The sequence below is a fragment of the Sus scrofa genome, chromosome 13 (assembly GCF_000003025.6).
Source record: "Sus scrofa isolate TJ Tabasco breed Duroc chromosome 13, Sscrofa11.1, whole genome shotgun sequence".
Lineage (NCBI taxonomy): Eukaryota > Metazoa > Chordata > Mammalia > Artiodactyla > Suidae > Sus > Sus scrofa.
This window is the reverse complement of record NC_010455.5, coordinates 167,412,256-167,484,344: the sequence shown is the minus strand read 5'-3', so window position 1 is coordinate 167,484,344 and position 72,089 is coordinate 167,412,256. Positions and strand designations below refer to the sequence as shown.

The following is a 72,089-nucleotide window of genomic DNA, read 5'->3' as shown; positions in this document are numbered from 1 at the left end:
TTAGAGGTGTGTGGTCTGTTTTTATACCGTATACTCTAATGTCTAGAAGTGGTCTGCATTTCTGAAGTCATCTAGATATTATCTCAGCATCTTTATGTAGCATTTTTATGCAGTCATCCTGTTACCTCATCCCAAATGCCAGGAAATAGCCTGACCAGATGAAGATAAAAATATTACACTCTGTTTTAATGCCATTATTTGAATTTCAAAAAAGAGGAAATGATCCTTAATTGTAGATTCAATTGTTATTTGCAGGTGCAAAAGGAAACTTTGGCTGCCTCATTTAATAACCTATTCTGAGAGTTCAAAGGTGAATTAAAAGGGTAGTGAAATTTAATAAATGCCTGATTTAACTAGGTGTTGCCTAGAGAAGTTTATGACTCCTTCAGGGAAGGGACAGTACGTTATATAGCAAAAAGAACTTCTATTAGCTAATGACTCGGCATCACAAAAGCGTAAACCTGTTTTTCTTTTTAAAGGTATCCCTGCTTAATTTTTTATCTCTTGCCAAGAAAATGATTAATGTTTGTTGTTATTCATGGTCTGGGTTTGGAAGACTTAAGTGTGCCTAAAACTTGCCTACTCCACATTTCTACTCAAATAGTTTAGCTTCTGCAGAGAGGGATATTTTATTACCTTGGGAAGAAAAATAAAGTAACATAAGGATTAAATGGAGTATGTTTCTTGGTTTCCTACATTAACTGATTTTGAGGTTATTTCTTCCTTCAGCTGTTGTATGAAGAAAAAAAGCAATAAAAAGTGCATTTCCATAATTGATTATATGCTGGGATAAATCCTTAAACAGTAGAATATTTTTTTTATCAGATTCTTTAGTTTCAATAGCCTGATATTTTGTTGAACATTCCTATACATTTAAAATATCTGACATGTATTGGAAAATAATCTTTTAAATGGAGAACAGAATTTTTCTCTTTAGTTAAATAGAATTTTCTTAAACTTTCTTAAACTTAAATAGAATTTTCTTAAACTGTGAAATTATCTTGCAACATCTAGGTACAACAAGTCTGATTTGAATGTATGGACTTTATATTTTTATCCAAATGTATACCTACAACAATCAGAATGAAATATCAGGGTATACCTATATTTTTACAGGAGTTTTCTACTCTGGAGTTTAGATTGTTGTTATCATTATAAAAGGTAGTAGAAATCTTAATTTTAAAAAAAAGACCATCTTACATTAAAACAGAAACAAGGCTTAGGCGAATTTTAAAATATTGTGATTTGTGAGATTGTAAATAATTCTGTAGTTCTTGGGAAAACGTTAAAATTAAATAGGTAAGCAGTAAAGTCAACAATAGAACTGGAAGGCCAAGATCCATGCATCTCTTGTACCCTTGCCATGATAGATTAGGATATACATATCTGCTATATGCAGGATACATACATGCACACACACTTAATTAGGTCCTGTTAATTTCTATTTGGTGTCTGAAATCTTTATTGAGTATTCACACATATATCTCAATATTTCATTCCTTATAAGTACATAGCTAAAGGAAACCATATAGGTTCCCCTAGACAAGAACATCCAAAAACAAATTGACTGTAAAGAATTATGAGAGAGGTATTTATGTAATTTGAATTTCTACTATATAATGGGGCAATGGTAATTATTTTTTAAAAATAAAAATGACAATATATTGATTATATATGCTTTATTTAACTTTAAAAAATTTTTTAAGCTTTTTAATTTTTTTGTCTTTTTAAGGCTACACCCATGGCATATGGAAGTTCCCAGGCTAGGGGTTGAATCAAAGCTGCAGCTGCCAGCCTACACCACAGCCACAGTGATGCTGGATCCGAGCTGTGTTTGTGACCTACACTACAGCTCACTGCAGTGCTGGATCCTTAACCTACTGAAAGAGGCCAAGGATTGAATGCGTGTCCTCATGGATACTAGTAGAATTTGTTACTGCTGAGCCACGATGGGAACTCCTGCTTTATTAAACTTTATACAAAGTACTTTACATTTCACATTTATTTTTACAGCAAACATATGAGATATGCACTATTATTGTCTTTATTTTACAGATGAAGAATCTGAAGTTAATAGAATTTAAATAATTAGTCTAAAATCATAGAGCTAGAAAACAGAAGAGCTGGGGCTGTAATTTTGGTTTGCCTAACATAGATTTTTTTAACATACCATATTAAAATGACGAAAAATTTTAACCCTGTTGCATGATTTTCTTCCTGTTCATAATGCGTTCTTATAAATCCCTGTGTATGTCTTAACATAAAGAAATCTGGGTAAAATCAATGATGATATATTATGATTAATTAAGTAAAAAATTGAAATGTTTTCACTAATTTTTCATAATATGAATAAACCATATTCTAGTCTAATTGTTTTTATAATCAATTGGTTTTAAAATAGAAATAAAATAATGTATATGTTTACTTTTAACAATAAATCTAAAATACAAATTCCACAGTTCAGGTAAACCCAGCTGAAGTTATAAAAAAATATAGAAGCATACCTTTTCAAATTTAATAATTTGATACTTTTAATTTCTTATACATATTTAATACTCTGGGTAGTTGTGTGAGTTGAAAAATATCCTACCAAGTACCAGAGGGTTTGTAAACATAATGTTTATATTAGATGTCCATTGTTTGGCAATGCTGTTAATACAAACATCTGGATTTTACCACACATACTTAAAATTATTGTCATAGCAATATTTGATAGTATTATAAATGAGGAGCATATAAAAACAATGAGCTCAAGATGAAATAGAAAAAAGGGTTTAAGAGTAAGAGTCAGGAAAAATGAGTGCAAATTGAGAAAAAGAGGGGCATAGATTTGGGTCAGAGAGAAAAGGTCAGAAAGATGAAGAGAAAAATCTTGGAAAGTATGTTGGGGATGACTGAAACCAGATGCTGGCAGCAAGCAGAGGAGAGAAGATGATAATTCTAAAGGTTATTTATCCTTTAAAGACAGAGAAACAGAAATTAAATAGCCTTATATATCCAGAGGGAAAGACTGGAAGGATATTTCTTAACCACTTTTAAAGAGAAAAATCATGAACTCAAACCCAGTGTGTGCATACACAGGGCAGGATCATTGTGCTTGCAAAAATGGAATTAATACCTACTGAAAAGGTTTGCTATAGAGCTTTAAAAGAGCTAATGTATCTATCAAGGACTTAAGATGCAAATACTGTTGATTACTATTATCACCACCATAATTACTTCAGTATTACTTCATTTACCATCTCCCAGTTTTCTGTGACTAGAAATATTTGGGAAGTAGAGGATAGGAAAATAGCAATGGAATCATCCTGATTTGAGATAATAGTGATATCAAAGATTTAATTGAGTTTTCATTTTTTGTTTATACTTTCAATGTGATTTTTAGAAAAAAGTGTATAACAAAATTCCTTTTTTAGTCTCAGATAATGTTTTCTTTTCTTTCTAGAGCTGCACCCACAGCATGTGGAGGTTCCCAGGTTAGGGATCTAATCCGAGCTGTTGCTGCCAGCCTGCACTAGAGCCACAGCAACGCAGGATCCAAGCTGCGTCTGCAACCTACACCACAGCTCAGGGCAACACCAGATCCTTGACCCACTGAGTGAGGTCAGGGATCGAACCTGCAACCTCATGGTTCCTAGTCGGATTCGTTTCTGCTGTGCCATGATGGGAGCTCCCAGTATCAGATAATGTTTTCAAGAGAAAATATTGAAAGGTTGTCTCTAATAGGAAGATTTTTTATCTATTTAAAATTTTATTAATTAGGTAAATAGAGAACAAAAATAGATTTATATATTTTTAATTTGTAGAGATTATTTAAAGGAATATTGGAAAAAACACTGGAGCTCAGAGAGGTATCTTTTAATCATAAAATTAAGGGCAAAGAAGATTTAGATTTATCTTTTAAATGGAAGATCTTTTTAAAAACAATCTAAATTACTGAAAAAATTTAGGTGACGACATACTAGCAGTTTATTTCAAAATGTCCTATAAGCTTATTTTCCAATAAGCAAAAGGTTATACAGTACTTAAATGTAGTAAATTACAGAAGACTAAAATGTTACCTGTCATCATGACAATATTTTAGTTTGTTGTCATGATAAGAAAACTAATCTCTTGCATTTGGAAAAGACAACTAATATTCCTAGATACTTGCCAAATATGATATTTTAAAATATCCTATTTCATTCTTATCTTAAAATGATAAACATTATGCTATTTTAAAATACACAAGGATATAGAAATGTTATGTATTTGCATTAACTAGCTTAATGCATTTGGAACAAAATCTGCATTTACTGAAATCTAATCATTTTTGATTCAGACTGCACGAAGTGTTCTGTCAAGTGAAAAAACGTGAATCAAGCAATATGAATGCAATGTGTAACCTACCAAATTATCCATTTGAGGCTATGCTCCTGATTTTGTATAAGCAAAATTTCTTGAATTAGACATGAAATGTAATCAACAGGTCTCTTAATGTGTCATGGTTTTCCATAAGGTTCTTCCCTTTGTTTGCACAGCTGCTTTCTAGAGACCTGTATATCACATTTCCCTTACATTATTGCCATTGCTGTTTTAAACCTAGTGACCATTTCCAGGAAGAAAGTTGCTTGCACAATGTCTGATCTTATGAAAACTTGATCCTCTGTTTCATTATCACTGATAATTTTAATTATTGTACAGTCAAGATATTTAGCTTATTCAAAATACTATTAAACTGTGACTTTGTTAAAAAAGGAGAAATGTTTTTGCAAATTTTAGCCAGAGGTTATAGTATAGCATATATCAAAATGTAGTTTCATTCAGTCATTAGAAACATTATGTTTCTGGGCTATTGATTTATGCATTGATCTATTTGCTTTGAAGAAATTTCAATCTCAAATCTCAATCTCAAAAGTTATATTGACTCCAAAATAAAACTGATAGATAGGCCAGTAGTGATGTGAACATAATGCTGAATTACATGATTGATTTTTGAGCACATACACTTCTTTTTTAATTGAAGTATAGTAAATTTATAATATTGTGTTAGTTTTAGGTGTACAACAAAGTGATTTAGTTACATATGTATATATACATATATTCTTTTTTAGATTCTTTTCCATTATAGATTATTATAAGATATTGAATATAATTTTTGTGCTATACAGTAGGTCCTTATTATTTACATATTTCCTATAGAGTAGTGGGTATATATTAATTCAAGACTCTTAATCTATCTCATCCACCCCCATCCCACTATCTTCTTTGGTAATCATAAGTTTGTTTTTATATGTCTGTGAGTCTATTTCTATTTGTAAATAAATTCATTTATATCATTTTTTAGATTCCATATGTAAGTGATATATGATATTTGTCTTTCTCTGTTTGATTTACTCCACTTGGTATGATATCTCTAGGTTGATTCATACTGTTGCAAATGGTACTATTTCATTCTTTTCTATGGCTGAGTAATATTCCATTGTGTATATATACACCGTATTTGCTTTATCCATTCATCTGTCAATGGACATTTAGGTGGCTTCCTTGTCTTGGCTATTGTATATAGTGCTGCTGTAAACACTGAGATGCATCTTTTTGAATTTAGTTTTCTCCAGATATACGCCCAGAAGTGGGACTGCTGAATCATACACTAGCTCTATTTTTAGTTTTTAAGGACCCTCCACACTGTTCTCCATAGTGGCTGCACCAATTTACATTCTCACCAACAGTGTAGGAGGATTCCTTTTTCTCCACACCCTCTCCAGCATTTATTATTTGTAGATTTTTAATGATGGCCATTCTAACTGATGTGAGTTGATATCTCCTTGTGATTTTGATTTTCATTTCTGTATTAATTAGTGATATCGAGCATCTTTTCATGTTCCTGTTGGCCATCTGCATGTCTTCTCTGGAGAAATGTATGTTTAGGTCTTCTGCCCTTTTTTGTTTTGTTTTGTCTTGTTTTTAGGGTCACACCTGAGACATATGGAAGTTCCCATGGTAGGGGCTAAATTGGAGCTACAGCTGCTGGCCTATGCCACAGCCACAGAAATGCAAGATATGAGCCATGTCTGTGAACTACACCACAGCTCATGGCAATGCCGGATCCTTAATCCACTGAGTGAGGCAAGGGATTGAAACCACATCTTCATGGATCCTAGTTGGGTTCATTACTGCTGAGCCACAATGGGAACTCCCTGCCCATTTTTGGGGGTTGGTTGTTTGTTGATATTGACCTGTAGAGATATTCATGTATTTTGCAAATTAATCCCTTTGTAGTAGCATCATTTGCAAATATTTTCTCCCTCTCCAGAGGTAGGTTGTCTTTTTTTTTTATGGTTTCCTTTGCTATGCAAAAGCTTTTAAGTTTAATTAGGTCCTGTTTTTTTATTTTTGGTTTTATTTCCATTACTCTAGAAGACAGATCTGAAAAAATATTGCTGCCATTTATGTCAGGGTGTTCTGCCTATATTTTCCTCTAGGAGTTTTATAGTATTCAGTTTTGCATTTAGGTTTTTATTCCACTTTGAGTTTATTTTTAGATATGATATTAGTGAATGTTCTAATCTCATTCTTTTACATGTAGCTGTCAAGTTTTCCTAGCACCTTTGATGGAAGAGGTTGTCTTTTCTACATTGTATATTCTTGCCTCCTTTGTCAAAGATTAATTGAACATAAGTATGTGGGTTTATTTTTGGAGTTTCTATTCTGTTTTATTAATCTATGTCTGTTTTTATTCCAATGCCATACTGTTTTGATTATTGTAGCTTTGTAGTATAGTTTGAAACCGAGGAGCATGATTCCTCTAGCTTCATTCTTTCTGGAGGTTGTTTTGACTATTTGGGGCCTTTTGTTTTTCCAAATGAATTTAATTTTATTTTAATATTTATTTATTTATTTATTTATTGTTTTTTTGTCTTTTTAGGGCCACATCCATAGCACGTGGAGGTTCCTGGGCTGGGGATCCAATCAGAACTGCAGCTACCAGTCTGCACCACAGCCACAGCAATGCCAGAACCAAGCCACATCTGTGACCTACACCACAGCTCATGGCAATGCTGGATCCTTAACCCACTCTGCAGGGCCAGGGATCGAACCTGCAATCTCACAGTTCCTAGTCAGATTTGTTTCCACTGTGCCATGATGGGACCTCCAAATTTAATTTTTTATTACAGTTCTATGAAAAATGTTATTGGTAATTTGATAGGGACTGCATTGAATCTGTAGATTGCATTGTGTAATATGCTCACTTTAACAATATTTGGAGTTTGGTATTAGTATATGCAGACTTTTGTATAAGCAAAAGGTGGTAGATGGGGAGTTGCTATATAGCACAGGGATCTCTACTCAATAGTCAGTGATAACCTATATGGGGAAAGAATCTGAAAAAGAATGGATATGAGTATATGTATAATTGAATCACTTTGTTGTACAGAAATTAACACATTGTGGAGTTCCCGTCATGGCGCAGTGGTTAACAAATCCGACTAGGAACCATGAGGTTGTGGGTTCGGTCCCTGCCCTTGCTCGGTGGGTTAAGGATCTGGCGTTGCCCCGTGAGCTGTGGTGTGGGTTGCAGACGCGGCTCGGATCCCGCGTTGCTGTGGCTCTGGTGTAGACTGGTGGCTACAGCTCCGATTGGACCCCTAGCCTGGGAACCTCCATATGCCGCAGGAGTGGCCCAAGAAATAGCAAAAAGACAAAAACAAAACAAAACAAAAGAAATTAACACATTGTAAAGTAACTATACTTCAATATAAGTGTAAAAAATGAAAAACTGCATTATTTCTTCTAATTCAAGAACATGGTTTACCTTTTCCATCTGTTGTGTCATGTTCAATTTCTTTCATCAGTCTTAAAATTTTCAGCGTACAGGTCTTTTACCTCCTTGAGTAGGTTTACTACTACATATTTTATTCTTTGATATAGAACACATATACTTCTATAAGACACACTCAAATAAATAAACTTTGGATTAGCAACAAGCAACTAATTAGCAAGATGCCACTTTCCCAACTAGAGAGTTTATAGCCTGCTATTTCATATTCATCTTAATGGTCTCACTTGTCTAGTTGACTGTTTTCTTTGCTCATAAATTACTCCAAGATAAGATTTTCATTTTTCAAAACTGCATGCTGGGCCAACTGTTTTTGTGTAACATTATTAAGGATCTCTCCTCCCCAGATTCCCATCATACAAGGAGATATTAAACTCCAGTTTTTGCCAGTTTGTGTTTTTCTTCTATACTCAGTAAACCTGTAGCCTATACATAAATTTACAATCTTTCAGATTTTCCCTGTTAAATCAAATTACATGAAATATTTTCTGATGTATAAAGTACCACTCACTGTTTTGTAGGTCAGGGGGAATTGATCTGGATATATGACTATAAGTTATTTGTTTATGATTTTGATGGAGGTATATGCAATTTTGTTTATGCATGTTTCTTTAACAGTAGCCTCTTTGCTCCATTGATTGGTGAGTAGTATTCAGACATTGACAAACTATATATTTCCTAAGAGTACCCCCCTAAAAGGAATATTTTTGGGGGGCTTAACCTCTTCCCTCCATCATTTTTAGTATATATGTTAGATCAGAAAAAAGGAAGTATTTTCATTTTATTTGGAGGGCTTTTTTTTTAACCTCTTGAATTATTCTTCCTCAAATACTAATGTTTCCTTTACTCAACTAATCCTATTTCTGGCCTATGACATGCCATCAATTTCCCTCTGTGGTTCTTCTCTTTCTTCTATCTGTCAATATATTTGAGTGTTTCTCTATTTTTAACAACATCAACCAGACTTCCCTCTAGGATAACTTTTTCCAACTGTACTTCTCTTCATAGTCTAGTTCCTTAAAGTCAGGCTAACTGTAAACGCTCCACTTCACACACCTGACTCTCTTGGAACTATGCTCTCAGATAAGTCAGTAGTGGTGAACTCGGTGATTTGTTCACAGTCACCACTCTTGAAATCCTTTTATAATTTGATTTTATTTCATGCCACCTAGGAATTATTTCTTGGATTTGAAAAAAAGTGTTCCTTTCACATGTTTATCTTATCACTACTGTATTACACTGTTCGTTAAGTCTTCTTTTCTTTCTTCTCTTCCTCAGACTCCAACTTCTTCCTTTCAAATGTACTTCTCTCAGAGGTTCTTATATATGAAGTTGAAAAGTCTTTTTGTGTGTGTGTGTGTGACTTTCTGTTTCAATTCCTAATGTCATCTTTACTCTTCATTTCCAGAATACTATCTTCATTTTGCCATGTGTTTATCTGTTTTGTTTTATATCTGCGCCTGGCTTACTTCCTCTTCTTTTAACTTTATACTCCATATCCCCTAATAATCTTTGTATTTTTATTCCTATCCTATATCATGGAATTAAATACCTATTCTTTCTTCTGTACTTTTAACATTTTAGGAAACTATTTTTGTCTGTGTCCCCCCAAAGTGCTTTTCTCAGTGGACGGCACAGGGATATTTTCTAAAAGGTGATAATAGCATGAGTGCTGTGGGTGGGAAGGGATGAATACTAGCAAGCTGTCTCCATTCACAACATGCCAAATATCTCCTCTTTGCCTCCACTCTTCTGTCTCTCCCATTTTTGGATTTGGTTTAGATTTGTTGTACCTTATGCCCTTGTCATGGGGGAAGAACGCAGGTATGACAATTTTATTCTATTAAGATATGGAAGGTTGATGTTTTAAAGTTGTTTCTAAGGAAATTTTTCTGAAATTATAATCCCCAAATCATACAAAAGCATGAAAATGAATGGATTTTTACAGAGCATATTGTTCTGTGCCTTGCTGAACACGTCTGATGTATCTAGTGTAGCCAAATTAAGCTGACTCAGCTCTGTCCACACCAAACCCATGTTCTTGAACTTGTGTAGAAGAGGAAGACAGGATAGACAATGTTGAATACAGCTGCATGGTGGTGAAATTTAGCTTCTGGATGGATTCCTATAGAGCTCATGGGTAGACTCCACTAACAGGTCCCTACATTTGGGTGACAACTTGATCACAGGTGAAAAATGGCAGAATTTGCTTACTGTTTTTATGGAATATAGAATTGTACAAATAGTAGCAATTATATTTAATGATATTCATTTTTCTGTGCATTAGAACATAGTCTTCTCTGGATTATGTCTCTTCACAGGGAATGAAAGCAGCACATAGCCTACAAGATTGCCTGGCATGATTGTAATTCTATTTCTAAGAACCGTTTGAAATAGCCAGATTTTTAGTTTTCATGAAACTTCTCTTGGTAAAAGGCACTTTTACAATCAAGAATACATAGATTAGTGAGAATGAATGATTAAAAAAAAGTTCAGAGAAGGTAGCCTTGAAGTATAAATCTGAGATAGTGTCATGGGTTTATACATGGGAAAAGATGAAAGCTGAATGTCTGAGCTCTAAAAGGTAGAAATGTCATGTACTCATGTCAGGCTAGAGATAAACCTCGGATTACAGAGATTTCTTCTGAAGTCTTCTAAACATCTGAGCCAGAGCCTCTTATGCAGTTGGTTCCCAGAGAGGATTATCCTCTTTGAGTGATCAATCCTCACTCAGAGTTTGGTGCATTAAGAATTGACTTCCAAGAAATTCTCTAAATTCAAATTTCTTGAATTGTAAAAACATTAATATAGGCCTTGAGAGTTTGGCAGGTAGAAGTCAATTTTGTTAACAAACCAAACCATCGAACAGATAAACAATGTTAAGTTACTTCAAACTATAATAAAAAAGATTTGATGTCATATATTCTGAGTATTAACTCAAGAAAAAAAGTGAGAAAATTAATCTATACACACAAGAGTACTGAATATTTTAAATGCTAAATCAGTCTTTGATTTTTAAGACATCTATGTATTATTTGTGTTTTTATTGCATAGGTTTTCTAGAGTATGCATTTATTTTTCTTTTGTTGGTTTATTGAGAGCACAAAGCCTTTGTTTCATATTCTCTTTAAGTGTTAGATTTGAAATATGAACTTAGGTTGGCTTGTGGGATTGTTTGTGTTTTATATTGGTTCTTTTGTCTATCAGTTTCTGAAAATCTTGTTTCCAAACATGCATCTGCAGATAGGATTCCTGCGAATGGTATTAATAACAGATTGATATTTGGATTTACTATAAATTGTTAATCCATTCACTTAATGATGACTGTTGGGTTATCTCCACTTTGGACTATTCAACTAAGTTTTAATGAGCATATTTCTATAAGCCTTTTTATGGGCTGTGCTTCTTTTTCTCTAGGGTAAATACTAGGAGTGGACTGGTTGGATTATGACACATGTATATTTTCTTAAAAAAAAATAGTCAACCTTTACCCCAAACTTCTTATGCTATTTCAACCAGTGGTGAATACTTTAAAAGTATGGTCAACTTTTAAAAGTTAGCTGCTGTAATAGGTATTTAGTTGTCTCTCATGTGATCTCAATTTACATTTGCTAATGACTAATGATGCTGAATATCTTTTCATATGCTTATTTCCCATTCACATATCATCTTTGGAAAGTTATACAAATATTTTGCTTATTTTTTATTGGATTGTTTGCTTTCTTAAATTTGCTCTATACACTCTTAATAGCAAGTACTTTACTGATATATGCTTTGCAAATATTTTCCCTAAGTTTATGGTTTGTTTTCCTATTTTCTTAATGATGTCTTGTGAATAGCAAAAATTTTTAATTTCAGTGAAACTCAATATATTCATTTGTTCTTTTATTGATTGTATTTTTGGTGTTTAAAAATCTATGCCAAAATTCAAATTCACAAAGATTTTCTCATGTTTTCTTTCAGAACTTTTGTATTTTGGGGTTTTATGCTAAATCTGTGGTCCTATTACGAATCGATATTCATGTGTAATCTGAGGTTTGTATCAAAGTTCATTTTTTTGAAGATATACATATCCAGTTATTACTGGATCATTTGAAAGGATTATTCTACACTGAATTACCTTAACACTTAAAAAAAAAAAGCTCTCTCTCTCTATATATATGTGTGTCTATTTCTGAATTTCCTATTCTGTCCCATTGATTTGCTGTTGACATTTTGCAGTTGACATTTATGTTGCTTTTTAACATATTGAAATCAAGTAATGTTGGTCCTCCAGCTTTTTTCTTTGACGAAGTTGTTTGGTCTATTCTAGCTCCTTTGCATTTCAACTCTTTACCCAGGTTTTTTTTACTGTTAATATCCTACATAAAATGGCATTTTAGTGAAGACAATACTATTAACTGAACTATAGACTAAAATAGACATTTCATCAGTTTTTTCATTAATATCTTCTTGCTGAACCAAGATCCAGTCCAGGATACCATGTTGCCTTTAGTCATTATTTTAGATTTCTCCAATATGTGACAGTTTCTCTGTCTTTCCTTGTTTTTCACAACTTTCGTACATTTGAAGAGTACTGGTGAACTATTCTGTAGAATTTTTCTCAATTTAGGCTTATCTGGTGTCTTTGCACAAAAGGCTGGGTTCACAGATTTTGAGGATGTGTATTATCATTTTTATACGTTTTTAGATTTGACTTGCTTAAATTTTGTTTGGAATATTTGCATCTATATGAAGAATATTGGGCAACAGTTTTTAAAAATCTAATAATACTTTTGTTGGAATTTGATGTCAGGCTAATAGTTGATTCATAGAATGATTTAGAGATAAATTGTTCCATTTTAATTTTGGGGAAGAGCATTTGCAAAATCGATAGTCTATCGTTCTTAAAAGTTTCATGGGGAGTTCCCGTCGTGGCGCAATGGTAAACGAATCCGACTAGGAACCATGAGGTGGCGGGTTCGGTCCATGCCCTTGCTCAGTGGGTTAACGATCCGGCGTTGCCGTGAGCTGTGGTGTAGGTTGCAGACGCGGCTCGGATTCCGCGTTGCTGTGGCTCTGGCGTAGGCCGGTGGCTACAGCTCCGATTCAACCCCTAGCCTGGGAACCTCCATATGCCGCGGGAGAGGCCCAAGAAATAGCAAAAAGACCAAAAAAAAAAGAAAGTTTCATGGAATGCATCAATGAACTCATCAAGGCTTTTTTGTGTGTGTGGGTGGGAAGGTTTTAAACTCAAATTCAATTTATTTAATTGATATAGGGATCTTCGGGTTTCTATTTACTCTTAAGTGAGCTTTGGCAATTTCATTTTTCAAGAAATATATCTCTTTCATCTGAGGTGTCTATCATACCGGCATAACATTATTCACAGAATTACCTGATTCTGTATTTAAACAGAATATAGAATTACCTGATTCTGTATTTATAGAGTCCATAGTGATGCCAGTTCTCTCATTTCTGATTTTGTAATTTATGCCTTCTTTTTTCTTTCTCTGATATATCTGGTTAAATATTTTCAATTTCATTGCTCTCAAAGAACCATATTTTTGTATCTTTGTTTTTCTTGTTTCTCTATTATTTTCTTTATTCTACTTAATTTTGATTTAATATACTCTTCTCCAGTTGTTTAGGAGCAAGTTAGTATAATTATTTGAAAATGTCTTTTCTTATATAGCTATTTAATGCTACATATTTCAAATGTTGATATATAAGAAATTTCTTGATCCACATATATTGACTTAGTAAAGAGCTCATTGAACGTTCTGAATTTTAATATATTATTGATTCTATTTGATTTTCTATATTCTATTGAGCTTTCAATCATATGCTGTGCATAGAGAGATTATTTAATTTCTGCCTTTTCTATAGTTATGTATTTTTTTCCTCTGTTTCTTTCTTTACTGCATTGACAAGATTTTAAATAACATTAAATTGTAGTAGTAGTAGTAGTAGTGGATATGCTTGTCTATTACCAGCCTACAAGGGGGACAATCTTACCAATGCCAAATGAATGATTTGATTTTGCTTTCAGTTTGATATTTTTCATTAAATAACTGTCTTTCTTTCTTAGTAGTTTACTTCATTTTATGGGGACTGGCGATTGGAATTATAAAATGACTTTTCTAAGCAACTGTAACAACTTATTTGTGAATTATGAATATAATGAATTATAATGGTTCCTAATAATACATCATCATTACATTGTTTGAATAAGATCAAGTTGGTAACAGTTGATTGTTATTTTAATGTAATGTTAAATTAAATGTTTTGTTTTATTAGAAAGCTTGCATGTGGTATAAGTGATCTCACTTTATTATATTCATTTTAGTTTTGAACTTTTTTGTCATGTTTTAATATCAGAATTACATACAACTGTTTCACAGAACAAATTTAGAATATTTCTATATTCATCATATTCTGGAAAAGTTCATATAACATTATAAATATGTCTTCATTGAATGTTAGGTCTCAGCTGTAAAAAGAATTTGGGCACAGAGATTATTTGTGAATTAATTCTTTCATAAGTGGTATACATTTCTTTCCATAGTTATAGCTTCATTCAAATCTTCACCACTTCTTACATTATCTTTAATATTTTTATATGTTAGCAAAATGTACTTTTTAAAGTGGGAATGTTATTGCTAACTGAAAGTGGAAAAATTCAGAAATGTTAATTTTCTCTTTCTCTCATTTTTATTTATTTGTTTATTTATTTGTTTGTTTGTTTTTAGTCTTAAACTTTCTTAGTTCCATTTGTTTTGAATTCCTTTATTTCTCTCCCTGTGATAGCAGGATTTCCACATTGCACTCTTCTTCCCCTTCCCCCACCTTTTTTTTCAAGATTTTCATTGCATCTGGGTTCCAAAACTTGGTTCATCCTTTAACGTTTCACTTTTCAGTGAAATTTTGGTGTAAGATGTGTCTTTTCAAATTAGCATCAAGTTATGAATTTTTAAACTTGTTATTGAATTTAAGAAATATAGAAAAATACAGATAGCATAAGTGTTAAAGCTCAGCTACCACAGAGTGAATTCATCCATACAATCAGCATCCAGGTCAAGGAAAAGAACTTTATCACCACCCCAGAAGCTTTGTGTTTCCTCCTAATCTCCACCTCCTCAGGTGTATTATTATCTTGACTATTGACACCATCGTAATTATGAACTCATTTTGTACTTTCACACAAAAAGGTATGAATTATTATGTGTGTATATGATAGTTTTCATTCAACATGTTGTATGTGATATTCATTCATGTAGTTACATGATGTGAGATTTTCTATTTTCACTGTTTTTGTATTTTATTCAGAATAGTGAAGATATCACAATTTATATATTCTGCTATTGATTGACAGTTAATTCTAGTTTGAAGTTTTTAGGAATAATACTCCAATTAATGTCCTAGTATATGCATTTTGGTGCCACTATTCATGCATTGCATGCCTCTTGTAAGGTACCTAAGAATGGGATATATAGTATATAAAAATATGTGTGTGTATGTATAAGATATACTAGTTAATCTAGACAATCACCAATTATTTGCTTCATCAGCTTTCATATTATTTTGATCACATTCTGATAATGTGTAGTAGTATCTCTCTGTGGTTTAAGTATATGGCTCACTGGTTTCTAAAGAGGCTGAGCGTTTTTTTTTTTTTTTCACATATATTTTAGCATTTGGATAAACTCCTTTGTGAAGTGCTTATTCATGTATTTTGCCTAGCATTCTAATTGCATGGCTTGCTTTTTCCTAGCGTCTTAAGTTGTAATGAATATGAGTCTTTTTTTCAGATATATGTATTGGAAATTTACCTTTAACTCTTTCTAAATATAGTAAGTTTTGATGATTGAGGGTTCTTGATTTTAATTTATCAATTTGTAATGGTTATAGCTTTTTATAGACTGTTTAAGAAATCTTTCTATACATCAGGATCTTAGAGTTACTCTATATTGTCACCTGGAAGTTTGTTAGACTGTCACAGGTATGCAAAAGGGTGAGCTGTTTCCTCCTCTCTTTAACGCATTGGTTATCAAAATACAGCACACAAAACCCAGCAATCACAAGTATCATCAGTCTTTGTTATTCATGCAGACAGAAGCAAAATAAAGATCTTTGGGTGAGTAGTAACAATTTCTCACCAGCAAGTATTAGCTTTTGGATATCTGACAGAGGAGGGGGAAGACAGTGATTGAGATATGAGGGAAAGATATAGAGAGGTTAATTCAAAAACACATTAGTTTAGATTAGATATGCCTATAGTATAAACTGAAATAGTGGAATTTAATATAAAAGAGGTGAATTAAGCTATAAAAGAGATAAAATCCACAGGTCCTGGTGTCTAAATATTTTTGGAAGGTGAAGCTGTCCAGGGTGATTTTAAAGAGTTTGATTTAGATAACTAGGTTTTAAGAACTGAGATAGAAGATATAGAAAAAGATAATTTCTTTATAAGGAGAAATAACTTTATTTTTATGTTTTGTGTTTTAATTGTCTTTGAGATTTCTGGATAGAGAGGCCTGATGACTAGTTGGTAATATAATTTCAAAGCTCAAGAGAAAAATAAAACTAGAGACCAAAAATTAGGAGGTCATTGGTGTGTAGATAGTATTGTTGATACTTGGAGTATTTCACAAAGAATGTCTTAATACTTGAAAACAAATTAATTAAGGATGCATTAAAATATACTTTAAAATAAATGTAAACAAGATTAGAGCAAATAAGTAAAAAGATACCTTGATATAAGGGAAAATATTCCAGTAATAGTAGGATAGTAAATAAATGGATAAGTTGGCATATATGAGAAATGAACTTCTCCATCAGAAACTGGATTAGCAAGTCAAGTCATAGAAGTATAGAAAAGAATCATGAAACCAAACTCTGACAGTTCTTATTCTTCAAGGGCCTTGAGGCCAGTATTCTCATTGGCTAATCCCAGATTCTGTTAAAATCACTCTTGTTGTTTTTGTTGTTGTTGTTGTTGTATTATGTGTCTTAGCCTTAAAATCTGAAAAACAAACCCTTGACCATGAGAAATGCACTGATATAGTGCCATGTTATACTATGCGTTGCCTTTGTAAGAAGCAGCATATCCATCTTTCCTGAGAGGTAAAAGCATAACTTTTTTTTTTTTTTTTTTTTGTCTTTTTGCCTTTTCTAGGGCTGCTCCCGCAGCATATGGAGGTTCCCAGGCTAGGGGTCTAATTGGAGCTGTAGCCACTGGCCTACACCAGAGCCACAGCAACACAGGATCTGAGCCGCGTCTGCGATCTACACCACAGCTCATGGCAACAGCAGATCCTTAACCCACTGAACAAAGCCAGGGATCGAACACGTAACCTCATGGTTCCTAGTCATATTTGTTAACCACTGAGCCATGACGGAAACTCCAAAGCATAACCTTTTGACAAACTGCAAGCTTCTATTTTTTAATGAGTTTTCTATAGTTAATTTTGAAATCCCAAACATAACTAATGTGATTCCTTAGGAATAAAATGCAAATGGGACAGAACTGATGATATAACTCTGAGAACTACACTAAATTGAGAACAAAAGAAAAGCATTCAGTGAAGTCCTAGAGAGAAGAGAATGATGAGAGATTCAGAGTAGAGAAAAATAATGGACAAGAATGAAGACAGTTATTTTAAAAGGATCAACAGTTTCAAAGGCAGCAATAGTGACAAATAAGACTGTAAATATTCAACTGGACATTCAACTAGAATTATGGACCTATGCAAGTAAGCTAAAAAATGATAATAATGGGTAATTGAATCTAAATTCAAAACTAACATCTTAGAAGAACTTCCATCTCACTTTCTCTAAGATTGTCCTTATTTCATGCAATAAAATAAGACTTTTTTTTTAAACCAAAGCAATCACTGAAAGATTCCTGAACATAGTCATTACCTTTTATTGAACATTTCTTATATCTTGGGCACTGTTAAATATTTTAGATATATTACTTAGTCTTTAGCCCAATAAATTAAACCTTATATTTACGTATCTTACAGATGGGCAACTGGGGGTTTAGAAAGTTTAATTCAAAAGCTACACACAGAGTATGTTTTAGTCACTATATATTTTTTGAGAACATTAATATCAATATCAGGATTTCTTCTTAATCCTCTTCATTATTTTGTTAACAGGCATTATTTCTCCAAGGGGAAAAATAAGTCTAGGAAACTAAAGAGAAGACAGAGAAGAATCTCAATTGGTGACACTTTTTTCAGCTTCATTTATACCTCAATTTTGAGACACTCAGTTAATTTAGGAATTAACAGAACGGTTACAAGACAGATGGTAGAAACTACCAAAGATTTTTTATTTAAGAGTATTTCTCATCCATGGAATCTAGCTAAAAGACTCTATCAGTTACTGAAACATCCCCTCAAGCTAACTGCTTTCAGAAAGACCTGTATGACTAGCACAAGATGGTGCCACTAGCATATTATGATCAACACTTTGTGCCACTAGAACAATCTTACCAACTGGCCACAACCAGCTCATTAACACATCAATACACAGATGAAAAACTAAATCATCCCAATAGCCAATCTGTGATCAGAGTACAATCTCATAGTAATAACCTTGCAGTGCCTCTGCTAAACGCTAACCAGAAGGTGCAGAAATCCTCACTATTGCCCTCTGCAAAGTCTCAGGACACAATTTCTGGGGACTTCTATAACAGGGTTCTGAAATCACCATTATCTCACTGCAAACGTCAGGCCACGCCTTCACTACACCTCCGTCAGAGAACTTCAGCGTGGACTAATAAGAGAACCCTAAGCTCGCCTTTGTCCCACTCCAAACCTCATATAACATCTTCACTTGAGCTCACCAAGGCATCATTACTGAAGCCCAAGCAAACAGACTTGAGCTCACAATTACCCTTTCCCAAACCTCAGAATACATCTTCCCTAGACCTTTGCTGGACATCACCTTCACAGAGGTCTACTCAAAGAGTGTTAAGTTCATCATTATACTCCCTAAATCATCAAGAAACACCTTCCCCAGACTACATATGGACATCATCATCTTTGGGACCTAATCAAAGAGCCTTTAACTCGGCATTATCTCAGTCCAAGCCTCAGAAAACAACGTCATTGGATAGCCTTTGGACATCATTATTACCTCACAATCAAAGATCTTTAAGCTCACCATCACTCAACTCTACACTTCAAATAAATGACTTGCTTCAGACAGAGCCTTCTTTGGAGCCCAGTCAAACAGATCTGAGCTCACCATTCCCTGACTCCATAGCTCAGAGAACACCTATATTGAGCTCTAATTCCAGTGTTCTGAGATTACCATTGTCCAATTCAAAACCAAGGAAATCACCTTTACCACATTCCGTCCATCAGTCAAAGAGTTTGCCATTGTTCCAGCCTAAAATGCTTGATCGTGACTTCAGGACTCTGAGCTCAACTGTGTGTCACACCAAATTTCAGAACACCACTTCATTAAGTGACAAACCCAAAGCTGCAGATCTTTCTTCACTCCACCCTAAATCAAATACCTCAGGTCAATCATTATTAAGCTCCAAACATGGCGTCAGGAACATAGCTGCTTTAACACTGAGCTCCAGACTACAGAGTAAAAGCAGTTTGTCTCTTTATGAAAAGACAGAATCAAATAAAGAAATTCCATGGACTTTTGACTGTATTTATCCCTGCATTGTTAAAGGTGGAACTGTCCCTGATGATGTTGTAAATAAAATTGTCAATTCTCTCTCCAAGACTAGAATTCAGAGAGATCTCTGTAGGCAGATTCTCTTTCGAAGGATGAGGGGAAGGCCAAATCCTCGTCCTGGTCCTCGCCTTTCATCAAGTTATATGGTTTGTTTAGCTTGTGCTTCCTGCATAAAATCTCAGTGTAACCATCTTACAGGAAGGAAAGATCCTCGTGCTGCTACACTATTTGTCATACCAACACCCGAGCCTACTTCTGAGGGAGAAATAGAGGTGAAACTAATTTTTATCCTTTCCCTACCAGAGACTTCTCTTTCAACTTCTCTCCCACTCCCTGTGAAAGAAAATCAGCCAGATGAAGTTCCAGATGAAAACCTTGACAGACTGGAGAAGATATCACAAATTTTCCCTACATCTGAACCTGATATCACCCAGGGGGTTAATACACAGAAAACATGTCTGGCAGTAGCCCCTGAAAACCAAGTTGTTAGCCAACAGCCCCAGGCTATTGACTGGCTGCTTTATGTAAAGAAAAGTAGTTATCCTCAGTCAGAATCCCTACTCCCATCCTCTTCTTCCTCTATATCTTCCTCCTCATCCTCCTCTTCGTCTTCGTCTTCCTCTTCCACTGTCCCTCCTGCTGCCCCTTTACTGCCTCCTTCAAAAGAGTCTCCCGGAGCATCTTCCCTCTCAGGCTGTGCTTTCCCTAAGGTACTCAGTTACCACCGGTTGCCTCCAGGGGTCTCCTGGCTTGAGTTTATATGTAGCAAAAATCACCAGCCACTTCCTGGAAAACCACATCAAAGCCAATCACCACCTCCCAAAACAAGGTCTATGAGGAATAGCACCACAGTAAAAAGGAGAAAGGGACCAAAGATAATGTTGAAAATTTTCCAGACAAAGTTTCAGAATGAGAGAAATCTTGATTAAGTTAACTTTTGTGTTTCTTTGAGAGCAATTGACCGATTAGTTTTTTGACATTAGAGTTTGATTTCCTAGCATGCTTATTAAACTTTAGTATTAACTAAGTGTGACTCTGTTTTAGCTGATGAAGCAACTAGTAAAGGGAAAGTATTACTCCTAAGGTTATTTTCTAGTTAAATAATAGACCAGGATCACCCAGAAGCCAAAATTGAATCCAAAGTTTTTAACCAAATTCCTGGCTTATAGTAGCCACTATAAAATAATTGTTAAATGAATTGATAATAATTGGCCCCATTTGTCTTGCTGTGAACAGTATCTAACTCATTGCTGTTCTCCTTTCCCATAAGACATAAGAATGATGGTATCCTTGAACCAATTTATGCTAATCTGTTTCCCTGCCTCTAAAGAAAATTCAGATCATGTTCAACAGGTAAGGCTATATAGAGAAAGGCATCTTTTCAGTTATGTGTTCCTAGGGAAAATTCTTCTATGCTAAGATACTACATTCTGAAATGCAGTGATTTTACTTAATCTTCGTTAGCAAATCTCAAGAAATAACTAACTGGTACAGATAACCCTACTTCATGCTGACTGTTCATCACTTCTACCTATACAACCTAAATGGGTTAATAAAAATGTTTTAAAAATGTTTTTGGTCCATTGGATCTACTAATAGTGGGAAAAGAAGGGAATTGTCTTACCTAATCACCTTCAGGGATTATCACTATCCCCAAGGGCTGGAATTAGTTTCTCTTGCATTTTTTAATGACTCATAGTTCTGCCTTTCAATTCCACATCTTTTCTAGTCACCAGGTTTCATATAGGCTATTTCCAAATGAAACATATTGCACAAACTTCTCAAACTCAACATGGTCAAACCAGAATTTATCATCTTTTATTTTACAATTTTCATTTTTATATTACAACCCTCTGCTCTCCGTGTTCCCTATTTCAGAAGGTGTACCACCATCTGTCATGGAGTCATGTTTGACTTTTTTCTAATTGTTTACCCCTCTCCAAGTCCATGAGTTCCATGGCGTTTTTATCTCTAAAATCCAACTTTTTTCTGCAACCCCATTGCCATTGTCTTGTTGTGGTCATAGCATTTGTCAGGTAGATTGCTGCAGTAGCTTCTAAACATGAATTTTAACTTTTAAATGCAGTTTTGGGAAAAAATTTAATCGCAACATTTTGCTATTTACCACCATTTTATCATTGTCCATTGTTTACTGAGGAAAGTCTAAATTCCTTTTATGATTGAATCATGATAATCTTTCAAAATTCATTTCTTATTCTTCTCTATTCTCAGTCACATTAATTTCTTTAAAGTGAAAAGAATGTGCCAAGGCCTCTGTTGCATCCTTCACTTCTAATATAACAATTTTGCTGTCCAGAAAGATCTTTCTGTCTACATTTTTGCTCTACAGGGCTCTGTTTTATCTTAACATCTTCTGAGAAGGCTTTTGCTGATCCACTTACAAAGAAAGGATTTAATTGGCCTTCTTTTTTATCATGAAACTGTTTTTATTCTTTGTGCTGCTCTTAACCATATTATAAAGCAATTATATCTTGTCTGTCTTCACTCACTAGACTGAACATTTCTTGTTCACCTTGTTATTTCTGTTTTTTACCTTTTCCTTGAAATAGAGTACATTCCTGAAATATGTGTTGATATTGAAACAATGCTATTGAAGCTCTTCATCTTTTTTTAATTCTATGTGTAATGGTGCTTCATCTGTTTGCTTCTTTCCCATTTTAGTATTGAACTGTTTTTTGTACATTTTGTCTTAGTAAGAACATATGTGAAAACATTACTGAAGACAGTACTGATCTGTGCCTTATTTCTCATGTTAAAAGTGTTCCTTTCTAGTATTTCAGTATTAAATATGATGTTTGTTTACACATAGCTGATCAATGATGATTAGGAAGAACTTAAGTATGTGATAATGTGTTTAAAGCTTCCTTTAACATCTTTAGAAAGCCATTTTCTTATGCTTTATTCATCTGAAGCATTTCTTTTGAAGACACACATCACTTGTATAATTACTTATTTAATATGTTCTCTACTGGACTAAACTTCATGAGTGGAGATCCTGTATCTACTTTGCTTACCACTAACTTCTCAAAATCTGGTGATACCTGGAATATACCAACTATTCAATAAATGTTTATGGAATTAAATTAAACTGAGTTCAATTTATTTTTATATCTTCATTTACATGTTTAATTTTCCATGTTCATTTCCATGTTTAAGTTTAGAAATAAGCTTATTTTCTAAACTTTATGCCTCATTGTAGTTTTTTAATTTTTCTTTATTTATTGGACTATGGTTAAATTGTTTTTAACTTCTCCATTGTAGTGGCAGTTATTTATTTTGTTCTTAACTAAAACAGTGTCTACTTCCAATATTTTTTCAAAAGAATTTTTAAACTTTTATTTTCTATTTTTTTAAATTTGAAAATAAAATTTCACAAAACTTAAGGGGAAAAATGCATGGCAATAAAAATATCCAACTTTCCTTCCAGCTCTTATTGACACACCAAGAGATTTCAAAGTAGGGAAAAACATATATCATACCAGGAAAGTGAAGACATTTCTGTTAGTTCTTGTACATGGGAGATCAAATTTAAGAAAGGCAGAGGGACTCAAAATTTACCACAGTTAAATAGAAATCATCTTAAAAGTAATAAAAAAAATTAATTGTATTTCATTAGTGCCCTTTTCTTAAATGAAAAGGCCTGGCCATGCAAACAGGTTGCATAGAAATCAGGAAATAGAACGTGGATTCTATGTTTTTTCACATTTTGATCAAACTAATTGATGTAGATTAGTATGGCATATCTGAATGAGAATTTGACAATAATATTGAAACTTTAATAACATACACAATCATTTTACTTATGATCATTTCCTTGGAATTTATTTTAAAGAAAATTTCATGACTATTTAGTGTCACATATCAAGTAAGTACTGTGTTTTTTTATAATAGTGAGGAATTAGAAAAAATCCAGAAGTTCATTAATAGAAAAGTGTTTAAATACACCATTATTCGTACCTGATGTTTTTTTCTAGCGGAAAAAAAAAAAAAAAACATTATTTCTAATATTGCATCTACATTTATGTTGGGGATAAAACTACCTTCTTTAGGAAAGTATCCTCTTGAGAACCTCAAGCATGGATAGTGATCCTCAGCATGTGTTGGAAAAGGAAAGTAAAACAGAGGAGGTAGATGAGCATTTAAGTTTCAAAAGAAACTTTTCCATGAAATACAGTGAAAAGAGGGAAGAGAATGTATCATTTATGATTTAAATGAAAATATATTCAGATTATAATGCAGGTCATATGCAGTTTATACATGATCCCAACCTTGTAAAACACTGAAATTTTGCATATGTGTGTGTGTGTGTGTGTATGCATTTGTGTAAAATCTATTTTATATATATGGAATGACTGGAAGGAACCACCAAAATGTTTAAAAAAAAAAGTGATTTTTACTGGAGAATAGTTATAATGGAGTCTTTAGGAAATGGGTAGGTTTTTTCTTTTTTTTCCCTACATTACCAAATCTTCAATGAATATGATTTTTTTACAATCAACTTAAATGTAATAAAAATGAAAAAAAGAAATGCATTGTCTCTTCTACTTTAGATGAAGCATGTAGCATACAATTTTGCTGTTCTGTCTTCCCACTTTTTGATATCATTAGTGGCTTTACAAATGATACATACAGAAAACATATTTTTATGAGATATCTTCAGGAGATATGCATTTCTACTGTTTTAAAATCTATTAAAATATTTTAAAAATTTCATATTCTCTACTTCAGCATTCATTGCCAGACTTCTCACACCATTCTTTTATTTCCTTGTGCATTTGTTTATTTTTATTTTTATTTAATTTTAATTTAATTTAATTTTTTTAGGACTGCAGATGCAGTATATGAAAGTTCCCAGGCTAGGGGTTGAATTGGAGCTGCAGCTGCTGGCCTATGCCATAGTCACAGCAACACCAGATCTGAGCCAAATCTGCTACCTACACCACAGCTCACAGCAATGCTGGTTCCTTAATCCACTGACTGGAGCCAGGAATTAAACCTGCATCCTCGTGGATGCTAGTACTGTTCATTTCCACTGAGCTACAATGGGAACTCCTGTTTATTTTTAATTATAAAATATTTTAAACCCATAGAGAATGATGGTCAATATGTTGACTAAGCAGCTGTATCAAATCTTGTTCTTTGGTTACATTTACTTCATGTGAAATAAAACATTATTGATACAAGTGATAACCCTTGTGTATATAACCATTCAGGACTCCAATCCTATTCTGCACTCTCCAGAAGTAATTGCTGTCATGAGTTTTCCGTAAATCATATTTATCTATTTTTTAAGAAATTTGCTAAATATTTATGGAACCATACAAATCTATCTTTTGGATGTTTTAAAGCTTGTACATATTTTATTATAATATATTTTAACATTTTAAAATGGTTTTTTGTAATTGTTGTTGATTTGGGGGCCATACCCGTGGCATATGGAAGGTCCCAGGCTAGGGGTTGAATTGGAGCTGCAGCTGCCAGTCTACTCCACAGCCACAGCAACACAGGATCCGAGCCATGTCCATGACCTATAATACAGCTTATGGCAATGCAGGATCCTTAACCTAGAGGATCCTTAATCCCAAGCAAGGCCAGGGATTAACCCTGAATCCTCATAGATAGTAGTAGGGATCATTACTGCTGAGCCACCACAGGAACTCCTAAAATGTGTTTTTTTTGATCTGGAGTGTGTTTTTGAAATTTATCCTTGTTTCAAGATACAGATAAGTCATTCATTTTCACTTCCACTGATGTATATATATATACGCACTTATATTATCTATACAGGTATATGCACACACACATTAATACATAGATACTCTATAACTGCACAGTGTGAAGTTATTACAATTTATATATTCAGTTTTTGGTTGAGTAATTTACATTTTTTATCATCACATGTTCATGTTACATTGACAGTCTTTAAAAAAGGTTTAAGTTGAAATATAATTAACATATAACATTATATTAGTTTCAACATAATGGGGTACCACATAATGATTTGATGTTTGTATATATTTCAAAATGATAACCACAATAAGTCCAGTTAACTTCCACCCTCATTCATAGTTACACGTTTTTTTTCTTGTGGTGAGAACTTTTATCTACTTTCTTAGCAACTCTCAAATAAGCATTATAGTACTGTTAACTATAATCACCATACACACTCTTTTTCATGTCCTACTTTGCATGTGTGGGAAGGTGTCAAGAATCATGAGAATTCTTGGTCCATGGATTAACAGCATAGTATCACTTAGATCTTTTTAGAAATGCAGACTTTCATTTCATCTCAAATATACTAAAGAATAATCTGTACTTATAAGATCATCAGATATGTTTTATGCAATTTGAGAAGCATTTGTGAAACACTGTTAGAGTACATAACTTAGAGTAGAATTGATGATTGCAACAGTGCTATCCCATAAAAAATATGAGTCATATAAAATTTTTAAATATCTTGTAGCCATATTAGAAAGCAGAAAGAAATCAGTAAAATTGTTTTAATGGTATATTTTATGTAACTCCCTATACCTAAAAGTGTTCCAATTAGACATGGATTAACAATTCTTCTCAGCCAGGGTTGATTTTGTCCCTAAGGGATATAATGGCAATATTTGCAGACATTTTGGAAAGATGTTTTAGATGTTCTAAGTCATGACTAGATAGGGGCCAAGGATGCTACTAAATATCATACAATGCAAAGGATAACCCACAACAAAGAATTTTCCATTCTAAAGTTTTAATAGTGTTAATGTTGAGAAATTCAAATCAGTATAACAAATATTAGTATGCTATGCTAATACACATTTGCTCCAGGTATTCAGATCTCTTGAACTGAACACTTAGAGCACATCACAATTCAGACTAGCCACATTGTGAGCACTCAATAGCCCTATTGAATAGTATAGGATTATAGCATGAATTTTTGAAAAATTTGCTGGATACTGCCAAATTACTCCTCAAAGTGTTTATACTAATATACATGCCCACATGAGATTACGGAAAATTTGTCCCATCAAAATTTTCTTAATTGTGCTGCTTTTAACTTATACAATGGTCTTAAGATTTATTTATTTAACTTTTAAAGTAATATTTTGCCTGTTTTTTAGTTTACTATAGGAAAAGAAAATGAATCACTAAGGGAAAAGATGGCGAGTTGGGCTGGGATGTTCAGGAAAGAAACCAGAGGCAGCACTTTGCGAGACTGAAATGGAGTTTGAGACAGGCTGGCTGATGAGATTGTCTATCTCCCTCCCCCTTAGCGCTCTCAATTAAGTTTTGCTTCTGCACCAGCTGCATTGGCTATTTTTCCTCAAAACCAATTTTCACATTACTGAATTTTATTGTGATAAAGTGTTTTCCCTTCTTTTTTCCCTTGTCCCCCTCTTTCTCCTCCTCCTTATTCTTTCTTTTTCTTTCTTTTCTAATCTGGAACAATCTATATAAACCATTTGTCAAGGAGAACCTTCAGGGAAAAAAACCTCAGCTTTAAACCTCTTTCATTGGCTTGTTCCTTTTTCTAGGAGAATTCATCAATTTTCCTTCTGTTCTAAATCATTGTCAAATAGCATTTACATTTCCAATCTTTCCCCCAAAATCTTAGCCTCTTCTCCCCACTATCCCCCCAACACCCCCAATAAGACCCAGTAAATTGGTGAATTTCCTAAATAGGACACTGGACTGGTTTCATACAAATGAACTACAGGATCCTTGGCAAGACATTTAGTCTCTACAAATCTCAGTTTATTCATTTTTAAAGCAAAAGAGTTAAAATGTACATTTCCTAGATTTTTTGAATATTTTTGCATATAATGTCCTTAAATAATAAATTACAGCTAAATCTATCCCCACTAAATCACACAGTATGTGACTTCCTTTCTTTCTGCTTTTGTTCCACAGTATTCTAAATGTAATAACTATATAGTTATTAACATCATAGTAATTGACTGAATTTAAGAAGAGTCACGTAAACCACCATTTTTTTTTGCATTATTGAAAATATGAGGTGCTAATAAAAAGAATGAAGATGGAAACAGGCTCATTTTTTGATTCATTCATTTACATAACACCAAGTATACTTTTATCCAGTTACTATCCAAGGAAACTGCAACCTCTCAAACATCATCTAAACTCCCTGTGCCTTAAACTCTTTCCAGAAAAAAACATAGAACTGAACTATATAACTCTCTGGTCTAAATGTTTGTTTCTCTTCCAGGCTGAAAAAATAAAAAGTGACTACCATTCAGGGATAGTGATCATGTGTTCTGCATTCTTGGGCTCAGATACTCTCAGATTTAGGCTCTGTCACTAAGCACAGCTCTGCAAACCAATCACAGTGAAAACCTGTTCCCATAGCAAACAGGGATGACGTTAGCCTCTGTCACAGAGTAATCCTGAAATATGAGTAGCATTTCTACCTATATTAGTGTTTTGCTGAAATTTTTTCTTTCTCTTATTATAGATTCTGTTTGTGTTTTTAACAATTACTATTTAGAAACATAACTTAAACCTTTTTGATGCTTTAGGATAATAATAACCAGAGATTCATATTCAAACACCAGTTACTATACTCCTTAGTAGTCACTTCTGTCTATTAAATCTTTATTCCATTTTGACCATGGTCATGCAGGTCAAGGCTGCTTATTGCTCTTTGACAAAGTCTGAGCTCTTCAGCCTACCATACAGGGCCCTCCATAATTTTGCCTGTATCAAATCTCTTTCATCATCTACTATTTTTCACAAAGTGCTATGTCTATAACGCACTTCAACTCCATATCTTCTTTCCTGCTGGCAATTTCTAAAACATACCCAGTATTTTTCTGCATCTCAGGCCTTGCTCACACCCCTTGGCTCCATTTAGAATACACAGCTTCTACATCCAACTACATCAATATCCTCTCCATCTTCTGAGCTCAACTCTGTTAACAATCTATCAACATCCCGGCTTATACTCTAAACCACTGATTTTTCTTGCTTTGCATTCCTATGCATTGGACCTGGGTTTTTTAAAATTATAATTACACACAGATTTCTTCAATTAATTTATTTACTTTTTCATTTCACCTACGAGATTGTAGATGCCCTAAAGTCTAAACCTTTTCAACATATTTCCCTCACTCTTTACACTGTACTGTATAGGGTCTAACCATCAGTAAATGACTTACCAATAAATATTTAAATGACTATTTGGTCCTAGATAAAAAGTATAAAGGGATGTACCAAGAGCGATTTTTGTTGCATATAGAAAAAGACTTTTCCTAAAAGTTGTATTAATTCCTACAGTGAGGAAAATGGTGTGTCAGAATCACATTCTGGAGTTTGTTCCAGGCTTATGCTAAAAAGCAAGACGTGTTTGAAAAGGTAATACTGAAGTGTTAGAATCTTTCACTAAAGAAGTGTTAATTGTAGTGCTATAGAAAAGGAAAATGAATTTAAATATAACCACACATTTCTTGGTTAACCAAAAAAATTAAGATGCAATACATATGTAATAAATTGGAAATGATATTTTAAAGGTTAAGATCATACTATACTATTCACAAGAGAAAGAAAGATTTTGAGAACTGTAATATGAAATTTGTTGCATTTAATGCTCTTATTCATGACCCAATTTCAGTCTTCATCTCTTCAAGCAGTTTGCAATTATCTTGAATGTCCATTAGAGAAAAAAAAAAAAGTGTCTGTTTATTGTTCATCTTCAGTAATAGTAACAAGTATAAAACTACTTGTTTTTTGAGAAAACCATCTTGCCTTCACTCAAGATTATACTTTGTACTTTCAAAATCAATCCCACTTCAATACCTAAGCATATTTACTATAAATTTGCAATTCTGAGTGGCTCATAGCACTATCTCGGGTCTGAAAAAGTATCCAAAGAATTTCTAAAAGATTGTTTAGAGATATTAAAAGATAAATAACATTTTTATTGATTAACACCTCCAATGTGCCATCTCCCCTAAAGCTGCATAATACTCTTATAAAATTTAAAGCATATAATAATCCCAATTGTACTGAGGAATAAGTGGAGATCCAGAGAAGGGCTTATCAGGCTAATACTGTGGTTTACACAATGGTCAAGGAAAGGTTTTTTTAAAATGTTTAGAACAGCATTTTCAAATTCAATGGCCATTAGCCATATGTGGCTGTGGAACACTTGAAATGCAGTTAGTGCCACATCTTAAAATTTAAAGGCTGTGTAAAATGGCTTGTAAAAGTATATAAAATGGTTTTCCAAAAAATGCAATGTTAGTCTCATTGTCTACATTTTCTTGACCTACTGCAGCATTTCAAGATATTATTGTTTTATTTTAGGGGGCATGTTGGGACATGTGCCTTATTTCCAGTATCACACATAACTGTGTCACAAATCTAAGTGATAATGTATTCATTCAACTCAAACGACTTTTTTAATTCAGTGATATAATATTGCGATGTGTTTATTTGGGTATTTTATATGAACTGAGCAAGTTATAGTATCAATTATACAACTTATAGTTGGTTTAAATGGAAATGCATGTGAGCATTTTAATTCTAATATAATTAGAAGTATTTTTAGTTTACAAATAAGTATGGGTGCACTGTACATTTAAAATGAACATATACTACTATGCAGAATGAAATGGAGATGTGGAAGCCAGTACTATGACTGAAATAATAGAAAAAAGTGAAAGAATATTTGTCAAAAATTTACAATGAATGCCAGTTGCAGTATGTTGCAATAGAGCAACACACAAAACTTATCTATTCATTGTGTTAAAAATCTAAATAGTGCTGTGTAGCACTGGGAACTATGTCTGGTCACTTATGATGGAGCATAATAATGTGAGAAAAAAGAATGTATACATGTATGTGTCACTGGGTCACCATGCTGTATGGTAGAAAATTGACAGAGCACTATAAACCAGCTATAATGGAAAAAAATAAAAATCACTATGTATTAAAAAAATCTAAATAATATAGGGAGTTCCCTGGTGGTCTAGTGGTTAAGGATCCAGTGTTGTCACTGTGGTGGCTTGGGTCACTGCTGTGGTGTAGATTCGATCCCTGGCCTGGAAACTTCCACATGCTACAAAAAAAAAAAAAAAAAAAAAAAAAAAAAAAAAAAAAATTAAAATAATACAGTGAGCAATATAGAAAACATTTCCAGCAAATAAATTTTCTATCAACAGTCAACGTGTTAACAATATTAGTTGCCTGAAAACAGATTACTTGTCTACCAAAAAATTTAAAAATAATTTTTAATGGAATTTTTTTCTAAATCAGTATTGATGTTAATAAAAAACAAATAAAAGTATTCTAATGACTACTTTGGGAGGTATAAACATAAGATGGATTCAAACTATTAGCCATTAATAATATCTAAACCAAAATGTGTAATTAATAAACTTAAAAACATTTTGACATTCTTGTTATTTTAAAAAGGAAAGCAAAAATACTGTGCTGTATCCCAACATACTATGCGTGACATTAAAGTTTTATGGATAACTATTTTAAGAATAGCATTGTTGCTATTTCTTTTCTAAATAATTGAAAAGGAAAAACGAGACCAAGAAAAATTCGTCTAATCAAAAACAGAATGAGTAGGATTTTTTTAAAGTAGTTTTTAAAAAGCAGATTAAAAAGAAAAATAAAATATAAGGGTGCATCTAAATTAAACATGTCAGGCAATGAAAAACAAAGTACATTAAATAAATTTGCCAACTCTAAATGTACTCAAACTAGAATTTAACATAGGTAAATGCCTTTTTTCAGTAATTTGCCTAAAAAGTAAAGGCAACAAAAATTTAAATGACAGAAGTTATATTTTTAAAATGGTATTCATTAATTTAGTTTTTATACATGATTTGAATTTATAATTCTGACAGATTCTAAAATGGCTTGGATTCTTGCACAATAAATAAAATATTTACATGGGGGAATGGAAAAATTATATTAGTTATGGAAACTTCATTACAAAATCTTGAGGGAAGACTAAAAATAACGTTACTAAGGTGAAATAGCTTCAATTAAGCCACCCAACAATGACTCTTAGAATACAAATTATCCAAAAATTTAAAAATATCAAACTAATTTAAAATTGGGAAAAAAAGCAAACATTTTTCTTTAGTTTTGGATAGGGTGTACATTATCTAAGACACTATCCAATCAATATTTTGGGAGCGTTTTTCTTCAGAGAACATGCAAGTTAACAAAGACATGTAATTTAGAACATAAAAATAGAACTTGTAGCTTGGATATTTTTAAAGCTTTTCCATCTGCTAAAGATGAATTTTAGTTAGATTATGGAAAAATTAATTTTTATCCTCATGGTCCTTCAGCTAGTTATATTAGGCCAAAATTCTAGATTCATTGGAATTAAGAATGATGTTTGCTTTATTGTTTCATACCACTCTAATATGTGTGCTTAAATTTCTGAAGTAATTATGTAAAAAGTACAATGTATGCAGTTGTTAGAATTATTTGATATATACATAAGCAAGTGCTATGAATCTCTGCCTGTTTATGGAACATGTTAAAAGAGAATAAATATAATGATCTTGTGTTTTTTGCCAATTCTTGCTGGTTGTGTTGTGGACAAATACTATAAAGATTTTCTGTACAGTTATTAAAATTTTCTTGAAACAAAAGGGATGCTTACCACATATTCAGTAATCTAAGACAAAAAAAGGCAGTGTAATTTACTTTTATTGATATGACATTGCATATGAATAAGCAAAATTTGTAGCACCAAAGAAAGAAAAGGCTTATTTGTGATCTAGCAAGATAGGTAGAAGAATTTGTTTTGAAATGGCAATTTATTTTTTATTTTTTTTAATTAGAGTTGATTTACACAATGTAGTACCAGTTTCTGCTGTACAGCAAAGTGACTTATTCATACATATATATATATATATATATATATATACATTCCCTTTCTTATATTATCTTCCATCATGGTCTATCCCAAAAGACTGGTTATATTTCCTGGTGCTATACAGTGGACTTCATTGCTTACCCATTCTAAATGTAATAGTTCGTATTTACTAACCCCAAATTCCCAGTCCATCCCACTTCCTCTCCTCTCCCCCTTGCCAACCACAAGTCTGTTCTCTGTATCAGTGAGTCTGTTTCCATTTTGTGGATAGGTTCATTCGTGCCGTATTTTCAATTCCACACATAATTGATATCACATGTATTTATCTTTCTTTCTCACTTGGCATGAGAATCTCTAGTTACATCCATGTTGCTGCAAATGGCATTATTTTGTTCTTTTTATGACTGAGTAGTATTCCTTTGTGTATATGTACCACATCTTCTTAATCCATTCATCTGTCAATAGACATTTAGGTTGTTTCCATGTCTTGGCTGTTGTGAATAGTGTTGCTATGAACGAACAGGTACATATATACATATATTCTTAATTTTTTTTTTAGCTGTGCTCCTGGCAGGCAGAAGTTCCTGAGCCAGGGATTGAACTGGTGCCACAGCAGTAACCTGACTCACCACAGTGACAATGTCAGATCCTTAACCCATTGCACCATAAGGGGACTCTGACAATTCTTCATAATTCAAGTCAATGATAAAATCTACACATTTTCCAACATGAATGAACCTGCAGATTTTAATTAAAATTGATAGTATTACATAAAGTCCTCAAAATGTAAAAGAAAAAAAATTTGAAGAACACTAGTACTGAGTTGATATAAGTTAGTAAATGTATTTAACTTGGACAGATGTAGTTTTGAAGCCAGTGTGCTTTTGCTTCAAAATTTGAAAAAAAGCCATCTATGAAATTATGTTTTTAATCTGGATACAAATATTAAAGCAAAATGATTCTGATAATTGATTTATTTATTTGAAACATTTTGAAATATGTTTGTGTATATAAATGTATGCTTTAAAACTGTACATTTTATCAACTCTAAATGCAGATCAAATGTATCTGATGAAACTTTAGAATCAGAATTAAGATGTGTTATAAATGTAACATACACACCAGATTTCAAAGAAGATGGCAAAAAACTGTAAAATATCTCATTAATAATATTTAAGTTGATTACATGTCAAAACAATATTTTGGATATATGAGATTAGGTAAAATATATTACTAATGTTAATTTTACCAGTTTTTTTTTTGTTGTTGTTGTTGTTGTTTTTTGCTATTTTAGTATGGCTACTAGAAAATTTAAAACGACATGTGGCTCACTTTGTATCTCTATCGGACAGTGCTGATGATCTGGATCATAAATAAGGCAAGGACATTGAAAGTCTTGAAAACTACCATTTTCCCAGGCCTAGGATAAACCTTTTTGGAATACAGTTAGTAGTTAAATATATTTGGGTAAAAAAAAGTATACAGCATGTTTATCTCTGATAGAAATTTTATGGGATGTGTAACCAGAACAATTTTTGTCCTCTATCTCCTTGTCTCTGCTCTACTTTTTCTCATTAAATAAGGTTATCATAGAAACTTCAAAAGTTAGAAAATTTCTGTCTTGTGACACCATTCTGGAGAGATTATTTAGTATGTCATTTCAAATGGATCACAGCAATCATTCTGTTCCCCTACATTTTAAAAAAAAAAACATAACTATCATCATTACATACACACTTTGATGTTACTTGCTCATATTATATTTCTACAAATTTCGATTGTAATGTCATGCATGCTTGTAAAAATTCAGACAATAACCAATGTACTATAGAAACCCAATATTATATTTCCCTTTTAAAAAGTAATTTTAGAAGATTTTAATATATTCCATATTTTGTTTATGATAATGCAAACATGTCATATTTGTTTTTTAAAAAAGATGGAATCATACCATACACATGTAATGGGCATATCTCTTCACTGTTAGCTGCCTGATAGGGGAAGGATTAGTCTCATTTATTCTTTCAGTCAGCCATTGAGAAAAATCCATTCCCCTAGTCATCATGATTTTTGGCCAACACTCTCATCCTATTATGGCATTGCTATCTTTAGCCCTCCTTTCTCCTGCCCAAATACTGACATCCTTTCCTTTGTACCCTATGGTATAACCAGTAGTCAGCAGAATTTCCTATACTACATGCTCAGCTCTTTTCTGATCATTCCCTTCACAGTGAACTCATTGGTTGAAATTAGGTCCATTTCTAGGACACTGCATCCCCCAAGCTTCTTATACATGGCTTATACTATTTTTGAAATGGGGAGGAGCAGGGCAGGCGAGGTGGTTCCTGCTTTGATTCTCATCGGTGTTTCCAAATCATTTTTCTCTCTCTAAATCCTAACTCCCTTTCTGAGGTTTCAATGTCATGTCATCAGATGTTTCCTCAACTATCTCCCTTTTATTTTTCTGTCATTATTTTCCAAACCTGGTGTCTGGTGTCTGTCAGTCTCATTTGGATACTGGCTTACTTATCTTCTCTTCAATATTACTCCTGTAAAAAAAACTTAAACCTTCTAATTTTATGCGTTTTTATTTCCTAGATTTTTTCATCCTGTATTACACTCTCCCTCTCAAAACCATGATCATAATCTTGATCTTTTGTTATCAAATACTCAAAAATCTCAATTTCAAGTATCCCATTCATTTCCTTTAGTGCTCTCACTCCCACAGTATTTTGACCCTACCAGAATCACAATCCACTGATCTTACAAATTTCAAAGTCTTTTGCCTCCTTGATGGCTTCCTAAATTAATTTAAATTTCAGAACCCATTATTATATAAACTATTACATATACCCTCAAATCTCCTGCCATATCTTCATTTTGCAATTTTCTGGCAAACCCCCAATCCTAGTTAAATTCAATTCTCTACCTACTCAACCTTCCATCTTTGCAGGTTTATATGGTTAGAGAAAAACTACCATGCTGTCCCACTTTAAACCTTAAATGAGCCTTTTATGATGTCCTAAATCTTAGCATCATCTTTTCCATTCTCTTGGGTAATTATTTCACATCTTTTTCTCTCCTCAAAATTTCAAGACCTCCTTGAATATTCTCACTCTCAAAAAGCGCACTACTTTCTGTTTGAGTTTTCCATACCATGACTTAATGCTTCTTCCTTCGTACACTTGTTCCCATTTTCTCTTAGCTGCAAAAGGACAATTATCTACCAATCACCCCCCATATGATCAATTCTCTACTTTCTAAATTTATTTTAATTAGTAATCAAAAAATGAATGTATTTTGTATCACCGTAACAAAGGAAACTTTTTTCTCCAGCTCCATCTACTCTCCATTTTGCTCACTCATTTACCCATTCACAAAAGTATTTATACTTGCTCTAAATATATATATTTCTTAGTTCTTTTATATACTTACTTCAATCAGGGTTTCAACAACATAGTACCAAATTCACTGTTGTCATAGCCACTATAGACCTTTGTGTTGCTAAATACAGTTCTTAATTCTCAATCTTCATTCTAGTTGCATTTTCAGCAGGATTTCATTAATAAATTTATTAATCCATTCTCCCTGAAACGTATTCTTACTTGGACATATATTACCATATACTCTCGATTTTTCCCTCTTTCCTTCTCAGTCTCACTGGTTACTTTCTTCTTCATTATCCTAATGTCTGAATACTATAGTGTTGCAAGATTCATTCAGTTCTTATACCTTTTTTCTATCTACACTCATTTCCATAGAGTAGCTTTCAATGTTACCTATTAGTTCCTAATTCCTGAATTTGTACCTTCAGTCCAGATATTACAACTCCAAACTACCTACTCAATATCTCCAATATATAAATCACTTCAAATTTAAAAGACTACAAGCCACACTTCCTATATCTGTTTTTACATCCTTACCCCAAACCCAAAATTGTTCCTTCTGAGTCTTCCCCACATCCTCAGAAAACAAACAAGCAAACTAAACTCTGTTCTTCCAAATTAGTTTGTGGAAAATGAAAACTACAACTTTACATTTAAATTGTGATGTATAGGATCTTCATAAAGATGATTTCTAATATTCTTTTGTAATCGTGAAATGTAATGCTCAACATTTAAAAATATTATTCGGAGTTCCCGTCGTGGCGCAGTGGTTCATGAATCCAACTAGGAACCATGAGGTTGCGGGTTCGATCTCTGGCCTTACTCAGTGGGTTAAGGATCCGGTGTTGCCATGAATTGTAATGTAGGTCGCAGACGTGGCTCAGATCCCACGTGGCTGTGGCTCTGGTGTAGGCTGGTGCCTACAGCTCTGATTCCACCCCTAGCCTGGAAACCTCCATATGCCACAGGACAGGCCCTAGAAAAGGCAAAAAGACCAAAAAAAAAAAAAAAAATATATATATATATATATATATATATATGTATATATTACTCATGACTACCTCTTTTGCTGACAATTTAGAAGCACTTCTATTGAGTAAATTAAGTGACTCAGGTTTCTTAGAAAAACTATCCAATCAAGGGAGTCAACCTTTTGCTTGCCCTTAAATATATATTTACAATTAAAAAAATTGGTAATTTAAATTATCCTATTACTCTGTGGTTTGCTTCAAAATATTAAATACTATGCTAAACATTTCCTTCCCCTTAACTTTCTCAGCATCAGATCAATAAAGGTCACCAGGAAAACTCTAAGAGACACCTATGAAATCATTTCCAACTCAAATGGAAAGTCACAAAATCATTTTCAGGTCATTTGAGAATTTTTAAAAAGCTGCTTGGAAATATCTCTCCCAGAATTACTAAGGTTAGCATAAAATAGTTTTGAGATTAAGAAAGACAATTGAAATTATTTTCAGGTATGCGAAGAATAAAGATAAAATCGTATATATTAAGATACTCATTTCCTAAATTATAGTTTATGAGCTAGTTGAGATGAAAATAAGGGAAAGGGCATTTGCTACTTTTTCAAAATATCTACACTGATCACTAGAAACCACAATAAGAAATCAGGAGTATACATGTCTATCATGAAAAAGTTCTCAGTATAATTCTGAAAGAGTTCCATTAATTTAGAGTAATTTATTTTAGAGAAAGGGACACTCTTTAGATGGCTTGAAATATAAAAAAGAAGGCACCAACAATTTCAAATGTAGTAAAGAGTACAAAATCAATGAGTTTAGATATAAATCATTTGATTTACCTTGAAATGCTATTTTCATCCTAGGATAAATGTTTAGCAAATTTGATTGAGTTAGGGAGAAAATTTAAATACATTAAATTGGAGAAAGGAGAGTGAATAATTAATTTTTTCTTGAGGATTATGTATGAGACAACGTCCTTAAAGATAATGAAAGTCCTTATTATGCATTAAGGATTTTAAGTTCATTATGGCCTGTAATTTTCAAAAGTCTATGAGGTCCCCACTGCCACTTCATTTTGACAGTTCAGGAGACCAAAGCGGAGAGGTTATATAACTTGTCCAAGGTCATAAAGCCATGGAATAGCAGACCAAAGTCCAAACTGAATAGCGTTTCACTACACATCTATTGATAAAAACATGAGCAAAACAAAAGCTGGCAGCACTAATTGCTGGTTAGAGAATGAGGCATCCGTACCTTCCATATAGTGCTGGAGGAAAAGCTAATAGAGTTATTTTGAAAAACAGCTTGGCAGTTTATTATATATTTAAACTTACACGTATCACTTATCCAGCAATTCTACTCCTAGGTATCTGTAAAAAAGACATGAAAGTTAGGTTTACACAGAAGTCTGGCCATGAATATTTATGATACCTTTGTTTACATCCTCCAGTTGGGAACAGCCCAGAGACTATTTAATCAATGTTAGGGTAAACAAACTGCAGTCCATCTATATTGTGAAATACTACTCAGACTATAAAAGAATAATCTGTTGATTCATACAACTGTATGGATATATCTTAGATGCATTTTGCCAGACCCACTGTGCTACCATTTTACGATTACACTTAGCTGACACTCTGGAAAAGGCAAAACTGTAGAGATGGAAAATAGACCCAGTGTTGCCAGGGGATAGGAGCTGGGGCAGTGGTTTACTACAGAGGGAAAAATTGTGGGGGTATTGGGACCATTCTGCTTGAAACTGTGGTTTTGGATACTTAATTCTATGCCTTCGTCAAAACTCTATAGAAATTAACATCATAAAGAGTGAATTGCACTGAATAAATTTCAAAAGAAAAAAAGAGCCATGACATGGGGATGGTGGTAGAAAACTGATTATGATAGATGAATATAACTGTATTACAAATGAATCACATCATTACACTAAAGTGCATGGGGAATAGAGGGGCTGACTTAAGTAACTTTGGAATTTTTTTTGGTTATTATTTTTTAATAGTTATTTCCCCAATACAATTTTTTTTTCTACTGTACAGCATGGTGACCCAGTTACACATACATGCACACATTCTATTGTTTTGAATGGATACTCTCTGTCTACTAGACCCTGCACACAAATACTATATTCTGGTAAATTCATTTCTTGCAGGGATATGTGTTGGTGATTCTGAAATGACTTTATACACTGAGATTAAACCAACAAGCAGATGATGAGATCCAGGTTTTTTATAGTCTGAGAGGGAAGTTACAAACTGGAAAGGGAGAAGGCTAGAATAAACTCTGGCATGGGACTGGAATAAGAGCTGTTAATACAGTCCCTTTTAAAAATTATATATACAGGGAGTTCCCTTCGTGGTGCAGTGGTTAACGAATCCGACTAAGAACCATGAGGTTGCGGGTTTGATCCCTGGCCTTGCTCAGTGGGTTAAGGATCCCGCATTGCTGTGGCTCTGGTATAGGCTGGCGGCTATAGCTCCAATTAGACCCCTAGCCTGGGAACCTCCATATGCCGTGGGAGTGGCCCTAGAAAAGGCAAAAAGACAAAAAAAAAAAAAATTATATATACAGATGGACTTGGAGATAACTACAGATGTGTGCATGTGTGTGAATGTGTGCACATATGGGTACAGACATTATTTTCTAGGTCTACCCACTAGGAGGAAAGAAAAGCAGTGACACCCACCTTAGTAGCAATCCACATATCTAGCACTTTGCAATTAATCTTTCTCCTGTGAAAGTACACAAGGCTTTTTGGAGAACTAGAAGGACTCCAGAACTGAGGTGGGGAAAATACAAAATAAAACCAAAGCATTTTATAGTTCCAGAAAATAAGAAGGTGCTAACAAAGAAAAATAATTTTAAAAAAGAGAGAGAAAAGATAGGGGCACATGATCCTATATGGAATAGCTTGGCATTACTAAAATTGAAACAACTTGAGCAAATAATAAATAATTACAGTCATCGGTTATACTCTATTTTTTTTTTTTTAAAGAATGAGTGTATATATAAGTAACTAAACAACTAGAGAGAAGGGAGAGCTCTTCCTGACAGATTAATTCCAGTTAATAAATGCAGGTAGAATAAGGGAAATAAGAAATCACCCTATCAGAGTAATAATTGTTGCAGGTAAGATCCACTGATAGACGTTAAAATTAGGGAATGAGAGTTAAACAGAAACAAGATATTTGCATAGTTTCAAAGTATCTCTCCCCAAATATTCAGTAATTACTAAGAGGACGATAGTAACTTTACAGGGTAGAGTCCTGGCAGACTCCTCTTTAACAGTGTGTTTAAGGTTAGCATGACCAGTAAGATTCACAGACATTGTGTGTCTTGAAATGATGCACCAAGGAGAGCATGTCCCCTCTGTGGTCTTCTCAGTAACACATGAATTCAATCTAAAGATGAGAAAATACCAGACAAGCTCAATTTGAGAGCCATCCTACAAAGTAACTGACAAATATCCTTGACAAAGACAAGGAAGCACTGAAGAACTGTTAAAAGTCCAGAGGAGACCAAGGAGGCATGACAATGCAATGTGGGATCCTGAAGTGTATCCTGGAACAGAGGAAAAGGACACTAGTGAGGAAAATAGGAACACCCAGTACATTCCGTAGTTTAATGGCATTGCTTCAAGGTTAATTTCTTATTTATGATAATTGTTCTATAGTTATGTATGACATTAATACAAGAGAAAGCTGGAGAGTGTATACTGGTTTTGATAGTTATGTATGATGAAATCTCAAAATAAAAATGATAGGTTCTTCGAGTCTAGATGGTACTGTTAGGGCATGTTTTAACAGCCCCTCTCATCTTTCTAAATCCATTAAAAGAATAGGTATAAGGTAAAATTGTAAGTGATAATGCCAACTTTCAAGCAAATATAAAAATCTCCTCATGGATCAAAACCAGAAAAGATAAGTGGTTAAGACAGCTGAAGCCACAGGCCATCTGAGCTCTAGATCTAGATCTTGATGACTAAAATAGAGTAATGGGAAAGAATAATGCTTCAAATGAGATAAGTCAATGAATCCAGTCTTAATTAAACAATGAATCAGAGAGAAGAGAGATAAAGATGTAGGAGAGATCATATATTGGATTCTTAAACAGCCACTCCAATCCTTTCATAGTTAGTTTTCTTTACAACAAGTTACATATATGAACATATTCGATTGTTCTGCCTTCTTAAAGTTAGATTGTGACACCTTCTAGTCACTGAGATGAAAATGTTAGATTGGGGTGATAATCTTGTTAGAAGAAAATCCTTGATCCATTCCTATTATTTCTGCCTGAAAAAGTAACATGATATCTGGAGTTGCAGCTGTTGTACTGAAACCATAAGAATGAACCCACATATTATGGATGACAGAGCATGAAGTCAGAAAGAACCAGCTTCCTTTATGTCATACTCGGGCTTTATTCCAGGCATGGCTTCTTGCCTCTGTACATCTTACTATGTGAGAAAACCCTGAATTGTTTAAGCTATTGTTTTCTTTTTTACTTAACAGCAAAACATGATTTTACACAGGTTAGAGAAAAGCTAAAATCATGCTTCTTGAGATGACTATGCCAACATAATTCTAAAACATATGAGTAAATCTTAGAACAAATAAAAATCAATTATAAAAACATGAATTCAGCTCTAGAAGGGATGAAAAAGATTGAGCATCTGAAAAAAAATCTCCAGAATAAATATGTTTAGAATTCAAAGTGGTAACTAAAGAAATAACACCTTTAAAACAGAGCAAATATCCATTCAATAAAAAAGCATAATAAAACAAAAACCAATGGGTTTATAAAAAGACAATTGGACATTATGGAGAAATGTTACTACATAAAGCCTCAGCTAAGTAGAAATGAAGGGCATTTTCTTAATTTTATACAATATATCTAGAAAACCTACAAAAACTTTGAACTAAATGTTGTGATGTTAGAAGCATTTCATGTAGGTGTGTCAATAGCAAAACCATAAATGTGTCAAAATCCAGATCTTATTGCTTGAGCAGAAGGAAGAAAAATCTAGTTTCGATAAAAAGAATTGATAAAAACCTAATTTTAATTGCTTCAAGTCAAATCCTAGCAGAAATAATAAGATTGTGGTCACAAAAATGAGTATATGTTTGACTAATAAATTCAAATATAGAGACAGTTCTTATTTAGGCTATCAAAAACGACTGTCCAATTAGATGCCAGGCTGGGGTCTCACTAGGGAAGGCACAGACAAATCTTGTGCCCTCATCATGTATTATCCACCACTTAAAAATTTTTTTTTTATTTAAAGTATAGTTTATTTACAATGTGTGCCAATTTCTACTGTACAGCAAAATGACTCAATTATACACATAAACACGTTTTTTATATGCTTTTCTTTCACAAACTATCTCAGGAGTTTGGATAGTTTCCTGTGCAGTTGGACTTTATTGCTTATCCATTTGAAATGTAATAGTTTGCATCTACAAACTCCAAGCTCCCTCATCCCAATCCTACTCCCACTCCCTCCTCCTCCCCCTTGGCAACCACAAGTCTCCACCTCTATGTCTGTGAGTCTGCTTCTTTTTGTAGATAGGTTCATTTATGTCTTATTTTATAAGTGATATAATATGGTTTTTGTCTTTCTCATTTTGACTTACTTCACTGAGTATATTCTCCAGTTGCATCCATATTGCTGTTAATGCCACTATTTCATTCTTTCTACAGTCAAGTAGTATTCCATTGTATATATGTAACACATCCTCTTTTTTTTTTTTTTTTTTTTTTTTTTTTTGTCTTTTTGCCATTTTCTTGGGCCGCTCCCGTGGCATATGTAGGTTCCCAGGCTAAGGGTCCAATCAGAGCCGTGGACACCAACCTATGCCAGAGCCACAGCAACATGGGATCCAAGCCGCATCTGCAACCTACACCACAGCTCATGGCAACGCCGGATCCTTAACCCACTGAGCAAGGCCAGGGATCGAACCTCATGGTTCTTAGTCGGATTTGTTAACCACTGAGCCACGACGGAAATTCCCAGTAACACATCTTCTTAATCCATTCATCTGTCAATGGACATTTAGTTTGCTTCCATGTCTTGGCTACTGTGACTAGTGCTACTATAAACATAGGGGTGCATACATATTTTTGAATTACAGTATTGTCTAGATATATGCCCAGGAGTGGGATTGCCAGATCAAATGGTAATTCTATTTTCAGTTTTCTGAGGAAGCTCCAGTTTTGTGCCCCAGTATATGGTCAATCCTGTTTTCCACAGTGGTAACACCAATTTATATTCCCAACAGTGTAGGAGGGTTCCCTTTTCTCCACACCCTCTATAGCACTGATTTATAAACTTTTTTATGATGTTCATCCAAGAATTTTTTATGTGCTGACTCAGCTGCTCTGTGTCGGTAACCCCAATTCTTTAGGTTAGGAAGGAGAATTGTAACTGCAAGAAAAAAAATAAGAAAAATAATAAAAACAGAAAAAATGAAATTACTTTAATCCCATGGTATTAGCAACTTTGTAACCATTTGTAATCATTTTTATAGTGTATGATGATTTTATCTGCATTTTAATGTATTTAAAGCATTTAAGAAAGTTGTATGTATTAGGCTTACAAGGAGTGTAATTAAATTTGTAATCAATGTTCAAATGTTTGGACTTAACTAAATTTATAAATGTGTGATCTGTTAGTTGAGTCATCTTTTGTAATATATTGAGAAATGTTTGAAAATTAGTAAGCATTAATTGAAGCGCAAATGAACATGAAAAGGACTGTCAAAAGGAGAAGATAAATTTTTATAATTTACTATACAACAATTAAAATGTCTATATATATACCATAAAGGCAATGAAATTCAAGTCATCTAACATATATTTTTAAAATCTCTTTTTTGTTTAGTCTTCATGTTGTCAGTTTTTTTTCATTTCTTTTCCCGTGGTTGATTTCTAGTTTCATGCCCCTGTGGTCAGAGAAGATACCTGAAATAATTTCTGTACTCTTAAATTTGTTGAGGTTAGTTTTGTGCCCTAGTATGTGGTCAATCCTTAAGAATGTTCCATGTGAACTTGAAAACAATGTATATTTTGGTTTTTTGGATGTAATGTCCTGAAAATATCAATTAAGTCTAATTTTTTTATTGTGTCATTTAGGATCTCTGTTGCCTTATTGATTTTCTGTCTAGAGATTCTGTCCATTGATGTGAGTGGGGTGTTAAAGTCTCCTACAATTATTGTATTCCCATCAATTTCTCCTTTTATGTCTGGTAGTATTTGTTGTATGTATTTGGGTGCTCCCATATTAGGGGCATATATATTGATGATTATAATATCCTCTTCTTGAATGGATCCTTTTATTATTGAATAGTGTCCTTCTTTTTCTTCATTTTATGTTGTGAGCCACATGGGAAGTCCAAGTCTTTCTTCATTTTAAAGTCTATTTAGTCTGATATGAGTATTGCAATTCCCGCTTTTTTGTCTTTTCCATTAGTATGAAGTATCTTTTTCCATCCTCTCACTTTCAACTTATATGTGTCCTTTGCCCTAAGGTTAATCTCTTGTAGGCAGCATATTGTAGGCTTTTTTTTTTTTTTTAAATCCGGTCTGCTACTCTATGTCTTTTGATCAGAGCATTAAGTCCATCTCCATTTAAGGTAGTTATTGATAAATATCTATTTATTGTCATTTTAAACCTTATTTTCCAGTTGATTCTATGTTTTCTCTTTGTTCCTTTCTTTTTTTTGGTTGGATGATTTCCTATTACATTACACTCGAGTCCTCTTCTTTTTAGTTTTTGTGAAATGTATTGCTTAGGTTTGATTTGTTGTTGCCTCGTTTTTCAGATATATTAACCTCTTCCTATATCTGATGATTTAGCCTGATAGTCATATAGGCTTAAACGCATTCTTAAAAAAAAAAAAAGAGTCTAAATTTTCTTGCTTTACTTCGCCACATTTTATGATTTTGAAGTCCTTTTTGTTTAACATCTTCACGTTTATCCATTTGCTGTTTCTTGTGTTTATCATCACTTTTACAAAAGGTTTTTTGTTTGTTTGTTTTTCCTTTTAGATCTGTATACTGGCTTATTAAGTGATTGCTTTCCAATTGTGATTTCCTCCATCCCATATCTTTGTACTTTTTTTCTTATTTATTTATTTATTTTTGTCTTTTTAGGCACACATCCATGGCATATGGAGGTTCCCAGGCTATGGGTGGCATCAGAGCTGTAGCTGCTAGCCTATGTCACAGCCATAGCAACACCAGATCCAAGCTGTGTCTGCAACCTACACCACAGCTCACGGCAATTCTGGGTCCTTAACCCACTGAGCAAGGCCAGGGATCATACCTATGTCCTCATGGATGCTAGTCAGATTAATTTCCACTGAGCCATAATGGGAACTCCACTTTGTTTTCCTATTTATAGGATACCTTTCAGTTTTTCTTTTAGAATGGTTCAGTGTTGCTGTATTCTTTTATCATCTCTTGGAGAAATTCTTTGTGTGTGTGTGTGTGTGTGTGTGTGTGTGTGTGTGTGTGTCTTTTTGCGTTTTCTTGAGCCGCTCCTGTGGCATGTGGAGGTTCCCAGGCTAGGGGTCTAATTGGAGCTGTAGCCACTGGCCTACACCAGAGCCACAGCAACGCAGGATCCAAGTCACGTCTTCGACCCACACCACAGCTCACAGCAACGCCGGATCCTTAACCCACTGAGCAAGGGCAGGGACTGAACCTACAACTTCATGGTTCCTGGTTGGATTCGTTAACCACTGTGCTATGATGGGAACTCCATCTTGGAGAAACTCTTTATTTCTCATTCTATTTTAAATGATATCCTTTCTGGGTAAAGTACTCTAGGCTGCAATTTTTTACCTTTTAGAACTTTGAATATATTTTGCCACTCTCTTTGGGCCTGAGGTGTTTCTGCAGAAAAAACAGCTGATAGCCTTATGGGGGGTTCCCTTATAATTAATTCTTTGTTTTTCTCTTGCTGCCTTTAGAATCCTCTCTTTATCCTTTACTTTTGCCATTTTTATCATAATGTCTTGGTATGGACTTATTTGGGTTCAATTTGTTTGGGGTCCTCTGTGATTCCTATATTTCAATATCTGTTTCCTTTGGATTTGGGAAATTTTCAGACATAATTTCTTCAAATATATTTTAATGCCCTTCTTTTTATTGTTCTTCTGGAAAACATATTATGTGTAGATTACTTGCTTTATATTATCCCATAGAACTCATATTGCTTTCAGGGTTTTTCATTTGGTTTTCTGTCTGCTGTCCCAATGGCTGATTTCCATTATTCTATTTTTCAAATTATTAATTTGTTCCTCGGCATTATTCATTCTGCTCTTCAGTGCCTTTAACTCAGCTTGCATCTCTGCAAATGAATTTTCTAATTTTTCTTGGCTCCTCATATTTTCTAGCTCCTTTCAAAAGTAATCTGCATTACTGTTCATATCTGCTCTTAATACCTGCATAGTCACTCTTAATACTTTCAGTATTTTCATTACCTCCTTTTTTTTTTTTTTTTTTTTTTTTTTTTTTTTGTCTTTTGTCTTTTGTCTTTTTGTTGTTGTTGTTGCTATTTCTTGGGCCGCTCCCGCGGCATATGGAGGTTCCCAGGCTAGGGGTTGAATCGGAGCTGTAGCCACCGGCCTACGCCAGAGCCACAGCAACGCGGGATCCGAGCCGCGTCTGCAACCTACACCACAGCTCACGGCAACGCCGGATCATTAACCCACTGAGCAAGGGCAGGGACCGAACCCGCAACCTCATGGTTCCTAGTCGGATTCGTTAACCACTGCGCCACGACGGGAACTCCCCATTACCTCCTTTTTGAGCTCAGTCTACAGAGGTCTATTTCACTGTTTGCTCCTTTGGGGGAATACTCCTATTCTTTTAATTGGGAATGGTTCCTGAGCTTCCTCATTTTGCTTATATTTTTCTCATTCTGTGAGTTTAGGGAAAACAACTACTGTAGTCTTGGAGGGCTATTTATTAAAGTCCAAAATTGCAAATGTAGTTGGAAAAACTATAAAAAAATGTAATGGGATGGGACTAACTACATGAAATATTGAAAAATACTATATAGCTATGGTAATAATAAGTATATATAAATATCAAATCAAGAAAGAGTTAAGGTATTGAACCTAATTACTTATTTCATAATTCCACATTGAGTGGAAAAGAACTATTATTTAATAAGTAAAACTGATATTATGGGTTAGTCATATGTGAGAAAAAAGTTCTTGTTTTCTAACACCATTTTTTTTTTTTTTTTTTTTTTTTGCTTTTTAGGGCTGCAGCTGCAGCATATGGAGGTTCCCAGGCTAGGGGTCTAATGAAAGCTACAGCTGCAGGCTACAATAGAGCCACAACAATGCCGGATCCAGGCCGCATCTATGACCTGCACCATAGCCCATAGCAATGCCAGATCCTTAACCCACTGAGTGAGCTCAGGGATTGAACCTGCAACCTCATGGTTCCTAGTTGGATTTGTTTCCGCTGTGCCATGATGGAAATTCCTCTAACACCATTTCTTACAGGGAGATAAATTTCAGATGAGTCACAATTATTGTATAAAAAGTGAAGCCATAAAAGAAATAACAGAAAATATATGATAATTTTTTACAGTTTTGAAATGGAATAGTCTCTCTAAACTTTAAAAGTAAACAGTCATAAAAGAAAAAAATGATAATTCTGAGTGTGCAAAAATATAAATTGTATAGAAAAACATTAAAATCTAGTAAAAATAACATGATGAGCTATTTTACTCACTTTTATAAGAATGAGTATCCATAAATCAACAAACTTCTGGAATACTTCCGTGTAAAGGATAATTCTCCAACAAAAATACACTGATTTTTGAATGTTTGAAAATACGCTCAAAATCATAAGAAAACTAAAAAGTAAAACTACCCTATTTTACCCACAGTTTATTGATGAGAATCTTTGAAAGCACTCATTCTCATACATTGTTGTAGATATTTAAAATTGGAACAATCTCTTGAGAGGGTAATTTGGAGAATTACATTAACATAAAAATATATATACCCTTGGATTCAGCAATTCTACTCTAGGAATTTATCCAATAGTTACAGTTTCACTTGTGAACTAAAAAAGTGTGTGGATGTATATGTCAGTATATTCACTGCGGTATTGTCTCAGTGAAATAATGTAAGGAACCTAGATGTCCATTATTAGGTAGCCAATAAAACAAACTATGGTACATTCATATCATGAAATACATGTAGTGAAGTAAAAGTATTTTCTATGGGATTGAATTATATTTGAGTTATATTAAGTGAGGGAAGCAAAGTAGTAAAGCACCAGGTCTAATTTCATAGGAGGCCCTGCTCTAGGTCCTGGGATTTAAAATGGTGAAGAAGGAAAAAAAAAAAAAAAAAAAAAAGAGTACCTTCTCCCAAGTAGCTTTTATTTAAATAGGGAAAGACAGGCAACAAAAATGTAAACAGAGCAATTGGCTTTAAAAGAAAATAATCTCAAATACTGAAAGTTTCTGTATAAAAAAATAAAACAGGGTAATGTAGTAGGAAGTGGCCACAAGATGGGATGGGTGCTGATTTGGCTTTGAAGTAACATTTGGTTATATTCAGTACAATACAATGCCTATTGGACATATATTCATGTAAATTTGCATAGAAATATGGTGCTACTTGCATTTATTTAAAAAATAGATTCTAAGAGTTCCCACTGTGGCACAGTGGGTTAAGGATCCACTGTTAATACAGTAGTGACATAGGTTGTGTCTGTGGCTTGTATTTGATCCCTGCCCTGAGAACCTCCATATGCCTTGGGTGTAGCCCAAAAAAAATAGATTCTATATCTCTATCAGATTGATTCACTTATATTTTCATAAATTATCTCTGGAGAGATAAAGTAATTAACAGGTAACAGTAGTTGTCTCTGGGAAAAGAGAGGATGTGAGGATCAGATTTTTCCTCATATTCCATTTGTAATGTTTGTATTTTTTGAAATCACATTGCATCTATTATCTACTGAAATAGATATATAAACATCTCTATCTAGAATCCAATGTGATCTCAGTTCTTACCTGTGGGTGATGGTTGAATGTAATTTTAAGACATTCACTTTAACAAAGTAAAAAAAAATCTTTATTTTGCATAACATTTTTAGGGTATAGGTGAAATACATGTCTGAAAAATCCATAGACACAGTATTTCACAAAAAATATTTTTTATTAAAACATTATTTTGATAGTAATCTTATTTGGATGTTCAAGTGTTGGTGGATATGATAAAAACTGAAATTATATTTAAATTTTGCAATCACCGGATATGTATTCCTTGTTCATTTTTTATTTATTTAGCAAGTTTATTGAGGTATGAATGAGCACTAATAGGGGTGTCCTCTCACCTGTCTCTTCACATCCATGGGTGATAGTCTCATATTAGGGGAGCCTCAAGGAATTATGCTGAATGATTTGCTGATGGAAAGTTGATAGAACTAGTAATAAGGAAGAGTGATTTTCTTTCCTCCCAAACAATTTCATACATTAAAGCACTTCAGTCATAATCTTTATGCATAGAAAATCATGTTTTGTTTATCATCCTTATAATGTACCCATTGTCTCAATATGCAAAGCTTAATTTATTTATCACATAATTTAAGAATACAGATACATAAATTTAATTCTGCAAAGAGCTTAATGTGTAGATTGCTTGTCTCATCTCAGTTAAAATTTTATACTTTTCCAGGGTCCAAGGTATAAAGAAAAGCACATGGTATGAATTCTAGGTTTTTTTAAATATAATTACTGTCTTGAGAGGAAAGAGAAAATAAGTTCATTCTTTATACAATTCTTATTGGATGAAACTTTAGCAGACTGGTGAAAATGTCTATTAGAGAATTTATTGGTGCATAAACAATTTGCCATAGAAATCTTCCTTCTCAAATTCACCATGAAGTTCTCAGTTTCAATTTCAGATATTTCACTGCTAAAATATTCTCTTAGGATAACTTATTTAGAATTTGGTAGTCAAGTGAAACCTTAGGGTGAATCTAGTGAAAAAAGGGTGAAATTATTTTACAAGTAAAATTATTCTAATACAATTAGCAATCACTAGCAAGAGTTTATAAATTAAGGCTATTCAGATGCTAAATTATTTTTATTTTGTGCTATAAGATGTAGCACTTGTCTCTCTTTAATCATTATGTTTATGTTATACTAAATTGATTTTATTTAGAAATTTCTCTCATAACATCACACGTAAATAAAAATTCACACCATTTAAAACATGTCTCCTTCTCTCTCTCCATATTCCCCATGCCAAAAAGAAAACACCAGGGTTTTAATGTGGAAAGTAAGTCAGACATGTTCTAACTTAATTCCCCATTAACGTAAAGCAAAAACAATGATCTTTTCAGACCCTCTGCTCTCTCTAGTTGCTACCCCATGCCTATATTCCCCTTTAGAGATAAGCTTCTAATACATTATACAGCAGCTGCCCTGCCCCCTTACCCCCAGGGATTTGCTTTCTAGAGTTTCAGTTATCTGCTGTCAACTTTGGTCTGGATATATTGAATGAAAAAAATCCATAAATAAACGATTCACAAGTTTTAAATTGCATGATGTTTTGAGTAATGTGATGCATTCACCCTTGTTCAACTCTGTCCCACCTGGGATGTGTATCATACTTTGTCTATCATATCTAGTCTGTTAGTCACTTAGCACTCTCTAGGTTGTTAGATCGACTGTCCTTGTATTTCAGTGCTTGCCTTCAATTAACCCTTAGAAAAGAAAAACAAAATTTGACAAGATTGCTAGGATCTATGGTAAGAACAAATCTATCTGTGAAATTGTGAAGAAGGAAGATTAAATTTCACTTTCACATAACTTTTATTATGGTATATGTTATAAATGTTCTATTTTATTATTAGCTACAGTTGTTAATCTCTGACTCAGCCTAATTTATAAATTAGACTTTATTACAGGTATGTATGTATGTATGTATGTATAGGAAAAAACATAGTATAGATAGGGTTCAGTACTATCCATGGTTTTAGGCATCTGTTTGGGTTTTGAGAGGGTTAAATAAGTTAATATTTATGATACACTTAGAATATTGCCATGGTACATATTACATGCTCTACTTTTTTTTTTTTTTTTTTTTTTTTTTTTTTGTCTTTTTGCCTTTTTCTAGGGCCGCTTCCCATGGCATATGGAGGTTCCCAGGCTAGGGGTCAAATCGGAGCTGTAGCCGCTGGCCTACACCACAGACACAGCAACGTGGGATCCAAGCCACGTATGCAACCTACACCACAGTTCACGGCAACACCGGATCCCTAGCCCACTGAACAAGGCCAGGGATCGAACCCTCAACCTTATGGTTCCTAATCAGATTTGTTAACCACTTTGCCACAATGGGAACTCCTACATGCTCTGTTATTGATAAGGATGCTGCTATCAGTGTTTGAATTCACCATTAACAATCCACCTCACTCGGAATGTGAATCTGAATTCTGAGTCTAACAGCATTCTAGCAGGAGGAAAATATGGCACCCAAGTTCAACATCACTTCAACCAAAAGGAGAAATGGCCACCAATTTGATTTCTAGGCTTAGATTCCTCTCTCTTTCAAGCAACTTTTTAGATGAAACGTATATTTTTTCCACCTCTGTTTTTATCAGTCAGAAAAAATGTGTAAATGTAACAGGGATTTTCTAAAACAACTTCACTTATGTTCTTTATTATACTTGACCCAGTACCCACCCTCAACATATTGCCCCACTGACATATCCTTTCACTGTGCCCACTAGAATCATGGCTTCACAACTAGCAAACTCCCCTCAATTTTCAAACCCTTCTATGAGGGTTTTCCTGTTGTCCTGGTGTTAAGTGAAACTCACTCTCTCGTTGAGAAAATTTATCTGGCAGAATGTTTTCAAGAAGTAACTTTTTTTCAAGCCTCAAAGACAGGAGGTAAGATTGGTATTATTTCTGCTTCTTATTGCTCCATCTATCCAGATCATTATCATTCAGTCTTTTTTATAAGACTAAAAACAAAACCTCATTAAGTCCTTCATAAGTATTACATAATCCCCATTTGTTGCTGTCATTTGATGGCTTCCAGAAAAAACCTCTCTAATCTTGCAAGTATTTTGACAAATATTTCACAGACATTCTTAAGAACAGAAGTGCTGCCATCTTATTGGGTACTTAAACATTTAAGTGACTTGTTTACCTTCATATGTAGTTTTTGACCTTCCTACCTCCTGAGCCATCCACATTTATTCCCTTTAAGCCTCCCACTCCATTTATCCCTTCTAGTATCTTCAGCATCTCACTTGGCCACAAAATTCTCTCGTATTTTATTTAAATACTCCTACTATGATCATTTTATATTGCAAACTCTAGTTTACGGACCTTTCTTTCTTAACACCAGAGACTTCTCATTTCCTCTTAGATTAATTAGTTACTATTCTAAGAATTCTCTTTCCAGGACTAAAACTGTCCTTGACTCTCTTTTTCAGTCACACTCATTTGACAAAATCTCAGTCCTGGAAGAAACTAATCACTCAGTTTCCTTACACCTGAATCCAAGTGGTCAAGCAGTTTGGCAAGAAATTACACATCTGTATTTCCTGGTTTTACTATAAACTAGTGGCCACTGATCTTAAGTGGGCCCATCAACATTGCTCAGAAATCTTGCTATAAGTCTTTGAAAATTTGTCCATAATTCTCCTATTTAAACAATGCCCTTTCCAAACCTTTTCTACTCTGCCAAAATGTCCAATCTTCCCATCTTTGCTGCTCAGTTTCAGTAATGATTCCCCTTATGGTTCACTAAAAAAAAAAAAAAAATCTGTCAGAGGGGACCTTTCAGTCTCATGACATGGAAAAGACTTAAGTCTGTGACATCCTGAGTTTCTTTCTGCAGTGGACAAAGTAATGTCCTCCTTTTCTCTAGTGTGTTTCTTCCACTAGTGTTTAGCACCTCAACTTCATTGAAGGAAATCCACACAAAAATTACCCCTTCTTTGTCCTATGTATTATACTCTTATTCTAATGAACCTTTTTCTTTGCTTTTCATTCGGGACTCTCTTGTTGAAACAAGCAAGCAAATAAACCAACAATTTGACAAATATTCTTATTGAAATTTTCACTTCTGCCCCTTTTCACTAATTTCCTAAACACTTAAATTTCTTAAAATATTTGTCTCTACATATATATCTTTACTTCCAAACCACTCCTTGATCCATTCTAACCTGGCGCCTTGCTGCTTCTCTCCTCCACTTGATTAGCTTGTGATTCAGTCACCTGTGTCTTTCTTAAACCAAGAAGTACTTTTTAGTCTATTTAACTTTCTGATGGTTTCATCTTCATTTCTTTTCTAGCCTTTGCCTCTACCCAACTTTAAATGTTAACATTTTTTTAAGGATTGTTTCTTTGGACTTTTCTTAATTTATACTATTTCCCTGGTAGTCTTAATCCATCTCTTCAATTTCCACATTGTCAAAGCATACTCACAAATATGTATTTTAAATAGATTTCTAGACATCAATGTCTTTGAGTTTCAGAAATTTACCTCCAATTTTCTACTAGATAACTTCTCTTAAATGTTTTTGTTAAAGTATAATTGATTTACAGTATTATGCCAATTTCTTCTGTACAGCAAAGTTGACTCTATCATGTATATGTATATATGAAACAATATATATATATTGTTTTCCATCATGGTTTATCCCATAGACTGGATATAGTTCCTTGTGCTGTATAATTGGACCTTGTTGTTTATCCATTCTAAATGTAATAGTTTGCATCTATTAACCCAAAACTCCCAGTCCATCCCCCTGCATCCTCTACCTCCTGGCAACCCAAAACCTAATATATGCAAAACTAAATTCATGATCACCTCTTGCCTTAGTCAGCTTGGGCTGATATAATAAAATCACATAGACTTGGTGGCTTAAACAATAGAAATTATTTTTTCACATTTCTGGAGACTGGGAAGTCTAAGATCAAGATGCTCCCAAGGTAGGTTTCATTCAACTACTTTGTCTTTTGGCTGGTACAGCTATCATCTTGCTATGCAATCACATGGCCTTTCCTCAATCTGTGCTTATGGAGAGAGAGAAAATGAGATAGATAGATAGATAGATAGGTAGATAGATAGATAGATAGATAGATAGATAGATAGATAGATAGATAGATAGATATAGATAGATAGATAATCTCCCTTCCTTTTTTTATAATACCACCAATTTTGTTGGATTAGAGCTCTACCCTTAAGACCTCATTTAACCTTAGTTACCTCCTTAAATAAGCTGTTATATTTCTAATAGTTATATGCTGAGTTTATTAGCTGTTTTTCTAACAAGACAATTCTTTTTTTTTTTTTTTTTTTTTTGTCTTTTTAGGGCCACACCTGTGGCATATAGAAGTTCCCAGACTAGAGTCAAATGGGAGCTGTAGCTGCCAGCTTACACCACAGCCACAGCAATGTGGGATGAAAGCCAAATCTGGAACCTACACCACAGCTCATGGCAACACTGGGTCCTCAATGCACTGAGCGAGGACAGGGATTAAACCTGCCTCCTCATGGATACTAGTCAGGTCTGTTACCATTGAGCCATGACCAGAACTCCAAATCAAGACAATTCTAAGAGAATTAACCTGCTTGTTAAACTGAATTCCAACATATATCAAGAGTTTTAAAAAGTTACTTAAGTCTCCATTATATCATTTTACCACATGGACATTCTATTTTGAAATTATATCTCCTCACATTAAAAAAAATCTGAATTAACTTTCTTCTTTATTATTAAAACATGAAAACCAATGTTGCAAAATGTTCAGCTATAGAAAGCCAGGGAGTTGATGTTGGAGTTAGTCAACTGAAAATATTACTGGAAAATATATTATTTTTTAGTATTTAAAAAAGCTGGTAGACTCCCCTGAATAAAGCCATGAACCTTAAAATTGGGATCCCATCTGGGGAAACAGAGATTTTACCATTTTGGTAATGTTGTGGTTTCTTGATTAAAGTTTGGCTGATTCCAATATTTGTCTCTTTACATTAATCTCATTTAATGTACAAAAATAATAGGAAAACTAGAAACATAATTTTTTACCTACAAAATTCATAACTCATCAGACTTCAGAATTAATCCTGGACTCTTTCCAGGCAGGCCCGAAATTATAGGAAACTTAGACCATGAGAGAGAAAATTAATAGCTTTTTGCAAAGATGACTATTGATAAAATATTCCTTATCCCTCATTTTTTCTGACCCCCTAACTCTTGGAAAAAAGCTCTTTCTAGATGATATCTTAGGAACTGTAGTACTCAGCAAACAATATTATTATTTTAATTTTACTTAATTATAATTTTCTTACTATATTTTAGTTTCCATAGAAGGACAGACTGTATTCATTTTGCTCAACATTGTATTTACAGCAAGTAAGCACAGATTTGGGGACATTCTTAGTTCTCATTTACACATAATTAGCTAAATAAATAAAGAAATAAAAAGAAAAGTGTCCTAGGAGAATAATGAAAAATATTATATGAAAAATAAATATACTTTTTGGGAACATTTTTAAAAATTCTCTTTTGTAATCAAATCCTTCTCCTTATTCTAAACACAAGTAAATATAGAAATTAATTGGGAAACTAAGTTAGGGTGAAAGCATGTGACAGAAGGAAGAGTTTGTACTACAGTGATTTAAATAAAACCAGCAATAGATTTTGGCATGATTATAGACTTGAGAACAGATGTACGTATTTGAACTCTGGGTTTTTCATATTTTTCTTATTTAATTAATGTAGTTAAATCATCATGCTTGTTTTAGTGAATATACAATTAAATACTTTAAATATTGTTAACATTTTTGAAATAAAATAGTAAAGTGGAAAATTACTTTGTTCTTTACTTTGATATATCAACATTCCAAAAGCCAAAAGTTTATTAAATTGTAGATATTCTAAAGTTGATATAAGTTGAAGTTTAAAAGTCAAATTTTAAAGGCGATTCAGAAACTAGCAGTTGGGATAGGCTATTATAATTCCAAATATTGGGTTTATTAATATATCATACTTTTGATAAAATAATATGCAAGATACTTCTAAAATAAAAGTAATAAAATTAAATAATAAACTTGACTTCAAATACGTAAAGTAAAGCATTTTAATTCAATTTTTGCCTTCAAAAAATCATAAGGAACAACAGAAACAAAAAAAGTATCAGAGAGAAAAATATAGTCTTCAATGAAACAAAGAAATATCCATAACTGCAGATACTAAATTATGAAGACTATGTGCCAAATACATGAAATTGAGGCCAATGAGAAAAAAAAAATCCAGAACGAACAGACTTCTCTTCAAATCTTTGGCTCAATCTTTTTTTGTAAGTGTGATAGTCCTGAAGGATTTCCACATACCATTTCCCCATTCTTCTCCATGAATATGCTCCAAAGGGAGCCTGGGGTGGGTTAGAAGAAAATTTCTGTTAACTCAATCACACTTTCTTCCTGCCTTTCATAGTATGAGCATCTTGGTCCACTGCATGCAATTATGATCTAGTTTTTAAATGTACTTCTCATACAACATGGTCTCTAAATATTAGCCAATATTTCATCTGGTACTCAAAAAAACAGAAATCTCTTCCAATGCTTGAGGAAAAACTGGCCTTACTTATTGGTATATTTGGTTTCAAGTGAAACATTCCCAAAGGATTTTTTCAGGGTAACTTTTCCTATTCTGGATTTTTAACTCATGAAGTCACAAATGATGAGATTCTCCTGTAGATAAACTACTTTATAATCTCATTAAAAATAGGGCAAATTCAAAATGTACAAAATTATAGTTTAGAATGGGTAAAGTTATCAAGACAGAGGGATTTGAAGAATTTTGCTCAATCTGATAAACATTTTTACTAAACTTTTAAATATTTATATATTTTAAAAAATGAACAAATCAGCCCAGTGCAAATATTTTAAAAGTCAACAGAGAAATAATTATGGAATCAAAAAAACAAGAAATTTTTCAGATGGTTAGTATGTCAAAAATACTAGGCAGACCCAGATGGGTTCACAGACGATCTCTTTCACAATTCCAAGGAATAATCAGAATATAATTTAAATTCTTTCAGATCAGAGGGAAAAAAGGAAACTCTTCCAAAATATTTTGCACAAAGCTTGAATAATAGTGCTACCAAAACTTGAGAAAGTTCACACACACACACACACACCACAAGTCACCTCATGTTTAATTACTGATGCACAAATCTTAAGTGAAAGACTGAAAAAACCCATAAAACACCAAAAATTGTATTCATGGATCAAAGGAAACTTACTCCAGAAATGCAAGGATGGTTCAGTAAAAGAACATTCATTTATAAATGTGACATGTTAATACATCAAAGGAGAATATATATAACCTTAATAGAAACTGAAGATTATTTGAATAATATATTCTTCTCTAATAACTCTTAACATGCTGAGAATAATAAGGATTTTCCATAACATGATTTAAAAAAATTTCTTTACCCCAAAGCAAGCAAAAAAACCCTAGCCTGCTTAATGTTGAAATACACAAATTTCTATTGAACTCAGAGAGAAAGCAAAGATATGCCCTTTAGTGAATTAAAGATGGCTACAAATGATGTGTCATTACACAATTAAGAGGTTAAGCTTATTTCTTTTCTCCTGGGCTGGCCCTATGACTTAGTCAATGGAAGACAGTGAAGTGACAGTGTATTGGTTCCAATAAAAGACTTGACAACTTCTGCTTCTACTTTCTGGGCTGCAGGGTATAACCATGTGAGAAATATGAATACTTTGCTGGAGAAACCATATAAATAAATCAAGAGGAGAAACTGGAGGAGAGGCTTTTGAGAGTATGTAGAGCAACCATACCAGAATCCCAATGACTCCAGGCCCACTGTTGCTATCTGACTGCCATTGCAGGAGAGACCCAAGAGAGACAAATGATGAACTGCCCAGTTTGATCCAAGGCAAATTACGTATCTATAAGATGTAGAAAATCATCCTTGTTTTAAGCTTCTACTGTCATGAGACATGTTTCTGCAATAGTTTCTTAGGCTCTTTGCTGAAAACTTCATCTTGTCCTGCTTTATTTTACCCCATCTTCCTTCTTGAAAAATAGTCATAGTGATGGTAACTGACTTAAGCTTAAGAACAAAGACCTAAAGGCATAAGTTATTCATAGGGTCAGCTGAATGAGGACATAATGCATTGGCCTAGGCACGCTATTTGCACAAGCATGACCTGTCTTCAAAAGAATAAGAGAAAGAGGAACCTCATGGCCAAGTGGTTTATGAGCAGTCATTGGCAGAATATGCATTAGCAAAGAGAACCAAGGTGCAAACCTAGGCACTCCCCTTTTGAGGAAGCACAGTGAGGCTATGCATAGATAGCTAACTCAAATGCTAATGATTGTTAAATGCCTAAAGGTCAGAGTAAAGGCTTAACCTTCTACCAGCTAAGTGGCTTTTAAAATAATAAAAGAACTTATAATAAAAAAAAACCCCTATACGCTCCACCTATAGCCCCCTCCTCACTTGACATAATCCTGAAGAACACAATAAAAGCAGTGTGGTTTCTTGAGGCGGTGCTCTTGGTCCCTGAGACCTTGAATCCCCCGGTTCCCACCTTTACTTAAGATAAATGTCTCTGTGTTTTGTTTTATGTTAACTTTTTTCCTTAAGTTTCACAGCACCCGTTCTTCAGCCCCATCCTGCTGAGCTGGTCTTGGCACTTTATGATTTGAAATAGATTGCTCAAATCTTCCACTATTTTTAGTGAAAAATGACCAAAAGGAATTGGTACATAGAATTTGCTCCTATAACAAAAACTAATACATGTTGTATTGGTTTTGGGACTTGGTTGCTACCAGAAGTCAAAAGAATCTCAAGGATATTGTTAGTAAAGTTTGGAAGAATAGATACAGTTGTCACTGGAAGTTGAAAAAAGGTGATCAGGCTAAGTGTCGAAAAATTTGGCATTAGGATCACCCAAAGTAATGCGAAAAATTAGACATATATTTTTATTTGTAACTTAAACAGCACAACACTTTTGTAGTTATGTAAATCTGCCCAGGGCAGTGAAAAATTTCAATCACCCAACAAGTATTGTTCCAGCTGAGATTAAATACGGTAACATTTTCCTTTCTTGTTTCAGCTCTCCTACTGTAAACAAACGTCTTTTTCATTTAGTGCCACAAGTTTGGTGATTTCACTGTTTAAAAATGATCCAGGAGTTCCCGTCGTGGCGCAGTGGTTAACGAATCCGACTAGGAACCATGAGGTTGCGGGTTCGGTCCCTGCCCTTGCTCAGTGGGTTAACAATCCGGCGTTGCCGTGAGCTGTGGTGTAGGTTGCAGACGCGGCTCGGATCCTGCGTTGCTGTGGCTCTGGCGTAGGCCAGTGGCTACAGCTCTGATTCAATCCCTAGCCTGGGAACCTCCATATGCCGCGGGAGCGGCCCAAGAAATAGCAACAACAACAACAACAACAAAAAGACAAAAGACAAAAGACAAAAAAAAAATGATCCAAAACGTACCACTGACATGCTGTCTAGTGTTCCTAAGTTTAAGAACTCTGCAATATGCCTTATGGGGAAAACGCATAGGTTTAGTTCAGGCATAAGTTATAGGACTATTGGCTGTGAGTTCAATGTTAATGCATCAACAGTGTAGATTAAAGTGTTTTAAATAGAAATAAACATAAAACAAAGTCATGTACTGAGTGTCTTTTGAAAATACTCTCATCAGAGGTTCAAAGAATCCTGACCCTGTGTTTCTTCTATGGGCAGTGATTCAGTATTTGCTAATTCAGTGCTTATGAGAACTTAATTGACCACAACTACACAAATAGTGAGAATTGACTTGTAAATACATACATATCTATGGACATGGATAAGAAAATTTCCACATATAATGTCAGTAGTGACAATTTTGTTCATATGTGGACAATGAAGTAAAAACAGTTTTCAAGCAGAACCTAGAGGAAATATTTTGAATTTAGGATTTTCTCTTTGGAAACTTTTATTCCCAGATTCTCACATTCCCTGAGGACCAAAAGATTCTCAATGTGAGAAATAGCCTCAGAATAAAGATCACATCCATGGCACTGAAAAAAATAATCTATCACCTATCTATCTGTCTATCTGTCTATCTATCTATCTGTTATCTATCATCTCTTCAGGATCTAGATATGGAGCGTGAAGCTGCAAACTTTTAAAAAAATATCAAAACGATATAAGATGTCCTTAGACCCTCTCTGTTTGATTGACGGGTTCCAAGATTCTTTTTTTTTTTTTTAATTTATTAGCTGGCATTCTGTATTTTTTTAAAGTTTCATTGAATTGTAGTTGATTTACAATATTGTGATAATTTCTGCTATATAACAAAGTGATTCAGCTACACATACACACATATTCATTCTTTTTCAGATTCTTCCAAGATTCTTAAGGGTGTTTTACCACAGTACTTTAATTTTCATTCCAAAATAGAGAAGGAATTGTCTTAAAAAGATATGCAGGTATGACTTTGGCATACTGGAGTAGATTTTAAGTGATACAAAGGAAACCTTTTCAGGGAATTATAATAACATGCTCTGAAATGACAGAAACAAAAGAGGCATTTGGACTTCAAAGTTCCTATAGGCAGGAAGCCGACTAAAAAACTAAGAGATCCAGTGGATTACATCAGCCATTTCTTGAGGAAAAGAAAGGATAACACAGCATGAAGCCGAGAACCTAGAGAATGGAACTAGTAGTGACAGAGAACCACTCCTAGAAGGTAAGATTGAGCTCTAATCAAGAGTTTAGTTCCAAGTGTTTACTCAGATTTCAGAATTACCATAGACCAGTGACTACTCTGTGCCTTTTGTTTCTCCCCACCTTTTGAACAGAAGTATATGTTTAGGTTCTCTTGAATTATCATTTTATGCTGGGTATGTAGGGATAAAAATCTGTCCCTTAATTCCCAGATTTTTTTTTTTTTTTTTTTTTTTTGTCTTTTAGCTATTTCTTTGGGCCGCTCCTGCGGCATATGGAGGTTCCCAGGCTAGGGGTCGAGTTGGAGCTGTAGCCACTGGCCTAAGCCAGAGCCACAGCAACGTGGGATCCGAGCCGCGTCTGCAACCTACACCACAACTCACGGCAACGCCAGGTCGTTAACCCACTGAGCAAGGGCAGGGACTGAACCCACAACCTCATGGTTCCTAGTCGGATTCGTTAACCACTGCGCCACGACAGGAACTCCATTTCCCAGATTTTTATTTCAAAATAATTACACCCAAGGAGACTAAACTACATTTGAACCTGATTTAGATGATGATCTCTTGAATTTAGAACTTGGGATGAAAGTTTTTGGAGTCCTGGAAGAGGCTAAGTGTACTTTACATGGGAAGGGGTATAAATAATTTGTGGGACAAAGACAGACTGTGAGAAAATAAGATGATTGTATATTCTCCATTTAGAAGTAAAATTTGTTTCCCTGTTCCGTGACTCTGTTGGACCTTTGTCTGTTTAACCAGGAGAAGGTGTCAGAAGTAATTCTAGATAGTTACAGGTTTAAGACTTAAGAAGATCTTGGTTTCTTTCACTTTTGCACTTTTTTGTGAGCTCTGAGCTTCCACTTAAGACATCTCATTACACTGTAGGAGAGAAAGTATAATCTATGAGCAGTGGAAAGTTTCTGAGGATACATTAAGACAAGAGAGGCCCAACACTTAACAGTGCCTCAGTTTTTCAATGATTCTAGTTCCAGCTGCAATTTGAGAGAAACTGCATGAACAACTTCAAATAACACCAGCATTAAGAAGTTTTCAGTTAAGACAAGTAAACCAACAGAATTGTGAGAGAAAATAATGGTGATTGTTTTAAACCACAAACGTTTGAGTGGTTTATTATATGGCAGTAAATAACTGGCACTGAGTTCCCGTCGTGGCTCAATGGTTAACGAATCTGACTAGGAACCATGAGGTTGCGGGTTCAGTCCCTGCCCTTGCTCAGTGGGTGAAGGATCCGGCGTTGCCGTGAGCTGTGGTGTAGGCTGCAGACGTGGCTCGGATCCTGCGTTGCTGTGGCTCTGGTGTAGGCTGGCAGCTATGGCTCCAACGCAACCCCTAGTCCAGGAACCTCTATATGCTGCAAGAGCGGCCCAAGAAATATCAAAAAATAAATAAATAAATAACTGGAACTATAACCATTTTGATTTAATATTATTTTAAAAATTCTTGCCAATGCAAATTGTCAAGAGAAAGATATAACAAGTGTAAAAATGGGGAAAATATGATTATTATTTTTATTGCGTATGATATAATTATATGGTTAGAAAATTCAAGAGATGTGATAAATTTTTGGTAACATTTTCAAAATTATTATACAAAATTATTAGCTTTTTTATTTTAAAACAACCATTTAGAAATATAATAGAAGAACAATGCCATTTACTGAAGTAATTAAAAGGTAAAATATCTAGAAATCAGTTTAATGAGAAATTCAAAATTTTTGTGTGAGGAAATTTTAAAACTATTTCAGAATATAAAAGAAGACAATATATTTCATATATATCTTGTTCTTGTATAAAATACTCAAGATCATTAGAGTTTAAATTCTTCATATAGTAATCAAAGTGGAATGTGGTACGTATAAAAATACTAACAATTTTTCTCAAGTGTGATTCAATTATACTCTATTCATCTGGAAAAATTACCATGAGAAAATATGAGGGAAATGACTCAAAATAATACTTATGATGGGAACTAGAACTATGACACATAAAACCATAACATGAAGCTATAGTATTAAGTTTTGTGTTGTCCAGGGAAAAGGTAAACAATGAAAGATTGAAATTTATGAAAAAATATGGTTTATAGAAAATGTAAAAATGATTTTTTAGTTACTAGCATTGGGGCAATTGGCTAACCAAAAAAAGCTATATTCCCTTCTTCTGTCTTTATGTTAAAATGGTTTGGATTTAAATATAAGAAACCATGAATGTATTAAAGAAATAGAAGTTTTGTTCAAAAATTTCAAATGAAAATTTCTTTATGAGTTTAATAGACAACTTAGGGAAGAGTTTGGTAAAATCTTCCAAAATCAAAATTCAAATAATCTTCAACACAGCAATTCAATGTTTAGTCCTCTATTCTATAATAATAGTCATATAAGTAGGCAAGGTATAGCTATGTTTTATATGTTGCACAAATATAATAAAATACCCATTATACCATTGTTTTGAATAGCAAAAAATTCAAAATAAATATCCATTATTAGGGATTTATTAAATACATTTTTACTCATCTATATGTAGGGATACAATGTGGTTCCTTAAAAATGGCATAATTTTCTATATTCAGATAAAGCTACTCATGATGTTAAAAAAGGTAAAGGAAATTATATAAAAAGCACATACAATGTACTAGGACATGAGTAAGATATTTCAGGAAGGAGTAATGAGAAACAGTTTAGCTTGTGGCACACTATTAATCCCTGCATTATCCCTTTTGTATTTTTTTTTTTTGAACTCTTTTTTTATTCTCTCCCTATTCTCATCATCCTCCCATATATTTACAACTCACATAAATTATTTCCTGGCTTCTTCCTTCATTAATAGGTTTTTCAAATTCTACAGATTGACAAATATGTAGAGTTCATTCTTTTAAAATTGTCTTAAATACTTTTATCATTGGAAATTTTCACACTTTAACCACTTCTCTATCATATTTCCAAACTTTCACTACTAAAATGATGCAGTAATTAACAACTTCCCTATGTGTATGTTTTCAAGGCAAAGAAAAATCTTTAAAAGCATCATGTAGAAGTGGAATTGCTGGGCTATAGTATTTTTTAAATTAATTAATAATTTACTTTTGTGGAGTTCCTGATGTGTCTCAGCAGGTTAAGAACATGACTAGTATCCATAAGGATGTGAATTTGATCCCTGGCCTCTCTCATTGGGTTAAGGATTCGGCATTGCTCTGAGCTGTGGTATAGTTCGCAGACACAGGTGGTATCCCGCGTTCTGTGGCTGTGGTGTAGGCTGACAGTTCTGATTTGACTCCTAGACTGGGAACTTCCATATGCCACAGGCGGGGGCCTATAAAGCAAAAAATATATATGTTTTTTAATTGTATCATTGTTGTTATACCATATTGTGCTTATTTCTGCCACACAGCAAACTGACTTAGTTATACACATACATACATTCTTTTAAAAATATTCCCTTCCATTATGGTTTATCCTAGGAAATTGAATATAGTTCCCTGTGCTATACAGTAAGACCTCATTGTATATTCTTTTTTAGGGCCACATGTGAGGAACCTGGGGATTCCCAGGCTAGGGGACCAATCAGAGCTGCAGCTGCCGACCTCTGCCACAGACATAGCAACACAGGATCTTAACCAGATCTGTGACTTACACCACAGGTCATGGCAATGCCAGATCCTTTAACCCACTAAGCAAGGGATTGAACCTGCATCCTCTTGGATACTAGTCATGTTTGTTATGCTGAGCTACAAGGGGAACTTGGTATAGTTTCCTAATTTAGCTTTCTAAAATCAATACATAGAAATACAACTGATTTTTGTATGTTGATTTTGTACTCTGGATGTTTACTTAATTTATTGGGTCTAATATTTTTTGGTGGAGTTTTCAGAATTTTCTTTATAAAAGATAATGTCATCAGCAGAGAAAATGTTACTTCTTCCTTTCCAATTTTTGTTTCTTTTTCTTGCCTAATTACCCTAACTCAGACTTCCAGGACTATGTTGGATAAAAGCTGTGAGAAGGAGTATTCTTACCTTATTCCTAGTTTTAGAGGAAAGTTGAAAAATTTTCATTGGTGATTATGATGTTTACTGTGGGCTTGTCACTTATAGTGCTTATTTAAGTTCAGGTATGTTCCCCCTGTACTCAGTTGAGAGTTTTTAGCATGAAAAAATGTTGAATTTTGTCAAATGCTTTTTTTGAATCTGTTGAGATGATCATGGTTTTTCCTTTAATTTTGTTGATGTTATCACATTAATTGATTTGCATATGTTGAACTATTTTTACATTCCAGGGATAAATCCCACTTAATCATGATATTTGACTCTTTCAATGTGCTGTTGAATTTGATTTGCTAGTATTTTGCTGACCATTTTTGCATCTCCGTTTATTAGAGACATAGGCTTGTAATTTTATTTTCTTATACACTCCTTGTTTAGTTTCAGTATTAGAATAATGCTAGCCTCATAAAATGAGTATAGAAGTATTCTGTTCTCTTCAGTTTCCTGGAAGAGTTTGAAAAGGATTAATACCACTTCTTTAAATGTTTGGTAGAATTCACCATTTAAGTCTCTGGTCCTAGATTTTGTTGGGAGATTTTTCATTACCGATTCAATCTCCTTACTAGTTACTGGTCTGTTAACATTTTCTATTTCTTCATAATTCACTCTTGGAAGGTTGTATATTTATGTATTTCTTCCATTTCTTCCAAGTTGTCCAATTTGTTGACATATAATTGTTCATGGTATTCTTTTATGATTTTTTTTATATTTCTGTATCATCAGTTATAATAGCTTTGTTCATTCTGATTTTACTTAATTTGAGTCTTCTTATTATCATGGTTAAATCTAGTCAAAGTTTTGTCAGTTTTGTTTGTCTTTTCAAAAAACCAGCTCTTAGCTTTGTTGATCTTTTCTGTTGTTTTTTGTGGATCTATTTCAATTATTTGTGCTCTTACCTTTTTTATTTCTTTCCTTCTGCTAACTTTAGGCTTGGTCTTTCTTTCTTTATTGCTTAATTTCTTTTTCTTTCTTTTGTTTTTCTCTCACTCTTCTAGCTATTTATCCCTTTTTAAGAGCTATGTTCCTACCCAATTTCATAAATATTTTCACATTTTTTTCAAATATTTTTATAATCTTGCCTTTCATAATTAGGTTTTTAACTCACCTGTAGTTTACTTTTATAGATGGGATATAGTTTTCCTCCATAAATCAAGACAATTTTCATGACTTTTTCTTAAATGATTCATTTTTCTATTCTGTTTTTGATCCTATTTCTATCATATACTATCTTCCCATGTATCTACTTATCTCAGGTGCTCATAAATTTATTTTTTCTTCTGCCTATGTATACTTCTTAATAACTTTGATTTTTAAAAATAATAAGGTGATAAACTGATCAGCTTATTTTTTTAATATCCTCAAATTATCTTAGCTATCAAAGGATCTCATATAATTTTATATTTATGTCATCCAAGTTTCCAAAACTAATGCTAGAATTTTTATCAGAATAAAATTTATAAATGAATTCCTAAATTATATATTTATAATCCTCAAATTTTGAATCAGTTGATAGTGTATTTATGTCATTTATACATGTCTTTTTCATGCCCTATCAAAACATTTTGAAATTTTCTATGTAGGTTTTATGCTTATGTGGCTAAGTTAATCCTATACACACTTTACACTTTTTTGTAGTAACTGTAAATTTTAACTAATGATATCTTCTTGTCATATTATATTTTCTAGTTGACTATTCCTAACAGAGAAAAAATATTGTTTCTCATGTTGATCTTATATTTACTGTCTTGATGAACTTCATCTTAACTTGAATATTTTCTATTTTTCCTATGCAAAATATTGTATCACAGAAAATAACTAAGGTTTTTATTTTTCTCTTCCAGTATTCCTATTACTTATCTCTTTCTGTATTATTGCCTTGGCCAGATTTTTAGTTCAGAGCTGAATAGTAACACATATGATAGATATCTTTCTTTTACTCCTTAACTTAAAGAAATGCTTCTAAAATTTAGACTTACAAGTGTACATTTACTGCATGTTTTTGTGAAATTGTCTTTATAGAATAAAAGATTACTCATATCATTTTTATATTTTAAGAAAGGCTATCATACATTAAGTGTAGACAGTTAATAAACTCTCTGTTCTCTCTGTATTTAGTTTCTATATAGAAAGTTTCTTCTTTTTTTCAAAATAGAATACATACTGCTAATTGATTTTTATAGTGTTAAACCATTCTTGCATGTATGGAAACAATTCTGTTTAACAGGATTAATTTTATTTGCATGCATTGAAAAATTTGGTTGCCTAATTTTATTAATAATTTTTAAGATCTTTTAAAAAATTGAAGTATAGTTCATTTACAATGTTATACAAATTTCAGGTTATGATATAGTGATTCACAATTTTTTAAAGTTGTACTCTATTTATGGATATTATAAAATATTGATTATAATCCATGTACCATATAATGTATCCTTGTTACTTATTTATGTTATACATATTACTTTGTACTTTTTAATTCCCCTCCCCTATCTTGCCCCTCCCCCTTTCCCTTTCCCTACTGATAACCATAGTTTGTTCTCTATATCTGTGTTTTTTTCTTTGGAATTTTTGCAAACTTGTTTATAAGAAAAACAATTTTTCATTGATTTAACTACCTTTTTAAACTTTGGTATCAAGACTCTACCACCTCTTATAAATGAGCTCTGTTTTCTAAAAGAAATTTTATATATGTATACATATAGTAACAACTATTTGTTCTTTGAAAGTTTAGTAAAACTTTCTTATAAAATTATCTTGTTCTTATTTTCACAAAGGGTGGGTATAATATGGGCACGTTTTTTAGAATTTCAATATCCTTAAATGTCACCTGTCTATTCCAATTTTTAATATTCTGTGTCAACACAGAAATATTAATCTTTATTCTCACTTTCAAACTTTTAGAATATTTTTCATTATATTCTCAAAATACCCATTTTTCTCATGTATGTATCCCTCTGTCTCTCTGCTTACCTGGTCATTCATCCATCCATATACACATCATTTATTATTTTCTTTAATCAATATATTTTTTGTTTTGTGAAAACATCAAAAGCATAATTTGTATTATCAAGAGAAATTATAGCTATTTTTTATTGTTTTATTATAAACATTTTCACTTAAATGTATATTATGCTTCATGAAAAAGTTACATTCCATGTAAGATGCTTTAAAATGCTTTGGAAGTGGAATCTTATTTTCTACTGGTTTTTTCACATACCCGTGGGTGCACTTTTATGGGAAGAATTGGCATGCATTACAATTAGCATTGTTCTTTCATCTATATGTGTCATGGGACATGTTTCTACAATATTTTCTTAGCCTTTTTGCTGAAAACTCCATCTTGTCCTGCTTTACTTTATCCCATCTTCCTGCTTTACTTTATCCCATCTTCCGGCTTGAAAAACATTCACAGTGCTGGTAAATGACTTAGGCTTAAGAACAAAGATCTAAAGGCATAAGCTATTCATAGGGTCAGCTGAATGAGGACATAATGTGTTTGGTCTAGGCATGCCAGACCTGTGCAGACTGGCATGCTGTTTGCACAAGCATATGTCCTCAAAAGAACAAGAGAAAGAGGAATGTCATGGCCAAGTGGTTTATGAGTGGTCATTAGCAAAATATGCATTAGCAAAGAGAACCAAGGTGCAAACCTCAAATAGGCATGCCATTTGCGGAAGCACAGTGAGGATTCTCTGGGATGCTGTGCATAGATAGCTAACTCAAATGCTAATGATTGCTATGTGCCTAAAGGTCAGAGTAAAAGCTTAACCTTCTACCAGCTAAGTGGCTTTTAAAATAATAAAAGAACTTATAAAATAGTAAACAAACCCTATATCCTCCACCCATAGCCCCTCCTCACTTGACATAATCCTAAAGAACACAATAAAAGCAGTGTGGTTTCTTGAGGCGGTGCTCTTAGTCCCAGAGATTTTGAGTCCCCCAGTTCCCACCTCTACTTAAGATAAATGTCTCCGTGTCTTGTTTTATGTTAACTTTTTTCCTTAAGTTTCACAGCACCCATTCTTCAGCCCCATCCTGCTGAGCTGGTCTTGGTACATATGCAGTTGATGCATATTTAGTTTCCTTCATATTTGCATAATAGAATTAGTCAAGTTGGTAATTCATGTGACCTTGAATATTCAATTAAAAATATGCATATGTCAAAATACACCACACCGTTAATCTCCATGTCATTATTTAGTTCTCATTGGCCTCATAGAACACAAACTGAATGACTCAGATGGGAAATTTTCAATTAGACAGAGCTCAGGCACTATAAGCAATGAGCATTTTGATATCAGAAGCATTATTTTCAAAAATATTCCTTGAAAAAAAGTTTCTAAACAATTCCTAATAAATGAAAAACAAAATTATTATATTCATAGTTTTATTGAGAAAAAATGTACTAATTTGGGGTTTCTCATTGATACAAAAGATGACAGCTATTAAAACTATACAGATATGTTAATAAATCACTACCTTAAATACATGCAAAAATATAATTATAGGCTAAATAATTTATTTAAAGGAACATTTAACTAAAAAACGGATGAATAACACCAGAAGATAAATATGCAAATACATATCCACTTTGAAAATCAGTTTAAAATACTGTATTGAACAAAATATGAAAATGACTTTTATTGGAAGTTCACTTTGGTTTTATTATTATTTTTTGCAATAAATCTTTTTATTTTTATTTTTTTAGAGTTTGACGTTTTGCCTTTTTTTGTTCAACTTTATGTAATGATTTTTTTTTTTCGTTATAACTAATTTACAGTGTTCTGTCAATTTTCTACTGTGCAGCATGGTGACCCAGTTACACATACATGTATATATTCTTTTTTCTCACATTATCATGCTTCATCTTAAGTGACTAGACATAGTTCCCAGTGCTACATAGCAAGATCTCATTGCTTATCCATTCCAAGGCAATAGTCTGCATCTATTAACCCCAAGTTCCCAATCCATCCCACTCCCTCCCCCTTGGCAGCCACAAGTCTATTCTTCAAGTCCATGATTTTCTTTTCTGTGGAAAGGTTCATTTGTGCCGTATATTAGATTCCAGATATAAGTGATATCATACGGTATTTGTCTTTCTCTTTCTGAGTTACTTCACTGAGTATGAGAGTCTCTGGTTCCATCCTTGTTCTTGCAAATATATAAACAACTTATACAACTCAAACAGCAAAAAAGCCAACAACCCAATGAAAAAATGGGCAAAAGACCTGAATAGACATTTCTCCAAGGAAGATATACAGATGGCCAACAAGCACATGAAAAAATGCTCAACATCCCTGATTATTAGAGAAATGCAAATCAAAACTACCATGAGATACCACCTCACCCGAGTCAGAATGGCCATCATTAGTAAGTCCACAAATAAATGCTGGAGGGGGTGTGGAGGAAAGGGAACCCTCCTGCACTGTTGGTGGGAATGTAAGCTGGTACAACCACTATGGAAAACAGTATGGAGGTACCTTAGAAAACTATACATAGAATTTCCATATGACTCAGCAATCCCACTCTTGGGCATATATCCGGACAAAACTTTCCTTAAAAAAGACACATGCACCTGCATGTTCATTGCAGCTCTATTTTGCAATAGCCAAGACATGGAAACAACCCAAATGTGCATCGACAGATAATTGGATTGGAAGATGTGGTATATATACACAATGGAATAATACTCAGCAATAAACCGTTTTAATATTCCTTTCTAGGATATTAGTAACTTTTCTTTGGATGGATATATGTATGTATGACTGAATCACTTTGCTGTACACCTGAAAAAAACTCAGCTTAGTAAAGCAAGTATATTCCAATATAAAGTAAAAATTAAATTGATAAAAAAAGAAAGGACCTAATGTTTTCACCTATCCAAGCTCTTTGCTTGTTTTCAGGTGTTCAGCCATTGGATATTGATTGCTTGATTTTTTGACTTATGATTTACTGTTTGACAATAAATAAATAAATAAAACATTAGTCAGACACCAGCAGGAGAAAATGATATAAGTGAAGTATGATTTTTATTCCTTTTGGATATAACTGAATCAGTTAAATTGGATAAGTACATATTTGAATTTATCTGCTCAAACCACAAAAATGTTATATAGTGGTGAAGATCTATAGTGATAACTTGACTCATACATTTCTATAAATATTCTAACATGGGAGGCTAAATAGACCCAGTGGGATACTTGGTTTTAATTTAGTTGGAAATTTAATTTTTAAGATAAAAAAAACTCAAGGGAAAGTTTACTATTACATTAAAAGAGAGCAATTCTTCTTTAAAAGATTGTACTTTTGATATTCAAACCTTATGTCAACATACTCTCAAGGATTTGATGTGAAACTTATAAATTTGTAGTATTTTATAAAAATACTCATAGCAAGGAAACCTTAAAAGAAGGCATGCATATGGAAAAATATATTTGAAAATAATTGAGTGATTTACTTTCTTAAAATCTTCTTAGGTGAATATATCTATACCGAAGTAGCAACTGGCAATAGCAGTTCCATTTTTTTTTTTTAGTTTGTTGAGTCGACAGCTAATAACTGTGCATTACATCTGGTGAGCAAGTTAAGTAACCCAATTAAAGTATTTTTGGAGATCTCTTTTGCTGTAGCCTGCTGTAAAAATTATTTAATATCATTTCTTTACTGAAAGGTTTTTTATTTTTTTTTTTAGGGCCACACCTGTGGCATATAGGAATTCCCAAGCTTGGGGTCGAATCAGAACATCTGCGACCTACCCCACAGCTAATAGCAATGTCAGATCTTTGACCCACTGAGTGAGGCCAGGGATAGAACCTGCACCCTCATGGATACTAGTTGGCTTCATTTCTGCTGTGCCATAACAGGAACTCCATAAATGTCTATTTTATACCACCTGGAAAATCTTTCATGTTATGAACTGAGCCAGAAAAACGTACTTTACTATTGGTATAATTAGATATGTAGGTACAATTCAGAATTAAGTTATTTGACATTCTCACAAAGGTAAATATTAAAGGTAATTAATACATTCATAAATTGATATTATTTTGAATCTTTCATAAGTCACTAAACATTTAAATTTGCAAATTGAAATCAGCTAAATATATTAATAGATACTTATATGTCTTCAAGTTCTCTAGGGGAGGTCCAGAAAACCTGATGTTGACAATTTTCTATGCTGAATGTTTTTCTTCATGTTGTCTTAAAACAAAAAAAAAAAAGAAAGAAAGAAAAAAGAAATTCTATGTAAAGGAGAATGTGTGAAAATTCATTAAGGTTTTAACTATTGGCTGATAGAGAATTTGCTGAGATGAGATGTGTGGTGGTTAAATTTGTGTTAGCTTGGCAGGGCCACAGTGACCAGATATGTAGTCAAACATTTTAGATGTTTCTGTGATTATGTTTTCAGTTGAGATTAACATTTAGATCAGTGGACTTTGAGTAAAGCAGATTGCCCTTTATAATGTGGGTGGGTCTCATTCAAACAGCTGAAGCCTTAAAGAGAACAAAACCTGAC

At 33.5% G+C, this 72,089-nt stretch overlaps 1 protein-coding gene across 1 annotated transcript; it reads left to right on the top strand.

Moving 5' to 3' along the window:
- LOC100738961 (probable GPI-anchored adhesin-like protein PGA55) lies at positions 17,183-22,650 on the top strand. Its single transcript, XM_021070738.1, has one exon. The coding sequence runs from the start codon at positions 18,247-18,249 to the stop codon at positions 20,431-20,433; it is 2,187 nt and encodes a 728-aa protein (XP_020926397.1). The 5' UTR covers positions 17,183-18,246; the 3' UTR covers positions 20,434-22,650.

Coding starts and splice junctions, on each gene's coding strand:
- LOC100738961 (XM_021070738.1), top strand. CDS start 18,247: ATGGTGCCACTAGCATATTATGATCAACACTTTGTGCCACTAGAACAA.